The sequence below is a fragment of the Bos indicus x Bos taurus genome, chromosome 13, assembly GCF_003369695.1.
Source record: "Bos indicus x Bos taurus breed Angus x Brahman F1 hybrid chromosome 13, Bos_hybrid_MaternalHap_v2.0, whole genome shotgun sequence".
Classification (NCBI taxonomy): Eukaryota; Metazoa; Chordata; class Mammalia; order Artiodactyla; family Bovidae; genus Bos; species Bos indicus x Bos taurus.
Window position 1 is genome coordinate 25,679,008 of NC_040088.1, and position 70,330 is coordinate 25,749,337.

The window sequence follows — 70,330 nt, forward strand, 5'->3', positions numbered from 1 at the left end:
CTAATGCAGTTTATCAACTTACGTCCTATTTCTTGAACACCAACCATGTGAGGGCACTTCCATGTCCTCTATTGGACGTGGAGGAGGAGCCTGGCCTGCGGTGCCACCTGGACCCTGGTCCTGGCCAGGGCAGGCCCTGGTGGGAATTGCTCCTTTGGTCTTGCTGTGGAGGGGTTAGGGGAGGCAGAGGGTGTTCCGTGGACTCTTGAGCCTGGAGCAGGGAGACAGAGGTGTCTCTGGGGCACATGGACACTCTGTCTGTTGGAGGAGGACAAACCCATGTGCTCCAGGACTCTTGAAGCAGTCTGCTCCCTGTCAGGGAGAGTGGGGGAGGACTGAGCTGGGTCAGTGGGGTCCAGAAAACAGTAGGAAGCCCACATAAGGGGCTTTGGCTGGCAGGCTTGGCAGGCTCATTGTGACCTTGAAGATTTGGCAGCTTCTCCACTCCTTCCCATCTTTTCTCTTTTTCTCCTTCCCTGCCTCTCTTCTCTTACTTACTATCTTTCTTCCATGAGTAAGAATTGTGCTATTTAATAAATCTAGCATCTAAACCTGGCCTGCTGCTGGGTGGTCTGGAGACCATCCCCTCCAAGCCCCAGAGTATTCACAAATGTGAGAACAATCCAACAACACAAATCTGCTTTGAGGAGCCATCTCTTGGGGAGGGCGGGGCTCCGGGGCTCTGAGCCCTCCCTGCTGGGGGCCGCTCATCCTGGTTGGGGTCCCTTTCCCGCCTCCCTCCCTTATCCTGTGCAAGCCAGATGGGTGGTGCTTGGGGCAGAGGCCCTGGGCTTCCAAGAACCCTGCAGGAAGCCTCAGTCACGCCTTCTGGTTTCACGAGGTGGTCTTGGACGGCGACTAGACCCACCAGATTGGAGCCCAAGAAAATGAAGAATGGGCCCCCCAGAGGGTCTGACCTCCATATAGAATTTCATTCTGTTGGCTCAGATGCACCATGATAAACACTTTCTGAAACTCTGGGGGCTCCTGCCATGGCCTGGAGCTAAGTGCAGTGCTTACGGCTGTGATGAAAATCACATCCCCAGACACCAGCCTCCCCACCCTGGCCGTCCCTCCACCTCCTCCAGAAGCCCACCCATCAGCATTTGAGTCTGGGGTCCCCAATGGCGCACTCCCTTCTACCTGTGGAGGGAATCACTGTCTCCTGCAGACCTGCTCATGCCCACCCTCCCCCCAACCCTGTTCTCAGGGAAAGCACAACCGCCATCCCCCGTCCTGGTCACGCAAGTTAAAACCCTCCCACCAGCCCTCACTCCTGTCTCCCGCTCTCCACAGCTGACCCTGGCCACGCCACCTCCTCTGGGAACTTTGCTGGCCTCATCAGGGGAAGTGTGTGAGTGCATGACATTCGCTCTGTCGCAGTCTCCTCATCAGCCACTAGCCAGTGAGCAGCACTGGGAAGCAGAGCTTGTCAATTTCACAGCAGCACTGGCTGAGCATCAGCACGTGGGTGCACTGGGTCGGTGCCTGATGACGTCCAGATAGATCAGCGAAGGAACAAATGCATTCCTCTGACTTGACCAAAGAACTCCAGTCTCTTCCAGAATTCTATACATTTCCTCCCCCAAAATCAAGCCCTCTTTCCACTGCCCAGGGTTGCGTTGTATCCCCCCACCCCACCAAGGAGGAACTCATCCTGGACCTCAGAATATGACTTCATTTGGCATAAGGGAGGTGAGGTCATCCTGGTAGGGAGGACCCTCAATCTAATGACAGGACATTAGAGACAAATAAGACAAAATAATAAGAGACAAAAGAGAAGGAGACGCAGGCATAGAGGAGAAGGCCATGTATAGATGGAGGGAGGGATAGGAATGACACGCCTACAAGCCAAGGATTGCCAGAAGCCATCAGCAGCTGGGAGAGATCCTTCTCCACAACCTTCAGAGGGAACCGGGCTGCCAACAACACCTTGACTTTGAACTTTGTGGTCTCCAGAACATTTCTGTTGTTTGAAACCTTCCAACATTTCTGTTGTTTGAAAGCTAGGGGTGGTTTACGGCAGCCTTAGGAAACCAATGCACCCTCTTACTGAATACGTTAACCCACCCCAAGGAGCTCCATCAACCCACCATAAAGCCCAACCTCTCCTCTACCTTAAAATCTGGTCTCTAGCTGGAAATATGGCCTGTCCTTGTCTCTCCAGTGCCCTCCTCCCACTCATGAATCCAGTCCACCTCTTGCCCTTCCAACCACTGTCTCTCTGCCCCTCTGTGGTTCTTTAAAGAGCAGACCTTCTTGCTCTGCTGCTAGAAAAGATGCATTCAGTCTCTTCTGGCAGCTGGACATCTATTCCTCTTTCTTCCAGCATAGAAGTTGGAAAACTTTGGCTCTCTTTTCTGGAGGGCTACCTTTCCTCTAGGGCTTCTTCCCTGGTGGCTCAGACAGTAAAGAATCTACCTGCAATGTGGGAGACCTGGGTTCGATCCCTGGGTTGGGAAGATCCCCTGAAGAAGGGAATGGCATCTTGAACCAGTATTCTTGCCTGGAGAATTCCAAAGACAGAGGAGCCTGGAGGGCTACAGTCCGTGGGATCGCAAAGAGTTGGACAAGACTGAAGCGACTTAGCATGCAGGCACACACCCTTTCTCTATTTTCAACCCACAAGGTCTTTGTGGGGCTCACGACCCAGAGTGAGTTAATCAGAGCAGTCCACTCTCTGTCTACTATGGCTCACTTAGAGTTGGGCACATGAGCGGTAGGTCAAGACAGTGCAATCACAGGGCTTTGGGAGGAGGTTGTAGAGAATCAAGGTTTCCCTATGGCATGGCTGATATGAGAAGTTATAAACTGGGATCCACTGTGAGCCATCATGTGGGGAGAAGCTGCCTAGGAATGAAACTGACATGAAAGAAACCAGAACTCAAAGCAGAGCAAGATGCTTACAGCACTTTTAATGCCTCTGGATCTCACCATGCCTGCGTCCACCGCATTCCTCCAGAGAAGCATTTGCATGAGACAATGAAGCCCCATGTTTTACTTTGAGCCACAACGAACTGAGTTTCTTGTCAACCAGGAGGGTATGGCCGACACAAGAAAACATCCTGTACTTCACCCAGAGATAAACAAAAATGAGGGGCCCAGAGAGAGGGTTTTCTTCTCACACAGCCCTGATCATCTGCGGGTCCCTCTGACCAGCGGCCACTTCGCTGGCTCTTAAGTCCCCACTGACCCTTTCCCCTGACTGTTTGCGGAAGTAACTGAAAACGAGCTGCCCTGATCTGGGAGCTATCTTCCTGATTTCAATTCTCCCTCCTCATTATTGCTATGCTTTTCTTCCTAAAAACCCAGGCCTCCCGCCCCCCTCCCACTCCACTTGGTTTCCAGCTCTGTAACTCACTTGCTGCTTTGTGTGTGGCTGTGAGGCTGCAGAAGGGCACGTCTGACTCGTTTGCCTGCCGTCTCATTCCCAGACCTCTGGCTGCAGAGCCGGGGATGGTGCCCCGTCTGCTGGCTGGGTGCTTGTCGGATGCACAAATCAGTGACCGACGCCAGCCTCAGGAGCCCGAATGACCCCAGAGCACCTGTGACATGCCAGGCCTCATCCTCAGCCCGTCCCGTGGACTTGGATTCCTGCAACATGGAGTTCATTGTCTCCACGTCTAGAAGACGAGAACACGGGGGACAGGGCTGCGAGGTAACCCGTCGGTAGCTGCATGTGACTGGTGTGTGGTGGGTTGGGGTAGGAGGTCTCTGATTCAAACTTAATGCTCTGATCTTAACACAAAAGAAGCGGGGAGGTGGGGAGAGGAGAGAAGGTGGGGGTGGGGAGGGAAAGAGGGGCTGTGTGTGTGCGCGCGCGTGCTTGCAAGTGTGCGGTGAGCCCCCTGCTTTCACCAGCTGCCCGTTACCATGTGCATTTTGATGCTGGCTTCATCAGTGTGCAGAGCACATCACGGCCGAGCTGACTCACGCAGCCGCTCGCCGGGTGAGTCACTCCCCAGCGGAGCCGCAGGAGTGGGGGCTGAGTCCCCGCTGGCCGCCTGTTCTCAGCCTGAGCCCCGCCACCCGCCCACGCTGTGCCTCTGGCCCTCATTGTCTTGAAATGCCCCTCCGTGAGCTGGGATAGGAGATGACAGCCCTAGAGACCAGGGCTGCTCTTCCCAGCCAGACAGAGGGCAGAGGGCAGGCAGATGCGCCATCCACACCGCCCACTCCGCAACCCCATGGGTGCCTGCCATGTGCGGGTGGGGGGGCACCGCCGAAGTCAGGCAGCCCCTGCCCAGTAGGAGAGATGGATGCAAACAGAGAGACAGATAAACAGATAACAAGGAACAGACCAGACGGCAAGAGGGCTGCTCTCTGTTCCTTCGTAGGTGTTAGGACCACCTGAGATGCAGTCCATGTTTATCGTGTCCTGAGCACAGGCTCCTCAGCCAGGGCTGGACCCTGTGCCCGCAACAGCGCTGCCCACCCTGATGGGGAGGAGGCAGCCCCCAAGGGCTCTCCATGCATCCTGCACCCGGAGGTGCCCACCCAGCTCTGGGTGCCGCCAGGGTGAGCTCAGTCTACAAACCACATCCAAACACCCAGATTTTTGGACAGCAATGCAATCAGCTTGACTTTCCCCCATGAACTTGCCCTTGGGAACTGGAGGAACCATGTGTAGCCCTTTCTAAACCATTTAGAGGTCAGTTTTTACCTCTGAGACCAGAGAAAGAAATCAGACTGCAGTGGCAGGAACTTTGAAAGCTTAGGTTTTGGCTCTTACTTCTGACACTGTGGTCCTGGGGGCTGCAGACAGCCTCGGGCCTTCTTGTCATGCATGCTTTCCTTTGCCCAGCGTCTCCCTTTACTGGGCTCCTCGGCAGTTTTCTCCTCTGCAGCCAGTCCAAGGCCTTCTGAGGGCCCAGCTCAGGGATGGCCCACATGCGGGGTTTTGGGTTTCTTGGGTGAACAGCAGGACACTGGAGCTCAAACTGGTGAAAGTGGTTCCACGTCTGTTTGCGTCTCAAACTTTTCCTTCTGACTCTGGTTTTCTCTTCCTGTGTCTTCGCCTTTGATTTCTCCCCTCCCATCTTATTTTTCATTTTCTCCTTCCTTTCTTTCTCTCTCTCTCTCTCCTCTGTCTTACAACTTCCCTGTTCCTCTTGTCCTTCCGCTCTGTGTGGAATCCAAGGAACTCTAAGGACAGGATGAGAGCGTGTTTGTGAGGGTCCCTTGCCTGGATGACCAATATCAAACTGAGAACTGGGTTCCTTTGGCTCTATCTGCTGAAATCGCCTTTCGAGAAAAGTCTGTGGGGTATACATGTACGACTATGGTGGTGCCCTGGAAGGTTACCAGGTTCAATTTCCAAGTTCCCTGTAGTTGGATGCTAACAACAAGTCAAGGGCTCGCTTTCTTGGGAGGAAGCCAGGTACGGTCCCAGCTGGCCTGAGTATGAGGCAGGGGGCGGCAAGGTCAGTGGCAGAGGAGAGAAGAGGAGCCCTAGTTCAGGAAAGCCCCACAGACACCCTTGACCCTTCCCACTTCGGAACGTGGAAGAAGCAAACTGCGTTCTTCCTCCCTGGCTATCTACTCTCCCTACCCTCGGGAGAGTAACTGAGAAGGAAAACAGAGCCTTGGGACATTTTGGATGAAAAATCCAAGGGGACTTGGACTTGTAGGGGTGGGCCCTCCACAGAAAGTCCTGGTGCTGCCAAGCTGGCCACCTTCTTACTGCTGAAATGCATTCTTTGCTACCATCTTCATGGAAAACCCATTTTGTAGGTGAAAAACCCAAGACTCAGCACAGCCAAGTGGCCTGCCCAAAAGAGAGTGGGGACTTGACCCCGACTCTGACCCCAAAGCTGGGGCCTCCTGACTCCTCCTTGGACCACCTCCCGTCTCAAGTCCATCATGGCCGCCTTTTAAGACCCAGCTGGGAGAGGTGCCCCTTGATGGCTTAACATTACTGGCAAAGATTGGTTTTTGCAGATCTTCATTTTTTCATGGGGGATTTAAGTCCATTAGGCTTGGGGAGGAGGTGGATGGAGAGAGAAGCAGAGAGACAGAGAAAGGTGCAGTCATTGTCACTATCTTCAGAGCCCTCTGGGCCTCTCTTGGCTCCAGAAGCCCCCCTCCCTGCTGTGATGTCACCAGCCAGCCCCCGCAGATGACACCATGCGATTCATTGTCAGCCTTCTGCTTTCTCACTGCCAGGGCCCAGAGTGGAGCCTACTGGGTTGGGGGGAGGACAGCTGCACCTTGATCCGATGCAGCCCCTGGATGGTTTGTGTCTTGGAAGATACAGGGAGAGGCATGGTCTCCCCCAAGTCTGCAGATAGCAGCACCTCCCTGACCCCGGTGGGACTTTCTAAACAGCCAGATGACCTCGCTCCCAGAGAAGCAGCCTGAACACCATTTATAGATAGCAACATGATTTAATGAGATAAAGCCTTGGGCGTCCACGAACCAATTTCTGGTATGAGATGTGATGAATAGCTGTTTCCCAGACTGAACATCATCCAGACCTCTGAGAGCTTCAGAAAAACCCCTCAGCTTCAACCTCTTGAAATTTGGGGCAAAATCCAAACACTTGTCAATCTTATCCCTACCATGAAAAAACATGTTTGTCTAATATGATGTGGAGCCCGTTTGCCAAGGGAGAGATGCCCCAACTACTTTTGGGGTTCAAAGCCAGCATGTTCACCCTATTTCACAGGAGGCATGCACCAAATTCCCATTCCACTTTCTAGAGGAAAGATCTGAGATGTCTGGCTTGTCCTAGAGAATTTTAAACAGCTGGAAAACGAAAGTGGTGTTGCTCAGTCATGTCCAAACCTTTGCAACCTGTGGACTGTAGCCCACCAGGCTCCTCTGTCCATGGGATTCTTGAGGCAAGAATACTGGAGTGGGTTGCCATTTCCTCCTCCAGGGGAATCTTCCCGACTCAGGGATCAAACCTGGCTCTCCTGCGTTGCAGGCAGATCCTTTACCATCTGAGTCACAGTAGGCTTTTCTTAAACAGCTGGAAGGGAAATAAATATCAAGCTTTCACTGGCTCCCAATTTTCTTGAACTAGATGGTTTTCTAAGGACCCCAGCATGGGGAGACTAGAGCAAGTGGGTAACTAAGCATCAGATTTACTCCTTAAAAAAAAAAAAAAAAAAAGACAGTCCCCTCAAATCACACCATTGTAGATCCCACGACAGCTCCATGGTCCCTCTTCAAAAGGACACTGACTTCCCCCTACCCATGTCTGTCTCTTCTGCCAGCCTTGGACAAATGGCTCCCTCCCCTGAGTCCCTAAAACATTTATCATCCCTATGACTCCCGGGGCAATTAATCATGTAGTGCCTTGAACATCTCTTCTATTGTTGTATTGAACGGCCGTTTAACCCTTATCAGTGGTGAAGTTTTCGGTATCTTGTCTTTCTAACCAGACGTGGGCTTCCAGAGAGCCAGGCAGGCATCCACCCTTGCGTGCAGCCAGAATGTGCCCAGTTTTGACACTATCAGGGGACAGGCTGTGTCTCCCGTTAAGAGTCAAGCACTCTGCACAGACTGGTTCCTCGTAAGTGCCCGATAAAGAGCCTCTAGTTTTTAACACAATTATTAATACCATTGCTCTTTGGTTTACTCAGATATTTATCCAGCACCTACCATATGTCAGGTACTTCTGAAACCACCTGGAAACGGTCCCCCTGGATTTCCCCAAGGCCTTCAGGAATCCAAATGGAAACTCTAGGTGCTCTTTCTTACTGAGAGGATGCCTTTATCTCCTGGGTGAGAACTTGTCTTTCCTCCAAGGCCCTCGCTCCATGTCAAGGACCCTTCAAGTCTGGGCGAAGTCAGTTGTTTGGTCTCTAAGAGCTGTGTTTGATTTTTCAAAGAATAGAGGGTTTATAGGCAAAATTCCTCACCTATTTCTTCCCCAGGAAAGTCAGGAAGCAGCTGGAAGGAGGAAGTGCTCCATATGGGGCATTGCTGGTCTTGGGGGCTCAGAGAGGTCAGTGCTCACTGTGGCTGGAGATATTCATCCATGTCCTGTGTCCTGGCAACAGTCCTTCCTGGTCTCAGTACAGGGTGAAAAAGTGTGTGAGGATAAGAAACTACATCTTTGTCATTCTCAATAAAACGGTTATCACTGGATCATCCCAAAGAGCTCTACCTACGCCAGCCCCTCATCTGATTTCTAAAGTCCATCTGGTTCCTGTGTGGAGAGTGTTTGGGATTGCTGGGGGAAACTTGGGAGCCCAGTGAGGGGGGCTGTTATGGTGTCAGGGACCAGAGAAGCTGCAAGGGGACCAGATGGAGAGAAGCGGGTGTGTTCCAAAGCCCACCTTCTGGACCCTCCCACAGCTGGGTTCCCTGCCTTCTTCCACACTCCTCCCCGCAAGCCCCTGCCTGCGTGCTCATCTTTCCCATGAATAAGGGGCTCCCTGAGGACAGATTCTCCGGCTTGACTGCCTCTGAGCACTGGACGGCAGGAGGGCAGGCAGGCCAGTCCTTACGTCTCTTTCCTAGTTCAGCTCTTCCCAGGAATCCATCTGGGGCTTTGCTACAGCAACGCAAGCCCTGGAATAAGAGGAGGCTTATCTCCTGGGCCATATATTATTCCATTCAAAGCCCAGCATTTTCAGCCATGCTTCATTCCTGCCTGGGGTTTATGACTCTCCTGGGGTCCATTCTGCCGCCCGCTCTCCTGCAAAAGCAGGATTCAGGGACAGCTCATACCTGCTCTGGGCCCAGGAGAAGAGAGACCTATATCTCCCCAGAGGGACCCTGGCCCTGGGGACAATGGGCCCTCTGTCAGCCTGTGGTGATGTTAGAAGGACCTCCAGACTCTTTTGCTGCTCTGGTGTGCCTTTTAAAAAGCAGAACAAGTTAAACACATACACACACTCCAGAAAACCAGTGCAGTCGATGGTGATGATGGCAATGGAATCCAAGGTGACCTGACCTCTATCCACCCCCTAAAGAAAGAAGGCAATGCAGGTCCTTCCCAAAAGGCAGGGCTACACAGACCCTACTGGGAGGGAGCTCAGCATTGAGGAGGGGCAAGAGCGGGGGTGGTCCCCACCAAGGTACCGAGCCAGCTGGCAGCTCTCCGTGAATGTCACCTTCAGCTCTAGGGAGTCTGGACCTGAGGACAGCCCTGGATATCCAGCAACTTCTGTCCTGATCTTCCCTGGAGTGAACTGAAGAGTGTCCACCCCCCCCCCCCCCCCCCGCCCCGCCGCATTTCACATCAGCCGGAACCTCAATGAGCTTATTTGGAAGTAAGATCTTTGCAGATGTATCCAGTAGCCATGTATGGATATGAGAACTGGATCATAAAGAAGGCTGAGTGCTGAAGAATCGATGCTTTTGAACTCTGGGTTGGAGAAGACTCTTGAGAGTCCCTTGGACAACAAGGAGATCAAACCAGTCAATCATAAAGGAAATCAACCCTGAATATTCATTGAAAGGATTGATGCTGAAGCTGTAGCTCCAATACAATACTACCTCATGCAAAGAGCTGACTCATTAGAAAAGATCCTGATGCTGGGAAAGATTGAGGGCAGGAGAGAAGGGGGCAACAGAGGATGAGATGGTTGGATGGCATCACTGACTCGATGGACATGAGTTTGAGCAAACCCTGGGAGACAGTGAAGGACAGGGAGGCCTGGCTTGCTGCAGTCCATGGTGTCACAGAGTCAGATGTAAGTTAGTGACTGAACAACAACAAAGATCTCTGCAGATATACCCAGTTAAGGATCTTGTGATGAAGTTATCAAAGTTATCAGTGGGCCTTGTATCTGATGACTGGTGCCCTTATAAGAAGAGGAGAGGACAGAGGCAGAGAGAAGATGATGATTCAAAGATGGAGGCAGAGGTTGGAGGGATGTGGCTGCAATTCAAGGACACCCTGGACCAGCTGAGGGAGAGGCCGAGGAAGGACCCTCCCCTAGAACCTGTGGGAAGGAAGTTGGCCCTGCTCACACCTGAACTTCAGACACCTGGCCTCCAGAGTCCTATTTTGTAAGCCCCCTAATTTGTGGTCCTTTATTGCAGTAGCCCCGGGCAACTGATGTAATCCACCAGAGATTGACCTGGGTCCCGGGTGGGAGACAGCTGTAGAAATTGAAGATGCCCGGATGGGAAGATGCACAACAGAGAGGGCACTTGACTGTGTAGCTGTTTTCTGGACAGGCTTTGCAAAGTTTTCCTTGTCGCCTCCCATGCAGCCATTAGAACTTTTTTCCTTCTTTCTTCTTTGGGCAAATATTTATTGAGCACCTACAGTATACCTGACCATTGGTGTCAGGGCCAAAGTCATGAGCAGGCCAGGCTGACTCTTATCCCCCCTGCCTTTCTTTTTTTTTCCATTTTCATAGTGTTTATTTTTATTTATTTTTTTACCATTAAAACTTTTTAAAATTTCATTCATATATATTTTAAATTGTAGTCATTCATTTATTCCTTTTTTATTGAAGTGTAGTTGATGTACAATTATATTGTTGCTGTTGAGTTGCTAAGTCGTGTCCAACTCTTTGAGACCCTATGGACTGCAGTATACTGAGTTTCCCAAGGACAGAGGAGTCTGGTGGGCTACAGTCCATAGGGTTGTAAAGAGTTGGACATGACAAAAGGACTGAGTGCACACACACACACACACTCACACCACATCTTCTTCATCTACTGATGGACACATGGGTGGTTTCCATATCTTGCAGGCCAGATCACATCTGGTAGACAACACAAGGGGCTGAGATACAGATTTATGGGAAGACCTGGCAGCAGGGTGCAGCCAGGGCACTTCTTGGAGGAGGGGACTTGCAGCCAGGACTTGGAAGCTCATAAGGAGCCAGCCATGGTAGGAGCTAGGACAAAAGCATTTTAAGCAGAGGGAACAGCAGGTGCAAATCCCCTGGGGAGGGGAATGTTCGGCCAGTTCTAGGAATGTATACAAGTTGCCCATGGCTGGATAGCAGTGGGTCTCCCTGAAGGGCAGTGATGCAAGATTGCCATGTGATCAAAGGCCAATGCACTAGTGAGACAGCCAACACATTGGCAAGCCACCTCCTCCAGGAAGTCTTTCAGGCTGCCTCAGGAGGCAGGCAGCAACCCCTCAGAAAGCATAGACCTCCTGCCATGGCCTCATCTGACCATCAACATTCATGGCTCTGATGCTCTAGGGTTTTTGTTTTGTGAGGAGTGCATGTCTCATCTTCTCAAGATACCCAGACTATTTAGGGCAACAAGATGTCTGTTACTCTATTGATCACCAGGACAGATAAGACACATTTGGCTGGTGAAGTAGGTAACCCGTTCTGTCTCAGAGCTACATACTGAAAGACCTTTCCAAGGAGGAGCTGCCTGGAACTGTACATCAGACCAAATTCTTGAGCTCCATGTCTAGTGATTGATTAGCAATGTCTGCTAGGAGCACGGGCGGGAAGAACGGGGGCAGGCGCACTGTGTATTTGCCATTCTTCATCCCTGAGAGCCTCATTCCCCCCTTCCCCAAAGCCCCATACATTTTCCAGGTCTTAACCCAGTGGCATATACATGATAGATGCTAAAAATATTTGTTATTTGATCGATAGTTTATTCAACAGTCCTTTTCTAGCCCGGTGACTACAGGCTAGATGAAGCAAGGGGAAAGAAGAGCATGGGGGGTGGTGGGGTGGGCAGGAGGATCTGTCTGTCAGAGAGGAGACAGGGCAATGTGCTAGAGACAAAGACCTTGCCCATCTGGGTACAGAAGTCGTCTGTCTCTGCCTACTAAGTACTGCTGATATGGGTCCTGAATGCTGGAGGCCATGTAGTCCCTGCTCAGGAAGGCACCTTCCTGTCTCTAGTTTCATGAATCTGATGCCAGGAAGCCCTCTTGCTTCCCTTAAGCCCGGGTCTTCAGGGTGGAGACGCCAGCCCTGGTGCGAGGGTCTCTGTGCTGCCTCCGGAGTGGGAGAGGGGATCCCGGCTGCCTGACAAACATTCATGTGAAAGCAGTCCTCAGCAGGAGAGAAAGGCCCTATTTAATGGGGCCGTGTCAGAGTCTGGAGCTTAAATTTGCTTCTCGAGAAAGGAAAAATGCCATCAAGACCCACACCCGCAAATGCATAAATGTGGGCGTGATTTATTAACCACACGTCAACCAGTATTTTCTCTGAGTAACTGTGAAATCTTTCCTTCTCTCTGAACAAGACATCAACAGTATGGTCACTGTATATGTTTTTCCACTTTTTCCAGAGCCAAGAACCAGGGGAAAAAAAAAAAAGAAAAATGAAAGTGTAAGAAAAGTAGAGCTCAGACCACAGGCACCCCAGTTTGGGGAGCCATGTATGTGGGGGGTGGTCTCACGGAGCCTTCAGGCCCCCTCCTCTTCCTTGGGGCCTCATGTCCTGCTGGGATCAGCTATGCTGGAGATCCGAAGACCCGTCTCCCCCTGCACTGAGCACCTGGGGGGACACCACTCACCGAAGGGGCTGGTGCTCCTGCAGGTCACAGAGTGGCAGGATCTCTGGGGCTTTGGGAGGATGCTGTGCATCCTGGGGGCCTTCCTGAGCCTTCAGAGGAGGCAGCACTGCCTCCCAAGAGAGGGACCTCCTGGGCAATGAGGTGTCCAGGTGAGGTGAACGGCCGCCTTGTACCAGCTTGGGGCCTAAGTCTCTCCTGTTTCCCCTGGCGTCAGCGTTCCCCAGCTCTTGAGTCACCAGGAGACCATGAAGGGTGCCAAGTCCAGACAGTTACGAGGGGACACCATCCGGGGCCTCGGGATGTGCTGAGCAGTGGATCTCAATGTGGGATGTCTGGCAGCGTCTGGAGACATTACTGGTTGTTACAATTCAGGTTTTCCACTGGCATCTCATGGGTGCAGACCAGAGATGCTGCTAAACACCCCACAATGCACAGCACAGCCTTCCCCCAGAGCATCCAGCCCCCAGGTTGGGGAACTAGTCTAGAGAGATTTCTTTCCTGCTTCCCTTCTTTCTAGCCCTTGCAGCCACATGGACAACACCTCAGCTTCTGTCTCTCAAGACTCTCCTGTGGGATGCCCATTTGAGGAGTGGACAAACTGAGGAATCCAATGGGGAAGTGACCTCCTCAAAGGTCAGGAACAGTCCCCGGATGGCTGTTCCCACCCCCGTTCCTTCCTTCTTCCCACTCTCCTACTCTGTTCTTCGATGTTGGCCTATTGCACCTTTAAAATCAAATGAAAGAGAGAGAGAGAGAGAGCCAGAAACAGTCCTGCAAACCTTTTCCACAAGAGGAAAGAATGTGAAGCCAGCTGGAGACCTGCGGTTGTTCAGAGACGAAAACAAATCAGAAAGAAAATGTTCTTCACGGTGAAGCTCCCTGGAGGAGAGTGGAAAGTGCTGGCCAGCCCTCGTGTCACACAGAGATGTTCCGTAGAAGTTTCTGGAGAAGGGCCTCAGAATCCTTCCATTCCAGGTGATGGCAAGGGCAGGCGGCCACAGGGATGGGGAATGAGACCACCCAGCCAGTGGGAGCCCGCCAGACCCAACGTTGAAAGGCCGACTCAGATCCTCCTCTGTGGCTATAGCTTGGAGGGACTGGATGGATGCTTCCAGATTGGGGGGAATTGCTGATCTCAGACCACAGCCCTTAGGGGAGTGAAGGTTTCACAACTGGAGAAGGAACCTGATTCGATTCAGCCAAATCCCAAGTCCTTCTGGCAACATCACAGATGCCACCATTCCCTTGCCCCGAGACACTCTTTCCCAGCCATTCTCTGCTCCAACATCACCTCCTGACACATTTGTCCTTAGAGGACTTGCTTACAAGGTGCTCTTGGCTGAGTGGGCTTAGCCAAGATCATCGTGGGTGGCAGTATTAGATTCCTTCAATATCCATAACATGATTGAGGAGCTGGGCATGTGCCCTGGAGCCAGCCGGACCTGAGTTCCATCTTGGCTCTGCCTCTCCACGACCTCAGAAACACTGGCCCCTACAACTATCAGGAGGGTTATTTGAGATGACTGCTATCAGGAGCAGTTGAGCCTCCACACCCCTCCCCGCAAGGAGAAGCATGGTTAGGCAGAGTTTCTTGAAAAATGGGATGCTTTTTCTTTGTGAGCCAAGAGCCTGGGGATTTTTTTTTTTTCCCCAAGCAGGTCCTTTGGGGGCTACCAAATCATTCTAGCCTTCATTCGCCTCTCATTTTAAAAGACCAAGGAGCTGTGAAAAAACCACTCCCACACATGGGAAACTCAATCATGGGATTTGCATGAAAAGCATCCCAAAGCAGCCTTGTTTAGCGTTCAGACATGCACGGCCCCTTCCCACCTCCCTTTCCAGATGTTAAAGACGGCCCATCAGAGCTTCTCATGCTGGAAACAACAGAGCTGTCTGTTCAGTCACTGTTACCTGTGCCCGGCATTGCTCCCAGTGGCCCAGGGAGCCCCACTCTGGCCAGGCCAACCCCCAAGGAAGGGATGCTCCCCCGCCATCTCTCCTGGATGTCGTTCAGGCCCCCAGAAACCCACACCCCCTCAACTCAGGAGATAAGCCTACCAACAATTCTCCATTCTGGGCTGGTGATGGCTCGGCTTCTCACCAGCAAGGAAGCCATCATTCCCCAGGGCCCCCTCCTATCACTCTGGATCCATCTGTTGCCATGAAAATTTCTCCAGGCCCAGGGCCACAGGCCAAGGCTGACATGGGGGAAGAACAGCCCTCATTTCACAGGGAGCTGCACCCTGAGCCCATGGCCCTGCCGCCAACATGCCAGCTCACATGGCCTCCGGCTTAGGATCAAGCTCATGTGCCCTTGGCAGGGGGTGGTCAGCCTGCTGGGGCCCTGTGTGTTCTCCATGAGCCAGACCTGGGGTCCAGGACCACCCCCTACACCTGTCAGAGTCCCTGCTCTATTCCCACCGTGGGGACTGCTTCTCACTTCCAGAAGGTCCACAATTCACTGAACAATTTATTTATTCTTTCATTCACTCCACAAATGTTGACAAAGCCCCTGCCCTGCCTGAGCATAATATAGAGATGAACAGGTGGTCCTGCAGCTCTCTGTGGTTCTGAAAGGAGATGAGGAAATTTGTGTTTTCGGTCTTTGGGTCTTGCTGGTCCTTTTGCTAGCCCAGCCTCAACTTTCTCTGATTCTGGTGACAAAGCCCTAATGTTCCTTGGGAAGGTCTCCCCTGGCCTGCCTCAGCCCTGGTAGATGAACCAGGCCAGGACAGACAGACACCACCACCACCCCCACTGCCCCCAGTAGGAATGACGGATGGGTTTCCAGATGAGGAGGCAGGTGACCTAAATCTGGCTAATGAGACTCAATTCTGGAACTTTAACTGGAATCACCCATGAGTCCAGAAATTCTGGTTGAGGCCAAAGAATCCCTTCATCTTCCATCCATCCAGGAAGCTTCTTGGAGGCACTGCTTTGGATCTTAAATGAAGGGAGAGGTGAGCAACAAGAACTCTCACACAGTGATCAGCCACTTTTTGACCCATCCACCCCAAACTGGTTGAAGACATACTAAGTACCGGGTGGCTCCAAGAGAAGCCGGCCATGTTTTAAGCCCATGTGTTTTGCAACCCACTCCAATACTCTTGCCTGGAAAATCCCATGGACGGAGGAGCCTGGTAGGCTGCAGTCCATGGGGTCACTAACAGTCGAACACGGCTGAGTGACTTCACTTTCACTTTTCACTTTCCTGCATTGGAGAATGAAATGGCAACCCACTCCAGTGTTCTTGCCTGGAGAATCCCAGGGACAGGGGAGCCTGGTGGGCTGCCGTCTATGGGGTCACACAGAATTGGACACGACTGAAGTGACTTAGCAGCAGCAGTGGCTTTGCTGAAGGGTCCGAATCCATCCCTTATTTGTAAGTGGTCCCCTGCTGTTGTTCTTTCTGACCCACTTCCTGCTCATGAACAGGCCACGATCTAAGTGATTTAGTGAGAAACAGGACCAACCCTTTATGAAAACCACACAGAAGATGTGCCGCTTGTTGCTAGGGACTCTGGGGAAGGACCAGTTCTTCTCAGAGGGACTCTTACTATGCACCAGAGGGCCGCTCTGGGAGTCAAGCTGGGTTTACAGCCAAATCCTGCCACTGGGCAGCGTGTGACCTTGGCCAAATGGCTTCCCTTCTCTGGCCTCCATGGTCTATAAGCATTTATCCAATAAATCCATTATTTCTAAATCAATTAGATAGAAACACTGAAGCCAGGAGGTCTGGAGCAGGAGTAAGGGTACGAAGAGCTGACCTACGAACCCTGGGGAAGGTGACTACCATCTGTCATGTTCGAGGGGTCCTCCCTGGGCTGAAAGGGGGGTGCTGTACTACCCCCTTCCCCGGCCCAGCTCCCCGAGACCCTTCCTCCCCTTTCGTTTCCCTTCTGTTCCAGGCAGAACAGGGTAAGAAATTCTGTTGAATACAGGCAGAAGGGCTCAGTGTTGCTAATGGCGTCCCAGGGAAATGAAACGTAAAACCACGTGAGTGATTCAGCTTTGCGTGATTGTTTTATCCGGGGCCTGGAAAGATCTTCTTAGCAGAAGGAAGTCTGATTTCCTTGGAAAGATGGAATTCTGGTGAGACCAGCAGGGAGCCAGGACACAGGGCGGAAGGATCTGCAAGTCAGCCCGAGGCAAAGACCAAGACATGAAATTTCTCTCTGTCCCTCACACACACACACAGAGCAAGACCATGGTTTATCCCCACTTTTCAAAGGAAGAGCTCTGTGTGGGCTCTCTCATGGCCAACTCTGAAAGATGCCTTGACTTTAGGATGCTTCTAGAATAAAATCAAGATGCTGACTTGCAAGGCTATCGAGGCCCTCAGCTCCAACCCCACCCCTCACTCTCTCTGCTCCTTCACAATCCACCGGCCTGTCAGCTTCTTCCTGTTCCTCAAAGACTCCAGTGCGACCTACCTCAGAGCCCGTGACCCACAGTCTGAGCCTCTACAGCTGGCTGATGGGCAGTCCCCCCTGCCCTTCAGGTCAAGGTCACTTGTTCTGAGAGGCCTCCCTGAAACATTCTTGGCCTAAAGCAGGCTACTTAGTTTTCGTTTTCTGCTGGCATGACCTTACTTTCTGATATCTTATTATTTATTTGTTGTGGTTTTCTTTTTATATAAACTTAAAAAATTTTTTTATTTGGCTGCTTCAGGTCTTAGCTGAGGCACCCGGACTCTTTAGTTGGGGCACTCAAACTGTTAGTTGCAGCGTGTGGGATCTAGTTCTTTGACCAGGCCCCCTTCACTGGGAGTGCAGAGTCTTAACCACTGGGCCACCACGAAAGTTCCCTTATTTGTTGTTTACTTTCTGATTCTTCCTTCTCGAAAGGGAACTGTAGGCGGGCAAGCAGCACACTGGTTTGCCCATCCTGGATCCCGAGTTGGGAACGGGGCCTCCATAAACTTGCAAGGACCTCCTTGTGGCCCATCCTGACTACAGACAGAGAAGAAAGGGGGTTCTAGGAAACATAGTTCATCCTGGCCAAGTGCTGTGATTTGAATGTCTGTGTCCCCACTCCCAACTCCCTGAAATTCCCATGATGAAATCCCAACCCCCAAGGTGATGGTGTCAGAAGGTGGAGTTTTGGGAAGTAATGAGCTTCTGAGGGTGGAGCCCTCATGAATGGGGTCTCCTTACAAAGGGAGACCCCCCCCAAGCTCCCCACTCCCACCTGAGAAATTAACCAGGTAGAGGGCCCTCACCAATGGTCGACACTGCTGGCACCTTGATCTTGCACTTCCTAACCTCCAGGACTGTAAGAAGTAAATTTCTGCTGTTTATAAGCAGAGACATCACTTTGCCGACAAAGGTCCATGTAGTCAAAGCTATGGTTTTTCCAGTAGTCATGTAAAATGTGAGACTCAGATCATAAAGAAGGTTGAACGCAAAAGAACTTAAGCTTTTGAACTGTGATGCTAGAGAACATTCTTGAGAGTTCCTTGGATTGCAAGGAGATCAAACCAGTCAATCCTAAAGGAAATCAACTCTGAATATTCATTGGAAGGACTCATGCTGAAGCTGAAGCTGCAATACTTTGGCCACCTGATGTGAAGGGTCGACTCATTGGAAGAGACCGTGATACTGGGAAAGATTGACGGCAGGAGGAGAAAGGGACAACAGAGGATGAGATGGCATCACTAACTCAACAGACATGAATTTGAGCAAGCTCCGGGAGATAATGAAGGACAGGGAAGCCTGATGTGCTGCAGTCCACTGGGCTTCAAAGAGTCAGACGTGACCGAGCAGCTAAACAACAACAACCAGTCTGTGGCATTTTGTTGAAGCAGCCTGTTGGATTTAACCTGGCAACCGAGACACCAAGTTAGCATACTCAAAAGCCATCCTGCTCAGTCTGCATCAGTATCGACTGATGGAGTGGGTGAGTGTGTCCAGGCTAAGGACACGCCTTAGCCAGTCCTCCAGGCTAAGGTGTGAACTCCTTAGCCTGGAACATCATTCTCATTAAGGTGCATCTTCTGCCTGTGTGTCTTCCTCCCAAGCATCTTTACGGGCCTTGGAACACTTCAGGCTCCTTTGGGCATCCCCTCCCCCAGAACACAGCTCTTCACCCATCCACTGGCTGCTCTTCAGCATGTTTTAAACTTCAAGTGATGTTTCCCTTTGGAGTCATTTCACACCAAGGCTGAGTCACAGTCCTCCTCTGAGCTCTCTGGAAACCACCATCAGTCCCTGTTTCTTGCATCTCTTTCCAGAGATGTCTAGTCATTTACCAGCAAAACACACACATCATTTTTCCTCACATGAAAGAGAGCAAGAGAGCATACAATATATTTTTTTCTGGATCTTGCTTCCCCCCTCCTTCTCTTAATACTACATCTTAGAAACCTTTCCCAATCAATATATACTGAACAGCTTTATCCTTTTTAACTACTCTACAGGGATACCATATGGATGGACCATCATCTATTTCATCAGTGGCTTTTTGTTGAGAATTCAGATGGTCCACCCTCTCATTGCTGTGAACATCTTTGTACACGGCCAGGTCATGCTTCTGCCTCTTCCACACCTGGATGATTTCCAATGCCCTCCAAGTTTCCCTCCATGAAGCCCATGTTAATCTTTGCTAAGTGAGGCTGGCTGCCCATCTCCGGCTTCCCAGCTCCTGGGGGTACCTCCCCTGTAACACTTACTGAAGGATATTTATTAAAGTGTCTGACTTTCCTTGTATTTTCTTAATTTCTGAGCCTCCAGCATGATTCACAGTGCCCATTACACACAAGATAAGTGCTTATAAATTGCATGAGTGTCACATTTATTTTATGATATTTTAAAAATATTAAAAAATTTTATTTGATTTGACTGTGCCACGTGGGATCTAGTTCCCTGACCAGGGATTGAACCCAGGATCCTTGGATCGGGAGCACCAAGTCTTAGCCACTGGACCAGCAGAGAAGTCCCTGAATGTCACCTTTAAAGCCCTGACATCCAGAGAACTCCAAGTCTGGCTCCACCCTGATTGATTTCTGCATCATCACCTCCCCAGTGCGTACTGGGTTCTGGGGAGCTCTTTCCTTGTCCCTCACCCACCTTCTTCTTCTCCTGCTTCTCCAGCTTCGCATGTGCTGTTTCCCCCTCTCTGGGGTGCCCTCACCTTTCTGAAGCCCTTGCCCCTCCTTCAAGGAAAGGGTCCTCCCCTGCCTCCTTCATGAAGGGAGCTTTCGCTGAAATATCAATCTCTCCCTTTTCTGAACTGCGGCTGCCTTCATAGTCACTTTGGCATATTTTTTCAAGCTCCAGTGCTCACTAATTGTTTCCCGTCTGTTGGTTTTGTGTCCCCAGCTAGACTGTGAGTTCTTTGAGAGCAGAGCATCTTTTGAAACTCCAGCAGCTCTACAATGCCATGCCCATGGTTCAATACTTCTGTATTGGTAAAGCAATGGGGGTCTCCATCAGTTGAGTCGGATCTTAATACCAAGGGCTGGAAAAGGTCCTTGGGGCACACAGGAAGTGCTAAACATCTCCATCCTGGTAACCTTTGAAGTGGGAGATGTGACCCATGTAGAAGAGCCTGTGGGAGCTTGGCTCTTCCCTAGCCTGCTTAGACTGGGCCTCCGGGGAGTCCTGTTACTCTGCAGTCCTTATGGGCCTGAAGATATCTCTCCATTGCGTGTTGCACACAGCACATGCCCTGCTTCCCAGGATCCATGGGAGACACAGAGGACCCAGAGAAAATCGAATGAATTTCACTGAGACCCATGTCCAGTCATATTTCCAGAGGTAATTTGACTCCAGTCCGACTGGCTCAGCCTCCATTTCCATCAAAAAGACATGAAGCACCCCATCCATCCCATCAGGGGAGAATAGTGAAGTCACATCTCATAGAGACAAAGGAAACACTTAACCAGTTTTGCAACTGGACTTTGAAAGCAACAAAAGGGAAAGAAGGTAACAGAGTCATGTGTTTACCACTGACAATCCAACGTTGAGGCTCAAATTGATTGGGACTGAGGCTAAGGACAAGCCAGCCTTTGGTAGATAGGAGATCTGCCAACTGGAGATGCAAAATTCAGCTGGATCTTTCTCCATCTCCACCCCTCAACCCCATCCTCGCTTTACACTACCTTCTCTTTAGCCGAAATACCTTGAGCCATTTGAGCTTATGGATGACGCCTGATCAGAAAGAGCTGGCCCTCAAGACATCTATCAGGACTTTCTTTGCCCAGCCTGGCTTACAAACCTCACATCCCAAACCCTGGGATTTGGTGGTTAAACAACGATCCATCTTCACACTGTGATGTTGTGTAGCCTGCCTCCCTCCCCATCCCCCAACAGCAATGCCCAAATGTCACTCATCTGGTCACACTCCATGAGCAAGCGCTTCCTCTGGCAGTGCCTACCCTCCCCACGGTCCCCGTTGAGTGGAGGAGGCAGATGTGGAAACAGATCAATGCAAGACAGGGTGGCATGTCCTCCGCGTCATGAATGAACATGGTGCTTTGTGCTCCAAGAAATGAAAGTGACTGATGTTGCCTGCGGGGCTGGGGAAGGACTCACTGACGACAGGGAGCTTCATCTTGAAAGGTGAGTGAGTTTTCCAGGAGGAGGAGGTGGGAGTGGAGGAAAGAATTCAAAGCAGAAGCTATCAAATGTCACAAGGCACAGAAACGGTAACCACGGAAGGTGCCAAGAATGTTCCACAAGGCGAAGGATTCCTGGCAGGTCTGGCTTAAGAGGCATGGGCACTACAGGTGTTCAGAGGCACGGTTAAGGAGTTCATTCTCCCCGCCGCCGTAGGCAGTGAGATGACAGAGCAGGCGTCTAATCAGGAGAGGTGCACGACCAGATTAATCTTTTTGGAAAGGTGATGGTTTAGAGAACATCCTGCATCGGGGACCAGCATCAGAGGCATGGAGACAAGGCAGAGAGGCTTCTTTTGTGATTTTTGAGGCAAGAGAGAGAATGACCAGTGGAGCGGCCGTGGGCAGGACAGTTGGTAGGTAGGAGGCAGAATCTTCTACACTCTGATCGTGGATGGTATGTTTACCTCAGGTAAAGAGGAGCCAGAATGGCAGATGAGGCCAAAGGCTCTGTTTAGGGGGCAGACTGACTCTTGGTGCCATAGATAAGGGATCCAGGAGGAGGGGGAGTATACCTGGGTAGGAACCCAGTGGTTCACCAAAGGGTGGGCAGGACATCCAGGAGGCTCTGTGCAGGTGGACACGATAGAGTCTGTAGTATCTGAAACCACGGGCAGGTAAAGTCTAAGACACAACAGCAAGAATAGAACATCTGGGGACCGGCCTACAGACAGACTGAAAACGAGGGAGCGACATTCAAGGAGAGGCAGATGGCCATGTGCGAAGGGCAGAGTAAGGATTGAAAACTGGCCTGAGGCAGAAATCTGCTGCTTATAGTACCCAGCATTCTTTCTCTTAGGCCCAACACATGTTGTTGTGTTATTGTTGTATGTGTGTGTGTTCAGTCATATCTGACTTTTTGTGACCCGATGGACTGTAGCCCAGCAGGCTCCTCTGTCCATGGAATCCTCCAGGCAAGAATACTGGAGTGGGTTGCCGTTCTCTTCTCTAGGAGATCTTCCTGACCCAAGGACTAAACCCTTTTCTCTTACATCTCTTGCATAGGCAGGCAGATTCTTTACCACTGTGGCACCTTGGAAGCCCTGGGAACCTCAACACAGTGATTTCAAAAAAGGGATAGCTAACAGTGCATCTTGTTTGAGTGACCCAGACCCGGCTACCCTCACCTTCCTGAGTCCAGAAGTGGTCACATGACCCAAGCCCAACCAATCAGATGATCACTACTTTCTGGCTATTAGCTTGGCATTTTAGGGTCCAGGGAGGAGGATGGGACTCAAGATAGGCCAGTGAGAGTCAGTTCTAGACTTTTTATCGAAATTATTAAGAAAGAGAAGTGTACTTTCTACTGGGGTTGCTATGGTGTGAGACACCAGAGCTGGGCTTCCAGACGTCAATTTACCACCTCCTGGGGAGAACTAGCCTGAACATGAAAACCCTGCAGAGCAAGGAAGAGCTGAGAAATAGACTCTTATGGATACCATTTACCCTCTGGATCCAGCTATGTCTAGATATTTCTTTTCTTTTCTCTTTTTTCTTTTCTTTCTTTCTTTTGTTATTTGGGCCAATACATTTGCTTTTAAGTTTAAACCAATTTGCTCTGGGTTCTGTCCCTTGCAGCCCAAGGAGTTTTGACTCTTATAAGGCCACATGGTTAATGAGAGGCTGCTGGTTACCAGAGTGGCATCTGGAGAAGACTGGATCCAGCTCTGTACTTGACATCACTCAGAATACCATGTCATGTGGTTACTGCCATGGGGGTGGGGGTGAGAACAAACTAGAAATGGAGGAGCTGGCTGAGTCTCAGTACCTGTTAGCGAGAAAATACAATAATTTCCTTTATATTTTTCAAGGGTTGAGTCATCCTGGTCAGCCCCAGCTTGGCACTTCAACTAATTGTTCTTGCCAAGGAAGATGGTGAAGACAGGAAGGCTGATTTATTTGAGGATACACATATCAACATCATCCTACAGGAGAAAACCAAAGGTATGCTTTGCTGGTGTGAGCTGTTACCTAAGAGGTTTCTTTGGAGACCTCCAAGACCAAAAGCCATGAGGTTAGATGTTCTTTGAGTCTTGAAGTTGATCCAGCACAGATACATGGCATGATGGCCCAGGACCCTGGGAGAGGACATTCCTTTCCTGACAGCACCGACAAGGTTGGAGGATCACTTTATACAAGGTGATCTGAGACCCGGGTCCTGAGAAGGAGCCAGTCGTGTGAATGACTAAGTAGGCAGGAACAGCAACTTCTAAGGTGGTTTGAGAACCAGGAGGAAGGCCATTGTAGCTGGAGTATGGTAGGTGAGGACAGAAGCGGACGACTTGACCTCCTGGTATATGCTGGTCCTGAGTATATTTCCTCTCATCTTTCCATCTGTCAATCCATCCACTCATCTATTCCATAAACATTTGTGACATGTAGACAATGGGTGATGCTAAGACATGAAGGAAATGTTCACAAAGCAAAAGGGGAAAGACCCACAATCTAGGCAGAGAAAACCACATTAGTCAAGCCCTGGAGAGGGACAAGCACACTGCTTGAGGGTTGGGGGCTGTTGGGAAGGGTCTTGAATGCCTGGCCTCCCTCCCAGGGCACCCCCACCATGTAGAACACATACGTGCGGAACAACAGGAATTTTTTTTTTTTTTTTTTTACTTATTTTTGGGTGTGCTGGGTCTTCAGTGCTTTGCAAGGGCTTCTCTAGTTTTGGCAAGCCAGGCTACTCTTCATTTCAGTGCACAGGCTTCTCATTGTGGTGGTTTCTCTCGTTGTGGAGCACAGGCTCTAGAGCAAGGGCTCAGTAGTTGTGGCACACGAGTTTAGTTGCTCCAAGGCATGTGGAATCTTCCCAGACCTGGTTCCTTATCCACTGCACCAGGGAAGTTCCCAGGAAATACTGAGATGTGAAAAAACAGTTTCAGTAAAATTCATGATTCTGGAATAAATCAGATATAGTCTTATACTGTATTCTAAACAGCCAAGGGGTAGCAGGGACCAAAAGCTTAAGAAAAAGTGAGGGGGAGAAACACCTAACATGGAAGACTATTCCATCAATTAGCTTAATTTTTTTCTGCCAACCAAGCAAAGACCATCATTAGTTACTATTAGCAATGGCCTGGCTTGGAGAACACCTGTTTTCTGCTGAACGTCACTGGTACAGGCCAGAGGGAGCTGTTTCGGAGCCTCAATCAGGCGGTGACATGATGAGATTTGTGCTTTGGAAAGGTCACCATGGCTGCAGCGTAGAGGATGGATGGAGGGGAAGAGAGAGCATGTGTTAGGCTGCTGGAGAAACACACACGATGAGAACCAGCATTTGGGCAGAATTAATGGAGGCTGCATTCCTTGAAGGCAAGAGTTGTGCTCTGTTTCAGCCCTTGTAGCAGCGCCTGGCAAGAGCTAGGCAGAGCCACTGGTAGATTTTTTAGAAATGCTTCCTGAATTGAATTGTCTGCTATAAAAACCTAATGGAGTCTGGACAAAACAAAACTTGCCTCTCTGCAGCATCTCTCTGCTCATGAGAGGTGTCGTGGCTAGAGACAGACAGAGCTAGGGAGTTTCCAGAGGTTGGAAGTGCTCAGGGTTTTGAGGAGCTGTTTGGGGTGACAGAACACAAAGCTCCTGTCTCCTGAATCTGGCCAGAATCTGCCTGTTAAGTCAGATCTGTGCAAATGAGACATTCATTAGGCTCGGGGGCTTCTGTTGCTCATCCTGATTTAGAAAAAAAAAAAAAATGACCATCTGTCTTCCAAGAGGAGCTAGGAAGGCCCAAGTTAAGAGGTGTCCGTTTGAAACTGTTTCAACCCTTTTTCCACCTGTTTAGACACATCTGGATTTCTAAACCACAGAATCTGAATCTTAAAATGTATTCAGGACCCACCCCCATGCTCCAAACTCTTTGGAGTTTGCTGTGAAGCTTTCCAGCAGGGAGTGTAGCCTGTGTGAGCTTTGTGCTGCTGAAATCAAACACATGGCCATATATGGAGCACTTACTGTGTGCTGGCCCACGGAGTGAGGGCTCCATGAGACCTATCTCATCTAAACGTCTTCCCTGAAGGGTGTGGGTCTCGCCCTGCTGACCCATTTTGTCTAACCACTAACCTGTCAGCACTTGAAAACCTCCTCCTGCCCCTGCCATTGTCTGTCTGCAGCTGGGAAAGTCCATGTTTATGGTTCCCTTCCGCACTGATTACGATGACAAGAAGACAATGAAACACTTGTCTCCCAAAGTGACTTCTTGGATCCACTGACAAAATGTTAGAAAGTGGGTACAAAGCCCAAGAAACAGGACACCCAGGCTCTGTGAGCTTGGGGAGTATTACAGAATCCTATCGCAGGCCAAGAATGAGTCACAAAGAAAGCTTTTAAAATATAAAACCATCAACCTAGATTTCAATTCCAAGGAAACACATACTTGGCCATGAGGGAATGCTTGAAAAAAAGAAAAAAAAAATCAGGCTTAAGCCACTTGACAGGAAAATAAAACAGCCAAGGAACATTCAAATATAATGATTTATATCCTCCCCCCACCAACCCACCTCACTCCCAGTATGGGTCAGGGTGTACACAGACTGGACATGGTCTATAGCAGGGTGGGTGTCCCAGCCAGGGCTTCCATTTCACTTAACACAATTTCCCGCACACGATCCCATGCCTGGACGCAGCCGGGTTCTTACTGCACAGTGCTGCCTTCGGGTTGCTATGCCAATCTCATGGATGCTTCATGGTTTCCGTGCTTTCGGGCTCTTGGGTTGCTTGAGGTAGCTGTTCTGGGAATACGAGGTTTTTTCTTCCATTATTTATGTGAGCAAGTGCCTGTTCATTTCTCTCAAAGAAATGGAAGCTTGATTGATTTCCTAAACGTAAGAACAAGATTGTCCTGCAAAAAACATTTAAGACTGACCAGGAAGGGCAACCACCATCTACTGAAACACAAGCCCAGGAGTCTCTAACGCTTTCCCAGGAAAGGGAATGAATGAACGGCTATCCTATATAATATTTGCTCAGCACCTGATAGTTGACAAAGGTTTTCACTTAGCTCATTGGATCTTCACAATAGCCCCGGGGAGGAAGACAGGGAGCACATTACATGGATTATTAAAACCCCACATTTTCCCCCTTCCTAACCGTTAATGGCTCTAAAGGCTTAAAGTCACTCCAGGGCGGTCAGAGAGTTTGTGGAGGATATCTCAGGTCTCTAATTCACTCATGCACAAATTTAAAAAACATTTATCCGGAGCCTAGTACTAAGTAAATGCAATGGCCGAGGGTACAAAGATGAATAAAACACTAAAAACACGGTGCCCGGCAAGAAGATCGCGTTCTAGCCTAGGGGAGAAAGCCACAAGTAAACATGTCCCTGCTTTGCAAGGTGCTGAGAGCTCCAACGAAAGGAACACGATGCCGACCACGTTTCTGTCTGATGTCTTGCCTAACACCAGCTCGGTTGTTATTTACATTGTCTATTCTCCGAAGCAGGAGTAGGGGGCTTAGCCATGCGCCTTGGGTCAGGTCTCACTGCAGGGATCGCACGCGCTGTGGGTGGAGATAGGACTTGTCCCTCTTTCGGCAAACAGGCACATATGTCCCGGGGTGCCGAGCTTGCCTGGGGTCCGCACACAGGCTCTCTGAATTTCCCTCCCCGAGATAACCGGGGTCCCTGCCTTTGGAGCAGCGGCTTTCTTCAGCCGCAGCCGCCTGCTCGGAGAGGCAGGCAGCTCGCTGTCCGCGGTGTCACGCGGCGGCGAGGTTTTGTTTCGCCTGGGCATCGTCCAACGTCCGCGAAAGCCCGCAAACGAGCGCCCCTTCCCTGAGCACCCCACTAGCCCACAGTCCGGCTTCGGAAACCACAGCCCCTTCCTCCAAACCAACGCGCCAGCCCTGCTCTCTGGCTCTCCCGGTTCTTTTTATTTTATGCATTTGGACATTTCCCTCCCGAAGATATGTTTCACAGTAATTTTTCTTTACACAACAGATGCACAGAAACGTTCTCCTTTAGAAAACAAAATTATATGTATGTATATGTATGTATGTATGTATGTACAGGGTGCCGCCAGCGACACGGCGAAACCCGGCGGGACCCTCGCCCCGCGCCCCGCGGGTGCTACTGACATCCGCGCGCGGGTCTCCGCGCCGGCCCGGCTGCCGCCCTTTGTGAGCGCCGACACCAGCTTTGTTTCCCGTGTTTGCGATCTTTCCTTTGCAAACTCGGCGCTTAGCACGGGGGAGACGCTCGGAAAATGCACGTGTGTGTGTAAAGTTTGTTTCATGCAGAAACAATTGCAGGGATCGGGCCGTTCCCGGGTGCCGGGGCGATTTTCCTTTGTTAAGACTACACTCTCGAGTGCGGCTCGGCGGCCCCACGGTGGTCCCGGCTCGCCCCGGGAAGGGGAACCCGTTGCCGCCCCAGCCCCGAGCCCCTGGGGAGGGGCGGTTGCCCGACTCCACGACCCCGATCCACTCGGGCCCGCGCGCCCGGCCCAGGCTTTCTGGCTCGGGCTTCGGCCTCTGGGCGCTGGGGGGGGGGGGGGGGGGGGGGGGAAGGTGACCTCGTGCGGCCAGTAGGGTGGCCTCCTACGGCCCGTGGCGTGGCCCCGGGCAGGACACCCCGCAGGACTCGGGCCTCGCTCGCGGGGCGATAACCTGGCCCCTGCTTGCCGCGCTCGGGCTCGGGCGACTCGATTCCAACGCGCCCCGGCGCAGCCTCTGCCCAAATCCCGCCAACCCGAGTCCGCAACCAAGTGCTAGGTTTGGCGGAGGGCTCCCCGACCCAATTCCAGGGCGGGAAAGCGGGCTGGGGGTGCGGGGGGCGCGGGGCTCGGCTTGGCACACGGGCGCGCTGGCCCACTAGGCAGGGAGAACTGGTTGGGGGCGGGGGGCTGTCAAAGTTTCGGGAACTTTTCCACTTGAGATTGTACAACCCTGCAGTGCCCCCTACAGAACGCGGCAGCCGGGCAGGTCCCCACGACCCCCCAACTGCGGGCCGCGGTACGGCCCAGGCGGCCTGCAACTCTAGCTGGAGCTTTTGCTTTTTTTTTTTTTTTTCCTTTCTCCTGCTTGTTTTCCTGATACATTTTTTTTTTTTTTTTTTAGAATTGGGGAAAAAAAAGCGAGTGCGAGCCGCCGCCTGCAGTGGAGCGTGCTCGGCCTCCAAGAGGCAGTCGTCTCCAACTTTTCCTCTCCCGCCCCAACTCCGCGCGTCTCAAACTTCGGCTCTGCTGGAACCCAAATCTGCCTGCCGCTCGACTCCACTCTAATAAGGGCGCCAAGGCCCCTGGCAGTTGTTTGCAACGTGGGGCCCACGTTCTCGAGGCTCAGGCCTGCCCGAAGGCCTGCTCTCAGCGCCTGGGCCCAGTTGGCAAGGGGGAACCTAGCGTCCCGGCTGCACCCCGGGAGAGGGCGGAGCGCTCCCGTGCCCCGGGGCAGGGGGGTAGGGATCTCCCGCGCCCGGAACGTTGCGAGCAAGGCTTGTGAACGTCGCAGGGGGGCACTCTCGAGAGACGGACAGGAAGAGGGCCAGGGGGGAACGCCAGAACCCGGGACCCACAGCACGGAAACGGCCCAGGGGCTGAGCAGAAGTCAGATCCCGGGATGGAGGGAGCCGAAGAAGAGGAGTGAGGAGGCAGTGAAGGCAGGCTCTGCTGCCCTCCTGGAGGCCGGCAGCCTGCTGGGGCAGTGGAGGACCAGGCCACCCATAAAGGGAAGGGGTCAGGAGGTCGGGGCCCCGGCCTTATAGGGCTCAGACCAGGCCCCAGCAGGAAGCAGCAGGCGTTCAGGGCCCAGGCCTGGCTCGGTTGTCCAAAGGGGGGCCTCAAGCAGGCCTCTCAGGCCTCTGGAGGGCAAACTGAGCCAGAGGCAAGCCTGAAAGCACGGCCCAGACGCGTGTGAGCCAAGTCAGACATAGAAGGTTCGGGCCCTAGGGGGTGTCAGAGACTGATGTGGTAGGGGGCTTACGACTCTTCCAGTCCAAAGCCGGATTGGCCAGTTAGACGCTTGTAGATCCAAGGTTGGATTGGGGAGGGGTCTCTGGGAAGTTGGCTAGCAACGCAAGGATTGGGGGGATTTGAGTGCTTTGAGATCGAAGGCAGGCCCTGGGTAGGGGGAGTCAGACAATTGGAAAGCCGAGGTGCCATCTGGGGAGGGGTCTTTGCGCTTGGAGGAAGCACAGAGCAGCACCTGCTTGGCTGCAGGCCTGCGAAGGGGACCAGGCCAGGCCAAGAGAAAGAAAGTGAATAAACCTGGACTCTTAAGTGGGCGGGGGCCCCCTGAGCTGGGGGTCACAAAGGGTGAGACATGGCCACGAGGCGTTTAACCGACGCTTTCTTGTTGTTGCGGAATAATTCCATCCAAAACCGGCAGCTGTTAGCCGAGCAAGTGAGTAGTCACACCACCTCCAGCCCTCTGCATTCACGTAGCATTGCTGCGGTGAGTCTCCAGGCGGCCTCCGACACACGCCCTGTGTGCACTGCGGCTCTGCCTGTCTGTCTGTCTGTGTCTGTCTCTCTGTTTAAAAAAGAAGATAAGACTAGCATGGAAGTGCGGGGTCTATTGGCTGGGGTCTGCGAGCTTCGATAACCCTGGCTGGGGAAGAAGCATCTAGATCCTGCTCCACCTCTGCCTTGCACGCTCTCTTCACTTCCGCATCCCTCTCCGTCCTCCCCCTTCCACCCCCCGGGTTGTCCCCGCGCGACCGGCGCCTCCAATTTACATATGTTTTAGCACTGAGATTTGGAGGCTTTTTTTCCTGAAGCCTTTTTGTTCCGTTTTGTTTTAAGCGCCCCCCTCCTTCCCCCGTCCGCCCCCGCAGACAGCCTCACTTTGGTTCTGATGGTCGGTTTGCAGGCTGGCAGATCCAAATCCTTGCAAATGAAGGATGCCCTCCTCCCTAGAGAGGAAGGAGTTGGGGTTTTGTTTTTTTTTTGGGGGGGGGGGGGCTGTGTTGTTCGTTTTTTTTAAATGGCCTCGCAGCCCTCTGTGCCCGTGTTCTCTGTGAATAATTGCTTTGCTGTTTTTCATGGGGGTTCTTGTTTGTGAGGCTGTAAGGTGCTTGCTTCTTCGTTTTCTATTTCCCAGACAGGAAATTAAGCTTTTTCTTCCATAGGAACTTTTTAAAACGAACGTGATGTGTATGTGAAAATTAACCCCCCAAATAGCCCACGGTTTTGATTTAATTAACCTGAACCTTTCTTTAGCCCAGCTGTAGAATCTCTTACAGGAAGGGCCTGGAAGGATGACTGTTGTTTTCCTGTTTGTTTATGATAAAGGGCTACTTTCCCCGTCCAAACCTCAATCTCCTGCTCTGTTGAACAAGGAAGTGGGTGTAGATAGTCTAAACAAAGGGTGATGATGAGCTCTGGGTAGCCTAAATTGAAAAGTTATGATACTAATTTGTAATGGGGGGCTCCTGCCTGTAGACAGGTTGGGTTTGAATAGAAGCAGCATTGGGGGGAGAGTAAAATCACTCTAAGACCGGATTCTTGGGGGTTATGCTTGACATAAGCAGTTTTGGGGCTCTCACACTTACTTCACCTGTTACGGATTATATTCCTTTTAAATTTTTTATGACTTGATCTAAATGCTTCACACAAAAAAATGGCTATCTGTCTTGATTATTGACAGAGCACCTATAAAGACAGTTTTTCCTTTTTGTTAATCACAAAAGGAAAATGTATTTGTCCATCTTGCTTATGTAGAAAAGCTATTGTAAACTGTGAACAGCTTTAGGAATAAAATCACGGTAAATTCAAATCAAAAAGCATAGAAAACAGGGACCAACTGAGTGTGTGTAGGTTTTCAGTTACTTGAGAATGTGAAGATTTTTTACATTTGTAAACTGAAAAAAAAAGGTATTATACTAAGTGCAAAATTGAAAACAGGCTAATTCCAGCGCTAATTTTGAAAAGAATGTTCTGGAATAAAAGAAATAGAGAGTAGAAATTCAGTGGGGAAAAAAAAAATCCTCAGTGGAACCTTAGTTTTGCTAAGATGTAAAAATTGCATGTTCCTCAAATGGCTTGATTTTATGCTACCTTGTAGAAAGGGAAAAAAAACAACTAAAACTCATGTTAATATTTCTAAAATATTAGTTTTTAACTGATTTTAAAACGTTTGCTTTAAAATTTTTAATCATATAACGTTCAAAATACACTACACCATAGGATAACGTGAGGCTTTTTTGTTATCATTATTAACCATTTGGTCAGACAGTTTAAAAACCTGATGTCCGAGCCGGCAGCTTTTTAAAAGTGCATCTCTAAGTAAAACCTATTTTTTAAATGGATTTCTTAGGCAATTTTAAATATATATATAAACTAAGTCATATAATTTAAAATATATAGCTCATGTGTACAAGTTGGAAGAATAGATATGTCAGAAAATGTACAGGTATATTTAGCTAACTCAGACATTTTCTTGAAAATAGATTTCTAAGTCAAACTAAAAATACATACCTAATTCAGAACACTAAAAAATATTTTCTACATAATATACCATTGAAAATTTTACATATATTGGTTTGACTATTTAAAATTTTTCTCAGATGCTTATAAGAATCAGATCTTTTAAAATATCCTTATAAAAAAATCCTTGTAGTCAATTCATATTATCTGAAAATAGGTTTTGCAATTAAACAAACATGTTTTGCCTAATTTAGAATTAAATAAGTCACATGTATATATATTTTTATCGTGTGCATTAAAAACACATGGCATGTCATAGATTTCTGAAGTGTTTAGGGGTAAATTATTATATTTTCAGCTTGCTTGCAATTGATTCTACAGAAACTATTTCTGCATTTACACACAGAAACAAATATGGCAAGACAGCATGACTACATAGAGGGTACAATATTTTCAGCTTTTCTGCAAGCTGAAAAAATGTTGTAAACATTTTGGGGAAAAAGCCGTGTCTAACAATTTTTAAAAACTTTATTAAATATTTTTAACTGCATATCTAGCTCATACAAATTTAAAAACCTCGTTTCTGGGTTGTAAATTTTCAAAATCTTGTAGCAAATCAAACAAAATTAATGCTGTCAAATTTGACTGGGTTTTAGGTGATATTAAGAAATTAATTAAAATTCAATAAATTTGTTAGACTTATTAGTGAGATCTACTGAAACGTTTACTATTGAAATGTCCAAATATCACTTACTTTATATTTAATCATAACCCCCCCCACACACAAAGGAAACAAATAAGGCAGAGTGTTCCTTACTAATTGCTAAGTCTACTGATGAGTATTTCAGGGGAGGCTGTTCCATTTTACATACTTTTCTGGGTGTTTGAAAAAGCATAAATAAAAACTTAAAAAATAAATACCTGTCATGTTGAAAACACAAGTAAGACAATTAAAATACAATTTGCATATATTTACTAAAACTCAGGTAATTAAAAAAGAAATAACAAAGCTCTAGAGTCTAACTTAATTTAAAAAATCATAAACTGAAATTTCTATTTTCTAGTTAGAAGAAAAGGCTGTAGAAGTTGATATTGGGGTGGGCAAATTATCTCACAATTAGAAATATATCACAATTTTTTTTAAGCCTGAATTTTCACCTCATTTTGGGTGAAAGCTGTGGAAATTGTAAAGTGGTGTTTGTGCATGAATGTACATATGACACACCTCAAAACAAAGCTCACGTAAAACTATATTCTTCAGAAAATTTAAACAGGCTTTTTTTTTTTTTATTTTACATCCCTGTTGGAGGAAAAAACTAGAAGTTGGTGGTTGAGGGTGGTGTGGTTCATTGTGTGCACCTATAAATGCACACTAAAACAGGTTTTTGCATCCTTCAGGCAAATATGTCACAGCTAAGCAGAATTGAAGGAGGATATGCAGTGACAAAACAAAGTCCCAAGGGCCAGGGGGGACCTAAAGGTCATTTGACCCAACATCCCCTCTGTGATAACCCCTTTGCCTGCTTGCCTTGACTGCATTCTGTGATGGGGATAGGAAATTCCAGCAGGCGTCACCCCCACCTCAATTACTACCAAAAAGCGCTTGCCTCCGTGAACCCCATCTGTCAGTGTCTTGCATCCTGTGATCCCTGGCCCTGGCCCTGGCCCCTAGGGTCTGACACAGGAAGCCCTTTCCTCCTCCTGCAAGACAGATAACCCTGCAGCTTGCTTGTGCCCCGGACCTTTCTCTAGCTCAGCAGTCCTGGCTCAGGCAGGGAGGTTAAGTTTCTTGCCTATGCATGAAGTCTAGTTTTCTGGTTTTTTCCTGTGGGCATTTTAAAGTTCAGCGCCCAGAACTGAACAAAATTCTACTTAATTGTGGTCTCCATTGTGTTGATATTAGTAAAACTAATTGTGAAAGGCCAGGGGTTTGATTTTTTTTTTTTTTTTTTTTTTTAGACTCTCAGCAAAATGCAGCTGTTGCCATTTCCCATTCATTCTGCTTTGGCCTCAGTTTCAGATGCCCCGTCACGGTTGTGCCTCAGGGCAGCATGAAATACAGGGAAGAGCACTGGACTCCAAACCTGGGAATTTAGGGCCAAGTCACACTCTGGCTGACTCAGAATGTAGGTCTCTGGGCAAGCTTTTAATCTCTTCTGACATCTTTTGCCTGATTTGTAAATTGAGGGTTTGAGTTAGGGGAGATTTCTAGTAAGTAGTCCTGTGGATTGAGCAGTGCTTTCTCAAATTCTCTTTTAATGCATTGTTTCTCCTAACCAAGCCTTGCAGTCTTAGCTTTAATTTGAAAAGGAGGAAATCATAGTCAACAGCATTGCCCTGTCCACCAGCCAGATGTTACCGCAAAAATCCTCAAAAGTAGCTCCAGTACTGTGGAGAAGTAGCTTTGACATTCCATCTGCCAAGTGCAGGTTTTAAGGCAACACCTCATTCAAAAAGTTACAGGCAGCTTAGCTTTAGGAAGCTAAGAATTTATAGTGTTAAATAGTCACTCAAAAAAAAAGAAAAATGTGTAAAGTCTTAAACGAATGACAGGTAGATGCTAGGTTGCTGTTCTGATCTGATGAGGTGTTATGTGGCCTGTGTGATTCCCTTTCATCCCTGGAAACAGATCTTAGGAGGGGACTTGAGCTGCTTTGCCTAATCTATTCTCTGCTTTAAAATAATACACAATCTATAAATGGAAGCTGAAGTTAATTGGTCTTAGATTAGTTTGAAAGTAGCACATTATTTTTAATAAAATACATGGTGTGTTTTAGGGGGGGAAGACTGAAGGTTAAATAATGTTTATAAGAAATCTGAAGTCCTTCTTCAGTCTTGACAGTGATACTAGTCCAAGATTTATTGAGCACTCACCGGCTTGGGGCTTGTCCTTCTGCACGTGTAGCCTCACTTAGTCCTCATAGAGCTCCATCACACAGGTGCTGCTGTTTTTTTCTCTGGATACAGATCCGGAAACTGAGGTTTCAAGGAGTTAGGAAACTTGCTCAGTGGTGCCCACCGGGCGAGCCAGGGAGCTGGGATAGGAACGCAGGCAGGCCTGGCTCTGAGCCCCTGCTACCTAGTGGGCCACAGGAGTGCTGGCAGCTTTTCCTGGACATGTGCTGCAGGTCCTGGAGAAAGGAGGAACCCATTTAAAAGAATATATATACACACATATATACATATATATTTTTTTTTACTATAACATCTTTATCTCACTTTACAGTCACGCCAGTCCATTTTAACCTCCACATTGAAGATTCTAAGTTTTAGTCCATGCCGAGTCTGTTGGAAAATTAGTCCCCTGTCTTTAGAATCCAAGTATGAAATCATTGTATATTTCTCTTTAGATCTATTTGCTTTTCTGCTTCTAAAGATTCCATTTGAGCAGAGAGGCTTACTTGAGAATAAGGGTACTTTGTTGGATGAAAGTGAAGCAAACTTTTATTTTGGCAGTAACGGAAATAAAGTAAATATCACTATAGCATAGACCTGTATTTCCAACTCATTTTGCTCAACTTTTCCAGACTTCCTGAGTAAACACAGATGGGTTTCCACTTATTTTTCAGTTTTCTGTAGAAAGTTCTTTAGACCTTAAATTCCACATGCTACTTGGAGTTTTCAGTATTTGCTTGATTGCACGCCGTTGGCAGGTCAGAAGCCTCGACTCAGACATTATGAAGATTTAGAAGGTGGTGATGCGTAGCATCGTGTTTTTCTTTGGCTCTGTTTCGGTTTTTCCTGATGGTAATTCTAAATGTTTTCATTCAGGTCTTGACAAAGTTTCCTGGTGAATTGGTGGCAGGGGGAGTTTCAAAACCTGCTAAGTTTAAGTAGCAAAGTCGGAGGGATTGATGTGCTTCAAAAAGATGATCTCCTGAATCTAGTTCCTGATGTGGTACTCGTTGCCTGTCACTAGTAACTCCCTGAAGTGCTGGTAAAAGTAGAGAGGCTGGAAGGTGGGGTAGAAAGAGGCCTGAACACCTGGGTCTGTCTGAATCTCAGCCCTGTGCCTTTGGGGAAATGAATTTATATATTCTAAAACTTGATTTTCTTATTTGTAAAAGAAAAAAAGAAAAATATACCCAAGATTCTGATTTCACCTCTTGTCAACTAATAATTGCAGAGACTGAGAGATCGGGCTGTGTGCTTCATTAATAATCCAAGAGGCCAGGCTCCTGTGCAGCAGAGATCTTAACCAGGGTCTGCAGTAATATTTTATCCAAAGATTAGACGCCAAGGAACCCCTGCAAAATGGGTAGATATGCAGGTTGAGATACCGAATTAGAGGTTTTGCCCTGTGTCTTGTATTATTAATAAAAACACCTCAGTGCTTTCGTGCTGAAACATTAGCTTTTTTTTTAAAAAAGGAGGTTTTTCTTTTATTAAAGGTAATTAAATCAGATTTCCATTTGACACTGTCTCCTCTATTAGCATCTTATAGTACTGCTGTCATGGCAGGGTATACACAGAAATACAGTTCTTGCTCTCATGGCAAATTGTAGAAGGAATGAAGGGGCCTTTCAGCTTCCTATAATGTCAGCTAATTGAATTTTTACACGGAGGAATGTTGTGTGGTTACACTGTTATTACTGTCACTGTTTAATAGTATTTTGGCCCTGATAGACCAGTTTCATTTGCACTATTAATTTTTAAATAAGGAAGTTATGTTTATTTTCTAAATTTACTGCTCAGGATAAAAAAAATATCAACACAGTTGATTATTGAAATTCACCACTAAGTATTTCAGTGATCAATACTGTTAAAAAAAAAAAAAGGACCTATTTGTTCACATTATCTATCATTAGTAAAGATCTGTTTAGAAAATAGAGTTCCACGTTGATTGTAAAAAGATCCTTTCCTTTTAAATTGAAACTTAATCTTCTGCCTGCCGATGCTTCTTCCTTTCTGCTCCTCTTAAAAAAAAAAAACTCCCCTTTTTGTTTTTACTTTTTTTAATAATAGCCTTATAATAACAGTGTGCCTCCTAGACTTATTATAATACATGCCAAGCACATGGGGAGAGTTTTCCTTTTCTTGTACCACCTGTGTCTCTCTCCGGGGACAAGTGGTTCTCGGCTTGCTTATTGCCACGGAGGAAGCCGTGTCTGCGGGATTTAATTTGCAGAGCCCTTACATATGTGGTCACTCAAATATCATCTGAATACGGCCATAGACAATTCTTGTGGGCTGTTCACGTTCTGATTTTGCTGTATTTGCAGTGCTGATTTACGTGCTAAAATTTACTTTTATTTGACACAGTGAAATTATGTTTTAGCTTTGCTCTCTTATCTTCCTAAGGGAAATTTAGAATATTGTATATGCTATTTGACATTTGTGAAATAGAAATACCATATTTTATTGCATTTAAAACAAGTATGTTTTGTTTCTATTGTATTTTAATTTTTACAGCTGTTTATTGTTTGATTCCTACCTCTTTTACCAGAACAAGCACAGTAAATAAAAGTAAAAAACACAGTAAATTAAATATTGATACAGCTTTTTTTTTTAAAGCAAGAATTAGAAGGGGGAGATTTTTTAAAAGCTTTGATTAGTAGATCTGTATTTTTAGTCAACTTAAGAGTTGCTTGAAATCTCAGTGTTTTCTCAACTGACCATCCCTTATCTATCTGTCTGTCTGTCCCCATCCTTTGTTGTTTTTTGTTTTTTTTTTTCCCCCCGCTGTCCCTAACTGGATGGGCTGATGGCAACAACATATCTCTTCAGGAGCTGGATGAGGTATTGTGTTTTCAATATTTTTGAATGTCAGTATATACAATTAATGCCTGTTTCTCTGAAATCTTTGGTTATATGTAAAATGCTAACAGAGTTTACACAGATTTTAGCATTTGTCATGATTACTTCTCCTTGTTGTGTTTTACAATTTAATCCTTAGGATTCATTTACTGTGTTTTCATACCAGGTGAATTGACGATGTAGAGAAGGGCTTGGTAACAGTATCTGCTACTCTTGGGAAAGTGTCTCAACTCTGGAGGCAGTAAAGGTTGAACGCGTTCTCCCACTTAAAATCAGCCAGATTGTTTTCAGATGATGCACGAAGCTCCCTTGGCTCCCCAGGCTGTGCAGGGGGGTCGTGGGGGCGGGCTGGTGGTGGTGCAGGAGGACGTGATGTCTGGCAGAAGCCCTCAGGAAGCCGGCCCCAGAGCCACCAGACCTGTTGAGCTGTCTGCTGAGGTGTCACTGGTATGGAGCGAGTGACCCTTGGGTCGTGCTGACTGACTAATGGTTACGTGGCCCCCTTCCTAGCAGCACGATTTTGGCCTTTTCATTACTTATTAGCAATTCTCCCGGAAGATGGAGAGGGTACGTGTTCACAGCACTTTATTCCAGTCATGCTAATAAAGCGTGGAGGAAAAAAGAGATTGAACTGTGATGGTTGGCTTTGTGTTTTCTATTAACTGTTTCAGCCAGGAAGGGGTTGGAAATACTTTTCCTCAGGATATACATTTTTAAAAGGGCCCTTTTAAAATTGGGGGTGGGAGGGTGTCCTTGGCTTTTGTTTTAATTTGGAAGTAGGAACTGTGAGGTGGGGTTAGACCCACTCACTGTCTTTGAAACCAGTGGGTCCCTTACTTGTTGGTAATAACTGCAGATGGGAGACAGCCTGAAGACCCTTCCTGGGGAGCTGGTTGCATGAAGTGTGCAGCCTCGCTTGCTCCCTGTGCTGCGCCTGTGAGAGGCTCCAGCCTGTCTCAGGCCTGCGGGGCAGTGAGCTCCCAGATGCAGGGCCATGTGGGAAGAAGCCTGATGTATAATGATGGATACTGCAATTCCCACTCTTTTTAAAAAAAATTATTTATGTTTTTATTTATTTTTTAAGAACAATAACTCACATTCAGGCTTGTGAGTACTTGGGAGATTTTTGAAAAGAGACACAAGAAGCTGTTGACAATGGATAACTTCCAGGAAGTCTGGGGTGGAAGGGAAACTGCCAACCCTTTTCTTAGGTCGGGCAGATAGTTTTAAACCATGCGCGTCTATTGCTTGAGTCATTAAGAACCAATTAGTATTGAAAACCAAACCCATCCATCTAGGAATGGGTGCTGCCCTTACTGAATGGTTTGGAAACGTGGAACCTGTGGCCCCCAAAAAGAAGTGTGCCCTGGTTGGGATGGTGGGGGGGCGGTGCTGGGAAACAGTCACAGTGGCCTAAGTTTGAACGCTTCTCCCACTCGGCTCATCAGGGTCATCTTTCCTGAGGGCTCTGCCGTCTGAACCTATTTCCAGGCTCTCCTACTTCCTCTTCAGGCAGTAAGTTCCAGACACTGGCTCCCCCCCGCCCCACCCCAAGTTCTCTCTGCCACATTCTGGAGCAGAGACCCAGAGTGAGAGCCACCTTTCCGGCCACATGCCCCGAGGCCCAGCCTGTCCATTCTGAGGCCGCATGGCCCCTCAGCCCGCCACCCGTTCACTTCCCCTTCTTGTCCTTTGTCCAGAATCAGCACATCCGTTATGAAGTGAGTTGTACATGACATGTCTTGTATTTACTTCATTAATTCATTGCATTTAGTGTTGACTCACGCACTTAATTATGAGTGTGTGTTTATTACGACTGCGTGCCCGGTGCTGAGCAAGAAGCGGGGCCGTGTTGTGAACAGCGTCCAGAGTCCCAACTTTGCCAGGGTGCAGTCGGGCTTCCAGTTGCCCCCGACGTGGGTCAGATGGAGGCCATCCCTGTGTCGGTGAGGCCCAAGCACGCTGTCCTGACTGTGTCATGGTGGCCACATGGGTTTGTCATTTCTCCTTCTCAAATCACCTTGAAAATCAGCTGCACCCTGGGGATACCAGGCTCTGCTCTTCTCCAGAAACAAGTAAGGAGTGCCCTGGGAGAACACCACCCCATCACTCTCCTGGCCTTGATCTCGTCTACTCCCCACCTATGACAGAGTCATCTCCCAAATTGTTGGCTTTTTAAGTTCATAGAAGGAATGATTTTTAAAATTACAAGATGTAAGCATCAGGTTCCCAAACCACATAGCCTGGGAAGGGCAGGGTGAAGTGGCTGGAGCGTGGGGCCAGCCAGCATGGGCTGCTCCCTGGTACCCCTGCTGGGGGCAGCATTGAGAAGGGAAGTCTCAGCCCCTTGGTATCAGTGTTTGAGGAACAGGGCGCCGTCTTCTCTGCAGGTCTGTCTTGGGCTGAAAGTGGGGGTTCAGTCCATAACCTATGGTGCGTGCAGTTGTTGCTTCCTACTTTTTTTTTTTAAGTTTGTTTATGAGAGTTGAGGGGAAAAGGAAGGTTAGTGAACCTAGCAACATTTTGTCTGGGTGGTGAGGTTGTCAGAATTTTTAATTCTATATTTTTTGCACACATAAAGAAATGACTATCTTGAACATTTATTGTTTCATAATCAGAAAAGGTAAACACTATTTTAAAACGATCACAGATCAGAGAGAAAAAAATGGTGCTGATAGCCCCCAACTCTTTTATATAACATGCTTCTTCACTCCCTCCAAGGAAGGAGGTTTCTTCAGCCTTAAATGTCTGTTAGCCATCTGAGCACAGTGAGTTGACTGCACCACGTACATGCCCACCTTGTCTCAGGTGGAAACCAGGGCCGCCAGGCGGTGTTTGCCAACTTCCCATCTGGACTTGCCGCAAACGATCCAGAATTGTCAGTATTGGTTCTTATTACCAGTGCATTATGACTGACCTTAGTTTATTTTTTTTTAGATGAGTGTGCATGTGTGTGTGGATATATTTGACTTTCCTAATCTCTCCAGAGGCTTTGCATATCCTTAATCTTATGGAACACTAAATCAGACTTCTCATAAAGGTCGGGTTTTATAAGAGGAGGAAGGCTGTATAGTTGGAACAGCAAGATTTATAAGGCTGTGTCGTGTGTGTGTGTGTGTGTGTGTGTGTGTTTTCTGTCCATAGATCAAGCGCTTGTCCGTGCTATCTGGTCTTCTTTAAAGGGACAGTTGTCGATGTCTGAAGTGGACCGAGGGCATAGATAACTTTGATGAACTCAACAAGAAGCCAGTGGGCGTGCCATTGTGAGCAACCGTTGGGATCTTCCTGCACTGATGCGCTTGAGCTGGGTGACTCTGGGGTGGGGTCACACACCCTATAGTTCTTAGAGGACAGAGTTACAAATAAGAATTCTTAAATTCTTAATTCTCAGGAGTACAATTTTATTTATATATTATTTTCTTATTTAAAAACATGGAAAGTTTTTTTTTTTTTTTTTTTAACTTGAGAAGCATAAGTTCGTTAAGAAAAGCTTTACTGCCCATCATCGTCTCTTCACTGGGGGGACATGGAATGGAAGAGCAGCAAGTAAAGTGAGTGAAAAACCTGACAGCTTTTTAAGGCCTGAGTTGACTTGAATGGCAGCTTGGAAACGAACATATTTTGGATCTTAAAAATGAGAAAACGTTGAAATGAGAAGTGAGGTTTCTGAAGTTGAAAGGGTGATTGTTTTGCATTTAAAATGTATTTTTTTAATGTTCATATTTGTTCCCAGTTTTAATTGACGGTTATCTTCCGTTAGATTTTCCCTTCCTAAAACAGTCTATTTTTTTTTTTAAATGGTACATACTGTGATATGTATTACAAGCTGATTCCGATCAAATAAATGACACGTTTCTTGTAAGGCTGCCTGTCTTAATCATGGTAAGCTCTTGCTATAGATGGTATCATAAAGGGGACAAATTATTCCCTGTTTAAAGTTTTTAGTCTTAGAGAATCAGCTATTCTGTCTCATTGGCACAATCCTGATACAGCCTGTGGAAAGCTGGGGCTGGCTAGCTGGGGAGTCATCTCTCCCCTTGGTCCCCAGCAAGCTTCCTTGGGACGCCTAAAGAGGGTGTGTGTGCGCAGTCTTTTACCTGCATTTTTTGGAGGCACAGGTCTATTATGTAAAACCAAGTACTGCTTAAAAAAGTGTTGAATCCACTTCAACTGATTTCATATGTGATTTATAAAAATTTCTCACTTGTTTTTGAGAAATTGATACTAGTTACTACTGTGCAGATAAACTTAGGTAGACCCTCTGTATCTTTTTTGGTTTAGTGTATTTTGGTTAACAGTCACAACAGTACAGAATTGTGAGTTTAGAATCTCTTAATAAAACAAATGACTACCATCATTTTATTGAGATATGGTTCAATAGTAACAGGCAGTGTGTTAGGTGATCCACTGGCGCAGTGGAAACTCAATGACCCGCAGGTGTCACTTTGTGGGAACAGCTGGAGGTTTAAGTTCTGCTCCAGGTAGGCAGCAGCTCTGTGTCCAGTGCCTGCTGTCCAGCCAGCAGGTGCTGGGTGCTGGTCTATGGTTGGTCCCTTTTGGTTTGGTCATTGTGCCCACTCCAAGACTGCACAGCTCTTGGTGGCTTTGGGGGCAGTTTTGAGGAGTACACAGCTGTGTGTGGGGTGAGGGGCTGTGTCTGCAGAACTCGAGAGAGGCCAGTTTGTCCAGCCTCTGTGCTCAGCTGAGCCTATCCTGTGGTCCCTGGTGCTGCTGGTGGGAAATGGATCCGAGGACTGTGTCTTGTGTTGTTGTTGTTTGAAGGTGAGGGCTTGTTATCCTGATAACATTTTCTTAGCAAATTGCAGTTGTATTTCATGGGCCTGCCAAAGTGATTGGCAGCTGGTGGGGTGATTGGGGCTTCCGGAGTCAGCCAACCCAGGTTTTAATCTGTCACATAATAGCTTTGTGACCTTGGGCAAGCTAGTTAACTTTTCTGGGTTTCAATTTCCTCATTTATAGATTGGAATAATAGCCCCTAGCTCACCTAGCTTGTGCGAGGGTTAAAATAATAAAAGGAAGGTAAAATTCCTATTAGTGAACTCTTAAAAACAAACAAGGTGGCTGTGGTTGAGAATTACACAGCACAGACGCAGAGCCCCGATAGCGCAGGTGGGGTGACGCACCATTTGTTCAGGACCTGAAATGACACTGGCCCTGCAGGGTCCACGCCACTGCGGAAGGCGCTGGGCCTGATCACGATTCATATGCCCAGGGAGCACTGCTGGGGCGGCTGGTCCCTTCAGCGTGGTCATTGCGTCAGACGCCACCCCCCCCCCCCCCCCCCCCGCCCCCCGAGCCAGTGGGGGCAGCGCCTCCCCCGCTGTGACAGAGCCGGACGCAAGACTCCAGTGTGCTTTTAGGAATTTTGCTGTAATCTCCCTGTTCCGGGTTTAGGGCTGTTGCTTGAAGAATTCTTTTAATGTAGGCTTTTCCTTGTGTGATTTTTTTTTTTTACCCCCTTTTATCCTTATCTGAGGATGTTAAAAATTTTGCCTTGTTCCTTTATTGTTAGAAAAAAAAAAACATTTGCCGAATGAGTGAAAAAATAAATTTAGATAAATGCAGGGAGTGGTGAAGAAAAGCAGTATACATTCTCTACCCAGTTCTGCAGTGCGATTTAGAAAATGTACAAAGTCCTACCTGTAGCAGACTTCTATATGCTGTTTTCCATTATTTCCTGATCATCATTTGCATCTTTTGAAACTGGCGTTTATAAATTCTGAACTCTGGAGGGGTACCTCAAGATCCTTTCAGCTGTTCACTGCCTCCAGGCAAGAGAACAGTTTAACCACACCAAACCTGTGATTTCTCTCCCATTCTTAAAAGCTTTCCAAGGCAGTGTATTCCATAGGTAAAATAAACAAGTACTACGGAGATCATTTGAAAATAAGGGAAAATGTTGCCTGTGGACATTTAACCAAAGAAAGGGAGTGACAGTGTAAGATTGCCTTGAGATTTTAAGGATTGCTTTTGCCAAATGGTAGATAATTTGCGGACTGTTTTAGGCAGCTCTTTGACACATTTTAAACCTGATTAATGATCTTGTGACTAAGATAACTGGATCAGCCCTATTTACAAAATAAGCTAAGTGTCTGTAAGTAAACCTTGAAATGTTTGCATTGGTTCCATTTATAGCCTAGAATATTTTCTTTTTTAATGTGTCTGATCAAATGAATTGCTGAGTTTCATGCCACCCCATCATAGTACAATACTAAGGTTTTTCTTTTAAGGATCTCTTGTTGACTTTTTCATTAACATTTTCATAGCCAGATCAAGTCAAATTCATATTCACAAGTATGTCCAAGGAAATTAAGAAGTGGTACGTGGAAAGATAGGAAAACAGTTCCATATCCTAGCAGTATCAAAAGCAAGTTTGTAATCCAGGCAAGTGCATTTGCTCCTCTATTTCTGTCTTAGTGAGCGACATTTAAAAGGGAGTGAGAGTGTGCTTGTCTGGACTGAATTTGAATAATTTTTAATGTCCCTTTATTTCTTTGTAGCTCGCTGATGATCGCATGGCTCTGGTGTCAGGCATCAGCTTGGACCCAGAAGCCGCAATTGGTGTGACAAAGCGGTCCCCTCCTAAATGGGTGGATGGAGTGGATGAAGTAAGTGGAATGTTCGTTTCACACTCTCTTATTTATTGAGGTAATTATGACATTAATATGTTTTAAGGTATCTGCCATAAAGATTGATTTGGCTGCAACTTGAATGCATGTCCTTGTAAGTGTGTTGGCTTTAGAATTATTCAGGTCACACACCACAAGAAGGGTGTGTATGTCTGTGGGCATGCTTGTGATTTTGGTTTTAGTAGTAACTGGTGGCTCAGTGGTAAAGAATCCACCTGCCAATGCAGGAGACTCGGGTTTGATCCCTGGGTTGGGAAGATTAACCCCTGGAGAAGGAAATGGATACCCACACCAGTGTTCTTTCCTGGGAGATCCCATGGACAGCGGAGCCTGGCACGCTACAGTCCATGGGTCACAAAAGAGTTGGACCTGTCTTAGTGACTAAACAACACCCGAATTACAGAAAGAAACTGAAGAACTGTGTAACCAGAAAGAGTGGTATTTGAATGTCTGGTGGTTTGAATTAAAGGTTGCTCAGTCAACTATGAATTGGCTGAAGACTGAGCTCCATACTCTTGCGTGTAGCTGGTTGTCTCAGAGGCAGACAGACACTTGGAGGGAGAGAGTAGAGCTCTGGGATTTCATTTGTTTAGATACAGTATGATGTTGGGCGGATTAAACAGAAGATGAAGGAGTTAGCCAGCCTTCATGACCAGCACTTAAACCGACCTACCCTGGATGACAGCAGCGAGCAGGAGCATGCCATTGAGATAACCACACAGGAGATCACCCAGGTGAGGGGGAAGGGGTCCTCAGGTGGGAACTTGGTCTCCCGGCCTCCTCACCCTCTCAAAAGCCAGCCCACAGAACAGTGCTAAATGAGGCCTAGAGTTTTGCTTCCCAGCTTGAAGTTCACAGAGGGACCCAGGAGGCCCTGAGCTCCTCCAGGTTTCAGCATCTGCACTCCTTGTCCTGCAGGAGTGGGGACTGTTTTTTGATTGTTTTTAAATACTACTGTGGATTGATCTGAAAATTAAATTCAGAGCATTATTGAGTTCAATCATTTGATTTTAAGATATGTAACTTCTATTGTATACTAGTTTGCAAATTTTTTTCTTGTTTAAAAAAAAGGGTAGTTGTAATTGAACAGATGGGGAGCAGTTGCCCAGGCTGAATCTCTTGATATCCCAGAGAAACTCAGCCTCCTGGAAGTGTCTCTTGTAAAATGTTAAACTTGAGTAATTTTAAAATAATGTGACTCAGGACTTCCCTGATGGTCCAGTGGTTAAAAATCCGCCTTGCAACACAGGGGACACAGGTTCCATCCCTGGTTGGGGGAGCTAAGATCCTACATGCCCCCTTGCCAAAAAAAAACAAAACATAAAGCAGGAACAATATTGTAATAAATTCAATAAAGACTTTTTTAAAAAGATACTTTAAAAATCTTAAAAAGCAGTGTGACTAGTGTATAAATAAGCAGTTACATTTTTCATTTGTTTACACCTCCTGGGTTGCTGCTGCACAGGGATGGGGCATGATGCGTGGGGAAGCCCTGGGGTGTTAAGAGCATCTGGGTCCTGGCTTTTAGCGATTAACAGTAATATGATTCTCCTTTAACTTCTCAGACCCCAGTGTTGTCATCTGTAAAATGGAAACGATAATAGTAGTACCTGCCTCTTAGTTAGGGTGGCTGTCGGGACTAAATGAGAAGGCTGTGAGGAGCAGTGCGCACGCATGTGCACACTCAGCATCTGTTCAGGTCTGGTTCAGCTGCGATTTCCTGGCCATCCTCAGCGCCAGCCTGTGCAGCCAGAGCCCCTGTGTGTCTCACTCCGGCATGCAGGCACCTTGGGGCCCCCGGCCCACTGTGAGCGCCCCCTGTCCTCCCAGCTCTTCCATAGGTGTCAGCGTGCGGTGCAGGCGCTGCCCAGCCGGGCCCGCCGGGCCTGCTCGGAGCAGGAGGAGCGGCTCCTCCGAAACGTGGTGGCCTCGCTGGCCCAGGCCCTGCAGGAGCTGTCCACCAGCTTCCGGCACGCACAGTCCAGCTACCTCCGACGTGAGTGTCCACCCCCGCCAGGCTCTCCAGTGACGAGCGTCCCAGCGCTCAGGTCACAGGACAACTCTGTGTTTTGTGTCTTCTTCTGCTGGTTCTCCATTTTGTCCTTTGCTTTTCATGGTTAGCCTTTGCATATCCTCTTACTTCGTGGGGTAGAAAGTAGCTCTTTCTGCCCCCAGAGGTAGCCACATCCAGGTTGAGGCCACCCCATGGGGCATTGACAGTCCTCCTCTAAAACAACAAAAGAGAAACTCTTTTGTCAAGTTTAAAGTATTTGAAAATCAATCTAGCATATTATAAAAGCATGTAGTTTTCTAGGTGTTAGGCTTGCAGGAGCTGCTGATAAATGGGTAAAAATAGTTGTAATCATGTTGAAGCTTTATATTTGCCTATCTGTCTAAACACCTTACCTGGGAATAGTTAAAGCAGACACATTCTCTCCCAGCCTCCCTTCCTTCCCAAATAGTGCAAAGTCAGGTTTCAGCTACATCCTCATTCAGAGCACCCATAAACTGGCTTTTTCTGTATTGCCATTGTAATCAATGATATCCCCATATGCTCCCCCAAAAGCTAGTTCTCCCTCCTGACAACTGGCATATTTGTGTTTGTGCTTTCATTTTACTACTTCTAAAATTTGATTAGGGCCACTTGGAATTCTTAGCAGATATACTTTTAGAGAGAAATACTTAATGTTTTAAATGTTTTTAGCAGCAGCTAAGTGTTTCTGCTCCACTGAGAGCGTCTCAGATGATGGTGTTGCATTGTCACTCACCTGGCACCCAGTGAACTGTTCACACTCGCAGTGTGGTTTCTGTCCTAAGTAACCCCAAATGCTTGCCTGCTGTTGCATGGTTGTGGTCCTTTACTGTCCCCCATCTCTGCTGGAGGTGAGCAGGGCTGCTTCTAAAGTGGCCAAGAATGTCTCCATTTTGACTGTTGAGTTTTACTCTAGATGCCCCCTTTTAATGGTGGAACAGTAACCAGAACGGTTTCCGTATTCAAGTAAAGTGAATTCCTATCCACGACAGGCATGAAGAATCGAGAGGAAAGATCCCAGCATTTTTTTGCTACATCAGTACCGCTGATGGACGATGGCGAGGATAATACTCTGTATGACCGGGTACGTGTCGGGGCCACAGACCCGCCTGCTGCTCATGTGCACTCTGCTCTGTTTCCTTCTCTTTTCGGACCTTTAGCTTCCCTGAGACACAGCTGGATTGGCACTGTGTGGCGTGCACATCCATCAAGTGCTTTGCAGCTGGCGGGAGAACAGTCGTGGGGGCCATACTGTTTCTTCCTTTCTAAAGACTGCACGGAGACCTTGTCAGGTGCCTTCCAGAATCTTCTGGAAAGCAGTCTGCACACCCCACTCCCAGGAAGAACCCTGAGACACGCAGGCTTCTCCCTGGTGCTTTTGCCGCTTGGCTCTGGGGCAGCTGCCGACAGGGGTTCTCTGTGTCCCCGCTTTGGCCGGTGGTGCTTTAGAGCCCGCTGATTCAGGGAGATCTTTCTTGTTAGGAAAAATAAGTGCTTGTGTGTGGTGTGCTCTATAGAAATAGTTTCAAATTTTATTTTCTTTAAGTTATATCTAAAATCGTACTTCATGTGCACATTTCGTCCTTTTTGATTGGCTAGGGCTTTACAGACGAGCAGCTAGTGCTGGTGGAGCAGAACACGCTGCTGGTGGAGGAACGGGAGAGGGAGATTCGCCAGATCGTGCAGTCCATCTCTGACCTGAACGAGATATTTAGGGACCTGGGAGCCATGATCGTAGAACAGGTGTGTGCATTTACCTGCCTCGTCAGTGGGCTCTTTTGCCCTGATACCTCATTCTTCCCCAGGCTTTTCGATTCTGCACTTCTGTCAGGAAAGCAGTTGTAACCCATTCCTTCTGTGTATATACAGTGTGTGTGCTCAGTCATGTCCGACTCTTTGTGACCCCATGGACTCTAGCCTGCCACGCTCCTGTGTCCATGGGACTCTCCCAGGCAAGAATACTGGAGTGGGTTGCCGTTTCCTACTCCAGGGAATTTTCACGACTCACTGTGTATGTGTGTATGTATATACGAGTACAGATTCTATGCAGACTGCTGTCATGCCCCATAAAAATACTAATAAACTATTTTTTAGATGAGAAACAGGTGTCAGTGACAGTGCTCACGTCCTCTGCCTCCATCCCAGGGCTGCTCCCAGGAGCACCCCGTGCCGGGAGCCTGGCTGGCTCTGCCCACGCTCAGCGGTGATTGTGACGATGGATAAGTTTTCCCATCTAATTTTGGCAGGTTATTGTGTAAAGGCAACTGGAACCACTAGCCCTCAAGTAGAATTAGATTGTTTGTTCACTGTTAAAATCTGATTAGGGTGTTTTATTATCTTGCCAGTGGGGATTTGGGTCCTGATCCCCCGAAACCAGCTGCAGACTAGAGCAGACAAGGCTGTAGAAGATCTAGTTAGGTTAATTACTCCCGTGGCTCTCATGGAACTGTTCGTGCTGTCGTCTCCCAACGCAGCACACTTCTGTTCAGAGCCCCATCCTTCCGTGGAGCCTGGTGTTCTCTTCTTCCTGTTTGAACCCAGCAATTAAAAAATTACAGGCAAAACTCTCCTGGAGGCGAACGTGTGATTTTACATGGTGTATTGGAGCTAGCCGTGTTTGCTCTGGCCCATGGAGGCGTGTGGAGATTCTCAGACATGATAGTAAGTTTCCAGACCTCATTCTAATCAGGCCTGGCTTAACTGGCCTTCTCTGCTTCCTTGAACCTGTGAGTTTAAGCCACAGATGGGCACAGAAGCAAGCCCTTCACCACTCAGAGCCTGTTTCCACTGAACCATGTATTTCTTAAAGCCCCATTAAGCCTGAATATGGAGTATCCTGTAGTGGCTAAACCCAAAAAAGAAACCTCAATTTGTCAGTATTTTCTTCTCATGAGCTAGGCTTTCCTGCAGCTAACGGCGGCACTCTGCCACTGAGCACCTCACTCTGCTTGGTGATGGACTCCAGAGCTGACAGGATGTCCCTTTACCCCACAGTCAAGTAGAACAGATAATCCCGTGGATGACAATGCCTGCAATCTGCATCTCTCATTTCTGAAGCTCCATTTTCCCAGTTGCGCTTGTTGATTGTCTGTGACTGTCATTTATCACCCAGGGTACCGTCCTCGATAGAATCGACTATAATGTTGAGCAGTCCTGTATCAAAACTGAAGACGGCTTGAAACAGCTCCACAAGGTAATGGCATATCTTTCAGTAGCTGAGAATTTGAAGAATTGTTTTCCCGTATCAAGAATTCATACGAGGCTTGTCTTCTGTCTTAACTGTCCCTAGCACTTTCGTCTGTCATCAGCTCGAGATGGGGCTGTGAAAATGCAGCCTGTCGTATTCTTCAGAGCCCACCGTGTGGGCTGTGGCCGTTTCCCTGCAATTAGTGAATCCCAGTGCACCCCACATGCAGAGTTGAAGTTGCTGAGAACCCGTTCTTTCTGTGACAGCAAACTCTGAAAGAGTCGGGGTTTTCTTCCTTTTAGAAAATACTTTATTCCTTGGCTAGGCCCTCTTGTTTTAGGGAATCGATTGAGTGGGTGTTTGTTAAAACCCGTGTTGCGCGTTCTGTCTGCTGGTAGCTGCTGACTCAGGCCTCCCTTGTTGTGGTACTTTTCTGATGAATTGCTGCTGGGGATTCATTCTGGAGAAGATAAAAATCTAATTTTCTCTTTTAATTACCACAGTATATCTGTGTACCACCTTGAGGAGAGAGTAGTCTGTTGAAGTGAGAGTATTAGCTTTCTCATTCTTTGCTAATACTCTGATGGCTGTCTCCAGAATGTTTTTCATGATATTTGTTAAAAATAAATGGAAAACATCCTTAAAAATCTTGTAATCAACCATGAGAAGCACATATGTACACTGCTGAGTGACTCTCATATATAATTGGCTGCATGTTTTCTTCAGAAGGAATGAAATACTTCACAGATGAAATAAATTCTGTCCATCTCCTCATGGACAGCGGTACTCCTAGCCATGTGTGATGGTCATTTTCTCGATTCACTAATGTACTTCTCTGTCATCTCTCTGAGACCAGTCGCTTCCTGTGGGAGAGGTGACCATACCTGGCTGTGGTGCCAGGTTTATGGAAGGTGAGGCCTCGCACAGGTCTGACCAGGAACCCTCACCTTCCTCTTCTATATGCTTGTTACCACGTGCAGGGCAGGAGTGGGTGGGACGCCAGCAGACACTGAGAAAGAGGAGGTCTGCCTTGTGGACATAGGAGGCTTTTTAATTTTTTTAAGCATTCGGTTCATTTGGTTGCCACATTTTATGTATTAAAAACGTGAAAGCTAACTTTAGTTTCTCACTCTGTAATATCTGGGCCTTCATATGCTGTTGAATTATGCATCGGTTTTGAAGTTTCTTAAATAAAAACTAGCAAAATATGTTTTGTAATACAACAGAGATAAAGGGGAACAGCTTTCTCCACGAGGGTGTACATATCTAGTGGGAACTAAAAAATTTGTTTAAGGTTTGACTTTATAAATCATTTTGAGAGGTTTTAAAGTGTATCACCTGGTGTCAGCTTCAGTGGTGGTTACTGACTACAAGAGTGAGCACGTACTGTCCTCTCTTCGGCTTGGCTGGCCATTACCTTGGCGATCAGCTCATCTGAAGCTGGCGGGGCCTTGGAGTCGCTTCTTCCGAGCCAGGCTCTCCAGATGGGTGAACGGGTCCTAAGGTTTCCTCCTGTGGATGAGTGGCCTGGTGGGTGGGCGGGCTCACTTAGGACACAGAGCTGCTGGTCAGAAGGTTGGTGGGGATGCAGAAGTGGGCGTGGGAGGCTGGACCTTCTGAGCAGGTGCTGCCCTCAAGCCGTCCCCTCGCTTTCACTTTCACCTTTGCCATGAGGCAGTGCCGTCCACAGAAGTGTGGGGAGTGTGCTCTCCCCATGGGCGGAGGGGGAGCCTGGTAGGCTGCAGTCATGGGGTCGCTAAGAGTCGGACATGACTGATCGACTTCACTTTCACTTTTCACTTTCATGCATTGGAGAAGGAAATGGCAACCCACTCCAGTGTTCTTGCCTAGAGAATCCCAGGGATGGTGGAGCCTGGTGGGCTGCTGTCTATGGGGTCCCACAGAGTCAGACACGACTGAAGTGACTTAGCAGCACCAGCAGCATGTGGTCAGGGACACTTGGCTACTCTCTCCTCCCCTCTGCTTTCTCTGAGTCACGTTCCTGCACGATAGGCATGTGTCACTAGCCACACAGGATGACTCAGCTTGGGTGGGTTCTTTCTGCACCTGACCCCATGGGGCAGCTTTCCTGTTTCTGTTGGGTTGATGGAAAAGTCTGTTTGGGTTTTCCTGTAGCATCTTATGGAAAAACCTGAATGAACTTTTTTGGCCAACTCAATACTTCCATGGATGAATTTCTTCTTGTTTGCAGACTCAGAGGAGGTAGAAGAGCTTCTCTGGGGCCCTCACTTCTCTCCCTTCTGGCTGGTGTCACTGGAGCCAGAAGTTTGACTTCTCAATGAAGGAGCTGTGCATTCCTCCAAAGAACCGTGTCTGGAAGTGAGAGGCTTCCATAGAAAGAGTGGGTCCTTGCGGTCAGTGGAGGGGGATGTAAGGAGAGGCAGGCTGTGTGGAGCTGAAGGCAGAGCCTTAGACTTCTCCCATGGCCCTCAAGTGATGGTGGATCCCCAGCAGGTGCTTCATGAAGCCTGTAGGTAGGGAACTCGGGGGTCACGGGAGTCAACTGAACTCTAGGAGTTAATGGCAGTGATTGTGATGATGGAGCCGGTGGCAGAGGTGTTGGGTGTGCAGGTATAGCCAGAAGCTAGGACCAGAAACGAGGCAGACTTGATTTTGGAGAAAATGATGACCCTTTCTCCTTCCTCTTTCTGTAGGCAGAGCAGTATCAGAAGAAGAACCGGAAGATGCTCGTGATCCTGATATTGCTCGTCATCATCATCGTCCTCACTGTTGTCCTCGTCGGCGTGAAGTCTCGCTGAGCGGCATCGGGCCAGTGTGTGGTGCGTGGACCCGGGCACGAGGCCCGGCGCCCGGGGGCTCTGGCGGAGGTGCGGCCCCGGCCTAGCTGGGGTGGCGGCGGTCCCATGGACTCCTCAGCCCGGTCATGCTCACACGAGGGGAAGGGGCATCTGTTTTCCTTCATTGGCAAGACGTGAAGGACCTTGGATACTGCTGCGGAATAGAGATGAGTTCTCGCTTTGGTTTTGTTTTGTTTTGTTTTGTTTTGTTTTCAGAAAGAAAATATCAGTTGAACGTTTACAGGCCTCGTCACGCTGTTCGATGTATCATACCTGTATATGCTCTTTTTTTTTTTTTTAAGCAATCATGTTTGAGCAGCATGTTAAAAGAATTTTTGGAAAAAAATTTTTTAAACCATCTGGTTTTTAAGAAATTTGGTACCAGAAATTTATGAGTAGAGGCAAAATTGCCTCTTCATCTTTGTCTATGTATTTTCCAGTTGAAAACAAACTGAGAAGTCCTTTAAGAATTTATAATCCGTTCCCCATTAACTTAATTTAACTTTTCCATCACTGTTAATGATCAGAGTAACAAAGTGTGAAAAATAAGAAACCATCATTGATGTTAATTAACACATTTAGATGGGCCAGTTAAAACAGCTTCATAAGTTTAAATTAATTGTAAATGGAGTATTCCTCATCTCAGATTTGTGCACTGCATTTTCTCCTGTAAACCGAAAGGGGTTACTAAGCAGAACCAGCCAAATGCAAGAGTTGATGATTTGAAAGAACCTCACATTAAAAGGGCACTCGGCAGTGTCGGAAAAGTCACCAGAGCTGGCCGGTGTGTCCCCGTGCCCATCCCCAACCATCCTTGCTCAATCCATTACTTATATAATAACTACATAAAGACCTGTTCAAGCCAGACACCATTTAATGGACTGTGAATTTACATGGAGGCCATTCTAAATGGGTCACCCTATTTAGGATTAGTGGGTCTCAAATTATTAACCAAACATGACTCCATTTCAAAGTAAAATATTCCCCCAGTGGTTTGATTTATTGGCCCTTCCATTGCCATTGAACATGCCCAGAAGGTAGGCATATTCCTGCTGTTTGTGAAAATCTTGGCTCAGAAAACCCCTCATTTGTGTGAGCATGAATCCGGTCTCCAAAGCAGGACTTTGTTGTTCACTTACCTATTATCAATATGGTGCTCAAACATATTCCTGGACCTGTGGAGTAATGTGGAAAGTGATGATAACTTTGAAACCTGAAGTTGTTTGTGTTTTAACGGGTCTTGAGACACCAGTATAGTTTTAATGGTCTTTGTGTCATTTTTGATGGCTTTCCATTGTTTTTACCTCTTGTAAAATGTTTTAAAAGAGCATGACCTCATTAAGTGTGCTACGTTTTATTTGGACCAGTCACATAACCTGTCTCTCTAGAATTGACTTTGAAGTTATTTCCAGAAATTTAAACTCAAACCCCGAGATTCAAGTTGTCCAAACAGGTCATGTGCTTAAAACGCAGACCACTGCCCAGCCTTCCCGTCCCAAGTGGTTCATGAAGCCGGGCAGTCCCTGGTTCCCTGTTCCTGACGTGGGCGTGGGGTGATCTAAAGGCATCCCTGGCATATCAGGAAGTAGCATGGCATTCCCTGACAGCTACTTACTAAGGAGGAAGGCCGGGAATGAGGTCCAGCCCCTCCTCAATTGCCCCTGAGATGGGGGGCTTCCTTGGTTCCTGAGAGCAACTGTGGGCTCTTTAGCCTCAGTGGTTTTGAGCTCAGGGAGTCAAGCTGCTCCCAGGATGGGGGTTGTCCAGATGAGGGGCTCCCCTCCTAGACAGCCTGGGATGGTGTTAAGGGTTCTTGTAGGGGAGCTTTTCCAGTGCTTAGGCTCACTGACTCTTGAAGGAACGTAATCCTTTAAGAAAGGATCACTATTTATTTGTATTTATTTTTAGTGAACAGGGTGATTAGTTGGATTTTTTATCCAATTCCTTTGGGTAAAATAATGAATCTGACTAGGGATGGCTTGAAGGATCCTGTTTGGGATCCGGACAGCTGCCCCCTCTGACTGGATCCCCGGCAGCACCAGCTGAAGCCCAGCCATCGGCTGCCATCACCGTGTCCCCAGGCCAGCAGCAGCTGGAGCACGTGTTCCAACTTGCCAGGCTCCACCAAACACTCCTGTTCTGTTGCCACCTCCTGGGGACAGATCAACAGCAGGCAGGCTGGAAGGGGAGGTTAGTGATTAGTGTCCTGGCACCCAAGGGTCCTCTCTCTCCTTGTCTCGCCTATGGCTCTGGTGGCAAAGGTGGCTCTTCCTGGCTCTGCCCTCGCTGCTGCCCGTTGTGACGTGGCCTGCACGGCTCTGTTGACCGGGGCTGGAGGGGGGACCCATAGACGTTGCCTGTCAGGTCCCTGGAGCTCCTCATCTTTCCCGAGATGGGGACTGAGCACTACTGTCTCTTGTTTTATTAATTTGGGGTGGGGGGAGGTGCTGACTTGCTGGCCCTGGGCGTGAAGCCGTGTTCATCTCTAACGAATTTACCACAGTCTCTGCTAATTGAGAGAGCATTATTTATTTGTTTTGACACAAGAGCTTTCAGTGTTTTATGCTAGCTAATGGCTTCTTAAAGGTAATAAAAACCTTCCAACCTAATTGGTCAGATAAGACTTTTGTGTGTGTGTGCTTAAATAAAGCAATTAGTGAAGCGCTTCTATCCAAAACGACTTTTTTTTTTGTCCTTTTTAGAAAACTAATTTACTGTTACTGGAAACTTTTTGTACAATAAAGCAATCATCAGATTCAAGAACACTCTGTTATCCTAGTAGTAATTTTAATGATGGGCTGCCTGTTTTCCTCAAGTGCATCCATGTTTCAGGGGAGCCTGGCCTGCTCTGTGACTGTTGGGGACCGATGACTGTTTGTTGTGTGCTGAGGCCTTGGCCTTAGTGTTGGGGAGTCTGTCTGTCTGATAAATGCTTTCAAGGGGACCCATCAATATGCTACCCACTGTCCCATGGACAGAGGAGCCTGGTGGGCTACAGCCATGGGGTCACAAAATGTCAGACATGACTGAGTGACTAACACTTTGACTTTTGTACAAAAACGGCAGATAATTACATTTCTTAGAAAAATGTATGCTTTGTGTACCCACCAAGAAGCACTGGAGATCTTCAAGGAAACCTAGTTACATGTCCTTGCTTAGAAGTAATTCTTACACACGGGCTCCCAGAGACTTGAACTTCTTTGAAGTCCTCCTGCCCTGCTAATCTGAAAATTTCAGGGGTAGTGTTTGCCAGTATTACTCAAAGCTAGGACTGTATTTCTTCTCAAAGGCCAGGATGGTTCTGTGTTAACTCAGTGCTAACTCTCACCCATGTGTGCCTGATGGGAGGTGCCATCAGGGGATGGGGTGCACCAGGCATCTATCTTTGGGTACACCCCAGGGTCTGTACACACGGATGTGTGAGCTGATTGCAGGTGGTCCCCTGGGCCAGCTAGGCTTTCAGTCCTTGGAGGTTGCCCCATGCTCAGGGCAATGCAGTATCTTCAGAGCCCATTGAACAATGTGAAAGAAACAACCACCTCTTCCTGTGCGCTCACCTTGTTTCTGGACTGGAACTACAGCCCCCGGCTTGCTTGTCAGCCGCTGGCTCTGTCCGCTGTCAGTTCTGCTCTCCAAGGGCTTCCCTGGTGGCTCAAACAGTAAAGAATCTGCCTGCAATGCAGGAGACCCAGGTTCAATCCGTGGTTCAGGAAGATCCCCTGGAGAAGGGAATAACAACCCACTCCAGTATTCTTGCCTGGAAAATCCCGTGGACAGTGGAGTCTGGCGGCCTACAGTCCATGGGGTTGCAAAGGGTCGGACACATCTGAACAATGAACACGAGACATTAAAGAAACCTTCCGTCCTGATGGGCTGCAGGAGAAGTAGCTGCTCACGTGTGCCCTGCTGGGCTCATGTTCTCAAGAGATGATCTTGTGGGTCGTGTTCCCACTGAGGTTTGGGTGGCTTTCTCTTGAGGTGGCCCTCCAGGCATCTGCAGGTACGGTGATTGGAAGCATTGCCTGCTGGGCAGCAAGCTCCCTGGGTGCTGGCCCTCAGGCATGACTGTGCTGCGCGGACCCACATTGGTGGTAGGACAGGCCGTGTGCAATTGACCCTGTTGATGTCCTGAACATCCTCTCAGGACTCTGATCCTAACCCAGAGCTGGAGCCTAGAACTCCTCTTGGTTTGTCTGTCTTAAGTCGTGTAGCACCAACAGAATGACTTACCTGGGCTGGCACCATTTGTTTCTCATTTTATCAGCATATTACTCTACATGCTTAATTTTGATCACCAGGATCCCCTATTCTAGTCAAAATGTGGGCACCATCTGGAGAAACCGGCTCCCTGTCTCCACAGAGGAAACATTCATTAGTTGGGTGTAGGGAGGATGGGACAGTCCTTTGGTACTCTGATCCATTAATTAGTTTTCCTAAGTGTCCTCTTCTCAGACTTAGAGGACTTGGTATGTTTAATGTCAGTCACACTTTGAAACTCAGCCCTGTGGACACGTGGGCCCAAGTTGTAGATTCCTGTGTGTGTGAGCCTAAAATACCTAATTTCCTCTCTCCACATTCCCTTGACCACCCAAACACTACCTCTCACCTTGCTGCCTGATGTTTTTGTTTAGTTTTGTTTTCAAATTGAGGGAAAATACCTCCCTTCAAAATGATGGGTAATGAGAGTAATAAGGGTGCTGAGTGGGCATGTGGAACCTCCACCTGTTGACGTCAAACTTCCTGAGTCCTACACTGACCACCCCCACCCCCAATCCTATACGTTCACGGATGTGATCTCAGTGGGCAGAGTCCTCAGCAAAAAAAATGTTTGGGGGTGGGTGATGGCTAATTCCTCTCAAGTCTCGGGAAGTTTTCACAGGTCCTCTCATCCTGCTGGTTGGGAACAAGAGATTTAGAGAGCTGTAGGCGGGGGAGGCAATGGCACCCCACTCCAGTACTCTTGCCTGGAAAATCCCATGGACAGAGGAGCCTGGTAGGCTGCAGTCCGTGGGGTCGATAAGAGTCGGACACGACTGAGCGACTTCACTTTGACTTTTCACTTTCATGCATTGGAGGAGGAAATGGCAACCCACTCCATTGTTCTTGCCTGGAGAATCCCGAGGACAGAGGAGCCTGGTGGGTTGCTGTCCATGGGGTCCCGCAGAGTCGGACACGACTGAAGCGACTTAGCAGCAGCAGCAGCAGGTGGGGGAACTCTTGGGTGACATTTTAGGGTATGTCTACTTAAAAACAGTTTCTCTAGATCTTTTGGGTCCCTTGAAACCGTAGAGTTTGGCTAAGTGGAATGATGGGGAATGATAGATCATTTCCAAAGAAGATAACGTCTGAAAGTGCTTCCGACTCAGGACCTGGAGTTGGACAGTGGGCATCAGCTGTATGCAGAGCCCTCCCTGACTCCACGCCACCGCCAGCAGTCTACCAGTCTTCTTACAACACAAAGGGACATTCCACAGCATCAGATGGCAAGGACTTGTGTAACAATCATCTGGTCAATTGAGGCAAAAGAAAATAATCGTTTGTCCCGTTGTCCAAATGAGCTTTCTGGCCTGTCCTGAATGTTGAGGATAACTGCACAGGTCCCTGTCTCAGCTCCATAATCTGCCTAAAATGGATCCCTTAAGCGGGATGGCATTCAACACAATGCACGTTTAAACAGGGCTTAGTTAACATAGACTCCTGGGCTTAGCAGTTTCTGTTCATCAACTTTTTCTACAACTGCTTTTAGCTAATTGTCCAAATTCCGCCATCAGCAATCACTGTTTCTCTCGTTTTGTAGATGTTGTAATGGAGGTGGAGGCAGAAGGCCTCTGGGTAGCATCATTTCATCTCTTTTTCTCAGAGGAAGTGCTGAGGGAATCAAATGTATTTGTGTGTGTGTGTGTTTTAACTTGGTGCTCTGACTCAGGGCACCATCATAGACCTCCATTTTCATCAGCGATCAGGGAGATAGAGCAACTCCCTTTCTCCCCCAGAAACTTCCCCTTTTTCCAGATGGGGAAACTGAGAGCCCACAGAGGGCTCGCCAAGGTCACATGACCAGCGAACCCCACGGCTGGAACTCACATCTTCAACGTTGTCATTTCCAGACCAGCACGTTTTTGCTTATGCCCTTTTAATTGTTCATTTCTTTCCATAAAATTAAATGACCTTCTTCCAGAAAGACTTAATGGTCAAGATGTGATTTGGTAAAAGCTTCAAGGATTTTTTTTTTTTTCTTGTTACAGAGATTAGAGCAGACTAAGGCTAAGAGATTTGCAAACAGTGGTATGTCATTACCCCGAGTTCAGTTTTTTGTGTAACTGATGTGAAGAGATTGCTGCCAATGACTCAGGTTGCCACTGAGCAGACAGCAACGCTGCTTTGGTGACCTGCCTCAGTGTGCATGTATGTCCGTCTGTGCTTGTTTATATAAAAGGTGTGCGTCTACACAAAATGCTTGCCGAGATGGATCGTGTCATGTTCGTGTTGTAAATAATAAAAAATAGTCCCGAGCAGAACTGATTTTACAATTGCCTGAGAATGTAGCGCTTCATTTCTACGCTAGGCAGTGGCTAGAAATTGATTTTTTTAAATCCAATTAAGCCTCAAGGTTGGTTATCCATTTAAAAGGTCGGCTGAGTTAAACGATGACAGTACCTTCAGTTCATGCTAATAATTAAATTTACACAGGACTTCAGCACTTACACAGTGCCTTGTTGGAGGCCCATGTTGTATGTTTCTGCACAATAATGCCAGGAAAAAATCCTCACTGGGGGTGCATACACAGGGCAGATCATGGTACCTGAGTTGGTAAGTTCCAGAGCTGGTTGCCACCCAGCCCTTGTCACTCCTTTCCCCTCCAACTGCCAAGTCCCCCACAGCAGACACTGCTCCCCACCCACCTCCCCTCTCCCTAGTCTATGCCTCCAAGAGTAAGATGAGAAGTAGCCACTCATTGAAAGAAAAGGCAGGGCACCTCTTGGTATATATGTTCCTTGGTTTCATGTGCTGCTGAATTTATAACAAATCAATCATGTTTTAAAAATAGCACTTTATAGTACATATTTACTATACATTCCCTAACGTGTTAAGAAAAGGACTTGAGAATGTCTTTTATGGTCCTCGTAGGTGATATTTAAGTGTTAGTGAATTTATGAAGATGTTAAGAGAACCACAGACCTGATTGGAATGCTTTTTACTCTGTTTGGGTTCTAATGTCACTCAAGTTTCATTAAATCACTGAGAAGGAATAAGTGAGCTTATTTTAAACCTAGCATTTTAACCTGCATGGTGATACAGGCAAGGTTGCTCCATCTTTGTACATCCCACCCACAACTAGGAGTTGGCCCCAAATATGCAGCCTTCCAGATTCAGTGAGAAAAAAACACCGAATTTCCTTCTCATGGGCCTTTAAAAAAACCCAAAAACCAACAATTTCTGGTTAGTTTTCCCTTCCCCCACCCTTACCTCCACCCTGCTCAGCTGCCAAAATCATGAGCAACAGATTCAGGGTTCTTTTTCACTTTTTAAGAGATCCACATTCAGTTACTAAGATAGATGTGTTGCTTTCCACAAGAGCGTTTCTGGGAAAAATGTGACTCAGGTTTTTGAAGACTGAGTCATTTTCAAGGTACTTGCGAAGCCTACTATCTCAAAGGATCCAATAAATGAAGATTTTCTTAAAAGAAACTATTTGTTTTGGTTTGATTTTTGTAACTTCTAATTTTGTATTGGGGTATAGCCAATTAACAGTTTTGTGATAGTCTCAGGTGGACAGTGAAGGGACTCAGCCATACATATACATGTACCCATTCTCCCCCAAACTCCCCTCCCGTCCAGCCGGCCCCATAACACTGAGCAGAGAGTTGCCTGTGCTATTCAACAAGTCCTTGTTGGTTATCCATTTTAAACACAGCAGTGTGTACATGTCTATCCCAAACTACCTAACTATCCCTAGCTCCCCTGCCCGCCCCCCACAACCATAAGTTCACTCTCTGTCTGTGGGTCTCATTCTGAAGAAACGATTTCTTGATCAAAAATAAATACAGACCCCTCATTTTGTTTTTCTATACGTCTTCATTTTATATGCTGGGTTTGCTTCAAGGAATGTAGAACCATGTTTGGTCTGTTAATGATTTCTCTCAACTTCCTTCAGCCCCCTTGTCCCCAGGCTCCAGGTCTTCAGTATGCCCTTGAAAACTTTTGCAACCATGAAAATAATTTTGCTGGTGTTGAGAAGTAAATAGAAATCTAGTTCCCAAGACGTGAGGGTTATTACTATCTGACACTCTGCCCTTCTGGGAGAGTAATTTCGGCTGCTAGCACACCAGGGGACCTCAGAGCAACTCATTCAGCCCCTCATTTTATCTAGAAGCCCTAAAAACTGATGTTAGAAGGAATGCTTTTGGTTGTTAATAAATGATTCCACTAGTAACATTTTTATTAACACATTCTGTCATCTAAGTGATCCTGAAAGGTAAAAAACACAGTTTAGATGAGATTACAAAATGTGCTTTTAAAGCAAAGTGCAAAAGATTTTGTGCAATGTGCTGTCTTTTGCGTAAGATCCATGAATATACATAATCTTGTTGTTTTTATTTTTCAAAAAGAAACAGTTTTTTTTATAAACTAAAAAGTAATAAAAATGGTTCCCGTGGGAGAATGTCAAAAGGGATGGACTTCTTTGAGTGTTCCTTTTCACAGCTTCATCTCTGGAACCATACAAATGTTTTACATATTGAAAAACTGAAAATGTAAAAAACCACACATATACAAAACAGCTATAAAACAAGAATGTTGCCCACCATCCAATTCTGGCTACTGTACAGCCTAAGAGGAATTCAGGGTGGAGATCAGGAATGAGGTCCTCTGTGTACTGAGAAAGCAAGCAGAACTGGCCCTCAGATAGATACTGTCAGGAGAAAATTTCACGAGCATAGATTCTTACATACTTAAAAAAGCACTGAAATCTTGAACTGAGATATCTGTGCCTCGTGACTAACAGTAACCTACCACCAATAAGTGTGCTTGATTTCACCTACCCCTTCTTTAAAATGCCATGTATACTGACCTTCCCCACACCTGTAGGGAGCCCTTCTCAGAGCTGAGAGGCTGTGTCCGGGGCTGGAGTCCTCAGTAGGTCCCTGGGTAGAACCGAACTCATGGCTCTTGTTGTGCATTATTTCAGTTGACCCAGCAAACCCTTATGTTGAATAGACAGAAACAGGAATCTTGATGTACATCAGATAGACCACACACACGAAGGAAATTTGGATATATCCTTGGGATGCATTCTAAGGACAAGGAAGGGAGAGAGGAGGAAGGAAAGAAGGAAAAAATCTCGAACTTGATGTGGTGGCTTTATCGTCAGAGTGGAGGCTATTTGGTGAGAATTGTAGACATGAACAACTGATAATCCCTATAAAGCAAATCCTACTGCCCTCCTCTAAGAGGATCAGAAGCAGTGACACCCAGGGAACTGTGAGCACCTCTGGTATGCAGTTCTGGGTTTCTAAATAGAAGCTCTTACTTAACAGCAGTTATCCCAACCAAAAGGTAACAGGGTTCTTTGGAGAAATGACTGATTCTAAACTTGGGGCAATGAAGGGATAATATGAGTCCGAGGATTGTCTTACTGTTTCCGAAAGGGCAAAAGTACACAACACCCAATAGGAACATGTGAAAAAGACATAGGAGCCTGCCTGATAGGCGATCGCTTGCCTAAATGGAGATGCTTGAGCAGAAACACTGAGAGAGACACTTTTAACTTGGGTCCATTGGGCTTCCTTGGTGGCTCAGACAGTAGAAAATCTGCCTGCTGTGCCAGAGACCCAGCTTCAATCCCTGTTCCTAGTTCACGAAGATCCCCTGGAGAAGGGAATGGCAACCCACACCAGTATTCTTGCCTGGGAAATCCCATAGACGGAGGAGCTTGGTGGGATACAGTCCATGGGGTCGCAAAAGAGTGGGACACGACTGAGCAATTAACACTTCCACTGTTCATGGTGGGGGCAAGGCCAGCGTCCTGGGTTTGCAGCCCTGTAGTCACACAGACCCTGTTTTGGATTCAATGCTCTGTCACCATCTTGAAACTCATTTTTGAAAAAGAGGCTCTGCTTTTTTATTTTTGCCCTGGTCCCCACAAATGATGGTGTTCTATACTCAAGAACACCAGGCAGCAAGTGTAGAAGGGATGAGATAGCTGGAAAATAACCACATTGCAACCAATCCTTGATTCAGGCAGAGATCATTATTGGATTTGAAAGCTGTGGGGGAGAGGTTGTCAGGAAACAGAACATTCTAATAGTCTCAGAGTGTCACTCCATGCATTATAAAGAGGAAGCTGATTTCCACTCTATCAGTTACAAAGGGGCACGTTTACCTTTACCGAGAAGAGATCTGGCTGACCCCACTCAAGCCAAGTAAACAGCCTTGGCCAGTAAGGTGAGACGCCTAGGTTATGTGGCTCCTGATGGGGTGCCGTGGGAAACGCAGTGGGCATAGTTGCCAAAAACGTTTAACCCGAATCTAATCATAAGGAAGCAATCAGGCAAATCCAGGCAGTGGGACCTTCTGGGAGTCGAGTCAAAGTCAGAAAAGACAAAAGCAGGGATTGTTCTGGATTAAAGGAGACCAAAGGGACTTGACAGCCCAGCAGAACGCCTGATCCTTATTTGGATCCTGGATTTAAAAAGAAAAGGCCATGAAGGACATTTTGGGTACAATTAAAGAAATTTCAATGTGTACTGTATATTAGATAACATTTAGAATGGCCTCAATGTTAAATTTCCATGGCTCTTGTCATCATGAGGGCTAGAGTCTCCTGTTTCTAAGAGATACACACAGGCATTTAGAGTTAAGCATATGCAGCTAACTTTAAATGATGCAGAGAAAAATACCTATATGTACACAAATACACATACACACACACATATATATATATGAACCTAGGTAAAGGGTATACAAGTTTATTGTACTGGTTTCTCAACTTTCCCATAAGTTCATGCATTTTTCAAAAAAAGTGTTTAGGGAAATGTGATGTTTATGGCAATTAGTTAATTTTTAATCCTTTGAGGATTGCAAATCTTCCAACTGGCAAGTCAGATGCAGTATTTACTAAATGTTACAGGGAGGCTCCCGGAGCTCCAGGCGTGGTGATGAAGGGCACACACTGGATACAGACAGCCTTTGGGGAGGTCGTGAACAGGTCTCCCACCGCCTTTCTTGGATGGGGGTCACTTCCAGGCCACCTGCCCCGTGGAGAGTGGTTGGAGCTAAGCCTCCCTCCATGTCCTCTGGGCATAGGAAGTAGCAGGCCATTCTCAGCCAGGAACAAGCCCTCCTTTGACTTCAGGTTGATCCTGACTGAGGCACATTCACTGGCTTTCAGTGGCCACAAGGTCAAGTCCAAATGCCAGGGCTTAGCATACATCTCAAGGCACACTGTATGTGCAGCCATGGGAGCCACAGTGGTTCCAGAATGCCCCACATCTGCCTTCAAGACACACACACACACACACACACACACCACCCCCAATGCCTGATCTGGCCTGAAGCTCTTCAGAACTGATAGTTATATATTTTGATTTTATGTAGATACTCTGGCATGAAATTAACACAAAAATGCACATGTCATACACTGAGAGCCATCTAATATGATATGACTAAAGAAATATGTTCTATGGTCTAGATGAACTTATTTGCAAAGGAGAAATACAGACACAGACATAGAGAACAAAGGTATGGATATCAAGGTGGAGAGGAGGGTTGGGATAGATTGGGAAATTGGGATTGACATATATGCCCTACATTGGAAAAGACTGTGATGCTAGGAAAGATTGAGGTTAAGAGAAGAAGTGGGTGACAGAGGATGAGATGGTTGGATGGCATCACTGACTCAATGGACATGAATTTGAGCAAACTCAGAGAGATAGTGAAGGACAGTGAAGCCTGGGGTTCCTGTAGTCAGGGGTTGCAGAAAATCAGACATGACTTAGCAACTGAACAACTACAAATGTATAAAAAATACATAACTAATGAGAACAACAACAACAAAAAATGTTTTAGAATGTGACCTGTACCAAAATCTTCCTAATATGTCCTGGGAACTTTATTCTGATTTCTTCCAGAAGTTTTTAGTCTTTTCCTCAATTCCTAAATTAAGTTTGAAGACGCAGTTGAGTTTGGAATCAGTTTCAAGTCGTCAGAAACATGAGTTACTTCTTGGGTTGCATTAAAGAGCCTGGTAAGTTGTTTTAAATTTTCATTTTTTTAAGAAAATTAAATTTAGGTGAATTTTTCATTGACAGTGAAGTATATACTAAGCCATGGATTAATACCTTCATAAAAACTTATCTAAACAAAGTGGGGCCTGCCTTATTTATGTTGAAGTCTGCAAAGTCCACATTGAAAAGGGGGAAAGTACTTTCCTGGAATATAGTTACATCTGTCACAAGCAGCATCTTGAGGAAATTGGCAGGCATGTGAAATGGAGTCATTCCTCAGTGTCTGTTTAGTTTGGATTTCTTCAATTCAGGAGTGGCTTAAAACCAGAATCAGGAATATCTGCTTCTAACAAGCGTCTCCCATTTTCTCTTGCATTGTGTACATAAGTGTTCAATAAATGTTGGTTAGATTGAATCATCTTGTTCACCCTTTCTTGGGGCCATGGGGGTTATTCAGTGTATTCTTAAATATAGAAGAATTCTAAAGGGAAAGTGCTCTCTCTACCAACAGTTTCTCTCCCCCTCCAACTCCCTGTACACAAAAACTGCCAGATCCAGCTTTCTAAAACGTGGCTTGGATCCTCCCTCAGTTTGCAAAAGTCTGTGGATTGAATCAGACTCCCCATGTTCCCTCCCCACCCCACCCCCCGCCCCATGCCCTTCCTGTTCCCTAGTCTCTGAGCTCTGGTTCCAGAGCCCTATGGACACTGGGTCTGTCTTGTTAGCCTGTAAGTCCTGTTTCACCCATTTGGGCAGGGCTTATGTCCCTCACCTTCTAGGAAATCAACTCCCCTGCAGAGGGCCAACTGCCTGTCTGCAGTGTATTTGCAAACAAGAGTGAGAGATCCTCGTACATGCTCTTCATACCCTTTACAAATGTGTGAAAACATTCAGCTGCTGTAAAATCTTTTGAGGAAAATAGGATCCAATTAGCACCGACTTTTGTGTCGGGAAAGCTGAGGGTTTCGAAGGAATTCCTTACACTAGTTCAGAAACTGAGTGCCAAGGCCCTGGAGAAAAAGGCAGACACAAAGGCCTACCTTCAGAAGGCTGGAGCTCTAGTCCAGGGCGATGCTTGGGGCCATGGCTCAAAGCCCAGGGACAGACATGGAGGGAGCAGACAGGGAAGATGAGAGTGTGGCTTGAGGGTGGGTGGCAGTTCATGGAGTCGGGGACACGCTGGGAGGTCAGCGGCCTTGGCTGCCACGCTAGACAGTTGGCTTTGCTGTTCTTTAAAGTTGGTTATGACGAGGAAATTCTAAATATGAGGATGGCTGCATGGAACTAGCTGAGGTTACAGAGAGGGGTGCCAACAAGGGGCCCTTGAGCAATGAGGATGTGGACACCATGGGGCAACAGGATTTTTTAAATGACTCCTGGTGGAGGAGCTTCCTCAACTGCGTCCTTACCCAGCGACCCTCGTATCTAAGCCGGGAGCTGGACATACCCACTATCCACCAGACGCCTGCTAGCTTCATCCAGGTCCGCCAGCCCAGTCCAGGGGCCCTCCACTAGCCTTAGATCCTCAGTGAGGTGGGCTCAGGGGTCTTGTAAGCTACCAGGTACCCTTCCTCTCTCCCTAAGTGAGTGGTAGGCTGCAGGGACAGCTTTCAGCCCAGGGTGGGCTGGACAGGCCCCACACACACACCCATGGGTGATGCCTGGCTTTATAATTGGCCATCCCAGAAGCAGCGACCTGGATGGAAATCCAGACCCCCATGCCCTCTCACATCAAGGTCAGTGCCCAGCAAATAGTGGGGGTCTGAGAAAGGTTAAGGAACTCACTGAGTGAGGAGAGGGGACCGTGGAGTCCAAGAATCCCCAAGCCAGTCCAAACTGACAGCGTGTGGTGGGGAGAAGAGTGGGGCGGGTTCCCCTGGACCACCACCACGGCTCAGAGACCCAGGGGCGGGGCGCGCCTGTCCTTGGGGCTGGGCTGGCTCAGGCCTCACCGAGACTCTGGTCTGGTGGACAGGGCTGGGGCAGACTTGACGTTGGGCCCGCATCTACTCAGGACCCGCTGGAGGTCAGAGCCACCAGGGTCCACTGGCAGCCTGCCAAGGCCGGGGCCCCATCCCGGAAGTGCAGTGCTTCCTCCCTGGCAGCGGGAGGACCAGGAGATCAGGGCCGGGGTGAGCCGGCCTGCGGCGATCTGAGGCCTAGCAGGACCTGGGGCCTGCCGGGGACAGGGCCTGGCCGGGCCAGGCCTGCCCCGCGCGGTCTGGGGCCTGGCGAAACTCGGGGCCCGCTCTGGGCTGGGGCCTGCCCTCCGCCCCGCCGGCCCGGCGCCCCCTCGCGCCCCGGGCGGGCCCTGCACGTCTCGCGAGCGGCCCGGAGCGGCGGGGGAGGCGGGGCCGGCGGCCGGGCAGGGCTGGGGCGGTGCCGAGGCCCGGCCGGAGCGGGAGCCCGAGCGCGGCGGGCGCGGCGGGCGCGGCGGCCGGGGCGGGGGGCGCGGGCCGGCGAAGATGGCGAACGTGGGCCTGCAGTTCCAGGCCAGCGCCGGGGACGCGGACCCGCAGAGCCGGCCGCTGCTGCTGCTGGGCCAACTGCACCACCTGCACCGCGTGCCCTGGAGCCACGTCCGCGGGAAGCTGCAGCCCCGGGTCACCGAGGAGGTGAGCGGGCCGCGCCGGCCGCCATGCGCCGCCCCGCCGGCCAGCAGAGCCCGGGCGGGGCTGGGCCAGCGGAGAGGCCGCGGAGGCCCCGCCTCGGCCGCCCGGCGCCCCCAGCCCGCCAGTCAGCCGGCCGGGTGTGCCTGGCGGACTAGGCCTGCCGGCGAGGCCCGGGGCCGCCCGCCTCCCGAGAACCCGAGGCGTTGGCTCCCGTCCAGCAGCCTCGCCCGGAAGCCACTCATGCCCTGCACCCACCCGGGCCGCAGGCTCGTGGGCAGAGCTGGCAGAGCCCACTAGGTGCGAAGGAAGTGCCCTCGAGGGGCCCTGACGCCGCCTTCCGAACCCTCCTTCCGGAACCCTCGTGGTGGTGACGCCTGCCCCTTTCCAAGACCCCTGCCTGACTGGTCTCACCCCAGTGCCTTTGTGGCAAAGCAGCCCCCAAACTGGCCGTTTAAGTCCCCAGTGCTTAATCCCACGAGGGTGGACGTGTGCCAGCAGACGCACACGCGCTTATCTAGTGAGATGTGACACGTCTTAATTAGGGATCCAGGGTGCCAGGGAAGCTGCAAAAGTGCCCATTTTAGTGAGCAATGCCGGTGTCCACACGCAGTGCTCCTGGCAGGCAGCCGTTTGAAGCCTGGTGTCTGTCTTGTGTCTCCCCTTCTGATCCAGCTCTGGCAGGCCGCGCTAAGCACGCTCAACCCCAACCCCACGGACAGCTGTCCCCTGTACCTGAACTATGCCACCGTGGCCGCCCTGCCCTCCAGGGTGAGCCGCCACAACAGCCCCTCGGCTGCCCACTTCATCACCCGCCTGGTGCGGACCTGCCTGCCGCCGGGGACCCATCGGTGTATTCTGGTGAGTGCTCCTGAGAGGCTGGCCCCACACCCGCCCCACCCGGGCTGCCGGTTGTGTGCAGTGTGCTGGCCGTACTGGCCATGATCTGTGTCTCCCACGGCTCAGTCTTGGGACCGCAGAGCACTCTGGCCACAGTATCTTCAGAAGTGGACGTTGGTCCACGGCTGGACATTGCCACCCCTGCTTTACAGACAGGGAAACTGAGGTCCCAGAGACGTAAGCACCCCAGACCAATGTAGGTGGCAGATCTGAGACTCCGACCCAGACCTCCTGAGCCCACATCCACCGTGCGGCCCTGCACGTCCGGCTGTCGGGTCTCGGGAGGCGGTGGACCACATCTGGCGGCTGACATTTTCTTTCTCCCATCATGGGACCATGGTTCCGGGGAAGGCCCCTGGGATGCAGGCCCTGCTGGGGCATCTCTGGCCAGATTGTTTCCACCGTGACCTCTGACCCGGCTGTGGGGCCCAAGCACTTCCTGACAGGGGCTCCCATGGGGCGACCCCGGGGTCCCCTCCCCCGCTCCGCTCCCCTCACCACAGCTCTGCTCTCTGGTGCTGCAGATGGTCTGTGAGCGGTCTGACGCCTTCGCCTCCGCCTGCGCCCTGGCCCGCGCTTTCCCCCTCTTCACCCACCGCTCAGGGGCATCTCGGCGCACAGAGAAGAAGACCGTCACGGTGGAGTTTTTCCTGGTTGGACAAGACAACGGGCCAGTGGAAGTGTCCACTTTGCAAGTGGGTGTCTAGAAGCTCAGACCGTGCCCCCTCCACCCGCCAGCTTGGGCAGTGCTCTCTCCCCCACACTCCCTGGGAGGACAGGACAGGGCTGCTGCTGCTGGAGAGAGCAGGCCCCCGGGGCCTTTCCAAAGCCAGGCCACAGGCTCCCTCCCACAAGGTGGTCTTGTTCTCAGGATTCAATTCCATTCAGCCAGTGTTTATGGGCACCTTCCTCGCACCAGGCGCTTTCGTGTTTTAATACTAATAATCCCGCCCGTGTATATATCACATTACCCTTTATGGTGCGCTTTTACATATGTTATTTCATTTGGTCCTTCGAATAATCCTTTTGAAGCGAGGCAAGGCTGGAGGTAATTTCCAGCTTTGAGTCCATGTGTGGGCTGACTGCCAGGTGACCCTCCCAGACCTGTGGCTATGATCTCACCCTCCCACCTGCAGCCCCCCTTCCAAATGCCAGACTCAGGTGGTCCTTTCTGCTCCCTCACACTTCACTCTCTCAGGCCCTGTTAGCACCCCCTCATCCACTATCTCACCACCTTGCTCTTCAAACCTTTAATAACATGGTCTGATTGCTTGGCCTGTCTTAACTCCCTTCCTCACTCAGCTCACCAGCGTGGAGTTCGCCCATCCCCTTCCTGACGTTGTCTTCTAGGGGCCAAACGTGCCAGACTAGAGCACTTGTCATCCTTCCTTGAAGGGCCCCCACCCACCTGGAACCCTCTCTCCTCCCCACACCCTTCCCACCTGCCAGCTGAGAGACATCCTCACTTGAGATTGTACATCTGAGTTTAGCCTCTGTGCCTCTCACTGGTGTGGGAGCCCCATGCCCACCTCCAGAGTGGGGGGACTTGGTCCCGTGCATATTAGTTCTCTTGTGTGTGATAGAACCAGTGAGCTGGTGAGTCTCCCTGGCTCTGACACCCCACCCATCCTACGGTGCCTGCCTGGTTCTCTGGGACCAGGCAGCAGCCTCCTAATGGCCTGGCTGCCTCAAGATGCCCCGCTCTGGTTCCCGCTTCCCACCACGTCATGACCAGTGCTTCATGGGTGCTTGTCAGATGTCGGGCTCTGCTCTGAGCACACCTGTGTACAAACACCTGATTTCCACAACTGCCCATGAGATGGGTATGTTTATCCCCGCTTGAGAGCTGAACAAGCTGAGGCTCAGAGACACTAAGTGATTGAGCGCAGCCACACCAGCAAGGGGTAGACCCGGGCCTTAACCACAGCTGCCATCCATCAGCCGTCTTTTCCTCCCGTCTGGGATCGTAAGTGTGAGGTTCTGACGCCGCGTGTGGCCTTTCCCTCCCACCTGGGTCCCTGTGGCCTCTCATACCCTCCTCCTCCGTCGCATTTAATGTTGTGAGTCTCTGCTGGACTCACGTCCTTGGGCCTCTTTGGATTCAGAGTCTAGTGTGGAGCCCGGTGCACGGCAGGTGCTCACATAGACGTGGGTGAATGAATGAGTGAGTGAATGATGCTGCTTTCTGACGCGATCAAGGCACAGTGAGGTGCGCCCTCTCACCTGAGCCACTGCTGCGTTGCGTGGAGGAGCCCTGCGTTCACAGGGTCATGAGGCCGGCATCCTGCCTCCCTTGAGACAACCCTCAGGGTGCTGATACACTCCCCAGACAGCAGCCAAGGGTCTCTGATACCCACAGGTGGGGACCCTCACCCTTCCTGGGGAGGGCCTGCTGCCAGGCTGTGGGGACCACATGGCACGCCTCAGATCTGAGCTGTCAAGTGTCTGCCTCTGAGGTTTAGGGGTTAACTACCTGGGAACATGCAGGGACCTGGGAGGGGACTGGGCTGTTGTTAGGGACCCAGAGCTGGCCTCCCCACTCCTGTGGGCCTGGAAGAGGCAACAAGAAACTGGACGCTGTCCACATCCCTGCCAAACCCACACTCCATTTCTCTCTTAAGGCAACCAGGCCCTGGGACGGATGCTGGGGGGCCAGGTGGGACAGAGCAGGGAGGCAGAGCTGAGCATCAGGGCTGAGTCAGGTACATGGGAGCTCTTGGCAGAAGCTTTGAGGGGAGAGAGACATGAGCATGCCCTCTGCACAAG

General features: G+C 48.5%; 2 protein-coding genes across 11 annotated transcripts in view; both read left to right on the forward strand.

The window, feature by feature from the left end:
* Positions 1 to 3,557: 3,557 nt before the first annotated feature.
* On the forward strand, positions 3,558 to 54,596 carry STX16 (syntaxin 16). 10 transcript variants are annotated; one of them, XR_003514045.1, is made up of 12 exons: positions 3,558 to 3,658; positions 22,840 to 22,972; positions 28,082 to 29,413; positions 37,114 to 37,125; positions 43,665 to 43,772; positions 44,387 to 44,527; positions 45,624 to 45,789; positions 46,818 to 46,909; positions 47,425 to 47,568; positions 48,384 to 48,486; positions 48,938 to 49,018; positions 51,688 to 52,132. XR_003514045.1 is itself a non-coding variant. In XM_027559010.1 (12 exons), coding segments are annotated over exons 3-12 (969 nt in total). In that variant the 5' UTR covers positions 22,844 to 22,972; positions 28,082 to 28,895; positions 33,401 to 33,510; the 3' UTR covers positions 51,793 to 54,596. The 10 variants fall into 10 exon arrangements, 9 of the variants coding, with proteins under 9 accessions (XP_027414807.1, XP_027414808.1, XP_027414814.1 ...); XM_027559010.1 differs by lacking the exons at positions 3,558 to 3,658; positions 48,384 to 48,486 and adding exons at positions 33,401 to 33,512; positions 43,431 to 43,548 and having other exon boundaries at positions 22,844 to 22,972; positions 28,082 to 28,895; positions 51,688 to 54,596; XM_027559015.1 differs by lacking the exons at positions 3,558 to 3,658; positions 48,384 to 48,486 and adding an exon at positions 33,346 to 33,512 and having other exon boundaries at positions 22,845 to 22,972; positions 28,082 to 29,362; positions 51,688 to 54,596.
* An 11,867-nt stretch (positions 54,597 to 66,463) lies between these two features.
* NPEPL1 (aminopeptidase like 1) overlaps positions 66,464 to 70,330 on the forward strand; it is a 16,722-nt gene continuing 12,855 nt past the window's right edge. The window contains exons 1-3 of the mRNA XM_027559016.1: positions 66,464 to 66,670; positions 67,340 to 67,525; positions 68,089 to 68,259. Of these exons, the coding sequence (XP_027414817.1) occupies positions 66,521 to 66,670; positions 67,340 to 67,525; positions 68,089 to 68,259 (507 nt within the window). The 5' untranslated portion in view covers positions 66,464 to 66,520. The remainder of the gene's footprint in view (positions 66,671 to 67,339; positions 67,526 to 68,088; positions 68,260 to 70,330) is intronic.

Bases quoted from the DNA above. Each gene is read 5' to 3' on its own strand.
- STX16 (XM_027559006.1), top strand. From the start codon at position 29,282: ATGGCCACGAGGCGTTTAACCGACGCTTTCTTGTTGTTGCGGAATAAT. The intron at 44,528-45,623 runs GTGAGGGGGAAG...CTGTCCTCCCAG, and splicing joins CCACACAGGAGATCACCCAG to CTCTTCCATAGGTGTCAGCG. The intron at 45,790-46,817 runs GTGAGTGTCCAC...TATCCACGACAG, and splicing joins ACAGTCCAGCTACCTCCGAC to GCATGAAGAATCGAGAGGAA.